Below are 60,549 nucleotides of genomic sequence, written 5' to 3'. Positions count from 1 at the left end.
TTTAGTACCCAGGAGCAGAGAAAAAGATGTTCAAAGAATTCATGTATTTTCACTATATAATCAATAGAGCCCCGCCCTAACACCAGAAACCCTGACCCTGGGGCCATAAAATTCACAATTTTGGTAGAGGCACTCTTGCTCACCATAACTAGGCTCTTAGTTAGTTTATTTAATACCCAGGAGCAGAGAAGAAGATGTTCAAAGAATTCATGTATTTTCACTATATAATCAATAGAGCCCCACCCTAACACCAGAACCCCTGACCCTGGGGCCATAAAATTTACAATTTTGGTAGAGGCACTCTAACTCATCATAACTATGTACTTAGTTAGTTTATTTAATACCCAGGAGCAGAAAAGAAGATTTTCAAAGAAATAATGCATTTTCACTACCTACTTATTTAGCCCCACCCTAGCACTAGAACCCCTGACCCCAGGGCCATGAATTTCACAATTTTGGTAGAGGACTCATTGCTGATTACAATCATGCAAACAGTTTGACTGCTTGATGCTTAGGAGTAAAGAAGAAGATTTTTAAAGATTGCATTAATTTTAGTGGTTTTGGCCCTACCCCTCAGGCCCCTGGGAGGCAGGGATCATGAAATTCACAATTTTTGTTCCTCTTTACCCATAGATGCTTTGTGCCAAATTTGGTTGAAATTGGTTCAGTGGTTGCAGAGAAGAAGCTTAAAATCTTCAAATGTTAACGCACGACGCACAACGCACAACGCACGACGACGGACGAAAACGGATAGCAATAGGTCACCTGAGTTTACTAAAAATGCGAGCACCTCATTCTGATCGCACATCGTCAAATACCCAATGAGCATATTCTTTACTGATCATCGGGTGATGACGAAAGGGGGGAGGGGCGAGATTAATTACCCGTGACATATACGTTTGTACATATGTAGTCGATTCGAACAATGGTTGCGAAAATGCCGATTCGTCGTAATACAACAATAATCAATCAATCTTCGATCATATATCAATGACTATAACGAGTTCAAGATGTCCTGAAATCATGGACACAGTGGGAATATCTCAACAAATTACTTAATTCTAGGTTCGCGTTTGAAGTTTCAACATAGCCCAAAACTGCAAAGATAATTTAAAAGAATTCAAGACAACTTGGGATGGTCGTTTGAAGCAAACAGTAACTTGTTTGTTATGATATAACTTTATATATGTGCATGTATCTTTCAACATAAGAATATACTATACAGTAGAACTGCTACTTGTGCCATATTATTTTGGTATTTAGTGACACCCTTCAAACATTTACATGTCATACTGTAAACCAAGTATTATACGCGTGCGATAAATATCCGCGAGTTCCGCGAGTAACCTCTGCTCGCGGATATTTATCGTCGCGAACCAGTTGTTCATTTTCCCATGTTATGATTAGAGTTATTTGCCCTTTTTTGAGTACCGATCCCGACGGTTCAATAAGTAATCACGGAAGAATTTCAGTGTTCTAGAAGCAGTTGAAGTTTTATTACAAACATTCAGAAAAAATATATAAACGAATGGAAAATCTAAAAATATTTGTCTAAAACGATTAAAATGTCAATAAATATTTCAGCTTGTGTTATTATTGTTCATTTATTGTCACAGACGAGTTGGAGATAGCCTGGTTAATTACAACTAATTATGGCCCAGTCCTGCTCCGTCCCAACCATTTATAATAATTGCCCTTTGGCTATGTAGATCTTATAAAGCATCAATTACCCAATTAGCACGAGGTACTTTTACACTTGAGAGTTTTAAACCAACTTAAATCTCCTCGATTTTTTTTACCGATTTTCATTCGAGCGTCGTGAATAATGCGTAAGAAGTATACTCTTGGTAACATTTTACCTACTTTAGGTGCGGATATAAGATTTTAAATAGACGCAATCCACAGAATGTCTTAAATAATACATAAGCAGTACTTACGGTAGCATTTTACCTAGTTTATGAGCGGATATGAAATTTTGATGCAAAAAATAAAATACTTGTGGAAATAAAAAAAAAAAAATGACCACTTGTTCGCGGAAATAAATCGTCGCGGATTAGTTCTCCAGCGGTCAGTCGCGAATAAAAAATGACGCGTATAATAATTGGTTTACAGTATGTTTAAGCAAACAAAAATTGTCAAATTTTATGCCCTGTTCACACGGAGAGTTTAATTCGAATTAAACGTAAAGTTACTGCGAATTAGCTTCGCTTAGCGTTCACACGGAGAATTTAATGCGAATTAGTTTAATTCGAATTAATTTACTGCGCATTAAATTACTTCGCATTAGTTCCGTGTGAACGCTAAGCGAAGCTAATTCGAATTAAATTTTGACGCATGCGTAAGGCCACAATTAAGTCACAGGACACGTGTTGGTGGTTATATATACATGTAGGTATTTGTGCTATATTTGGTTCAAAAATTGAGGGAAAGTATGTTAATCACTAAAATCAATGAATACCTGTAGCCACTACATAAAGTATCAACGGATGGCTCTGCATACATGACGTGATTTGCAAATGACGTCATAATAGACTTACTGATGCCTGACTGTAGAAGAAAAATTTTAATTCGCATTAGTTTACTTCGTATTAGCTGTCGTGTGAACGCAATTTAATTCGCATTAATTTGATTGGCATTAGTTTACTTCGCATTAATTTACTGCGAATTAAACTCGTCGTGTGAACAGGGCATTATTAAAAACATTCTTATTTTACAAACAAGTTCAAGAAATTGGATATTGAAGTATAGACACTGCAAAGCAGAGCATCCCCTGGCAAAGAGCATATCTAAAAATAGCATTCGAGATCAATACCCATGCAAATGACCTCACTTCTGTTTTTCACAATGACATTAAACTAACACATACAAACAAACATACACACTAGCGTGTTGCTTTATACCCCTCAGCTCCGTTGCGAGATGATAGAAAAGGGTGCTTATGTTTCTGATTGTCTTAATATGCAATTTAGAGCAAGAACCGTAGATTTTTTAAACAATATGTTGGAATTTCTATGGATACTAATTGCGCTCCGTAATTAGCAAACTTTTTTTCCGTATTCACATGAAGGAGAATTCATTCAAAAGAAGATTGGCTGTATGTTGTTTTAGGAAGCCCTAATTACACCAGTATAAAGTGTTTTTTGGACTTTTGGAAAAATATATCATATCAAGGTTTGCATATTGAAACTATTTACTTCATTTTCAACATAGGGTACCTGTCTTATCTCCGCAGTAAAAATGTTCAAAGACAAAACTATTTGTGAACAGAAATCAACGTTATTTACTTATAATGGGTAAATTGATGGAAATAATGAATTCATTTACTTCTTCTTGGTCTAATATAACGTTAAGAATATTTTAATCTAACTTAAATAACTCTAAATAAACATTTTTTTAATCTTATTTCTAAGGGCAGATCACTCTAATGGCATAAAACTACCATACAAATAGAACTCTTTAGTGTGCAGTGTTTCGAGCTTCCTTAAAGTCTAATTCGATAATTTTCTACCCATAGAAGACGCCAAGCCCCCCGGCATGAAATGCAGAAGTCACTATGTCTGGTCTTTCAGATGAAATTTAATCTTAAAACCGAGCTTCCGTTTTACAGCATGTCAGTTGCTGTGGCTTTCAATGCGACATTTAGATGTGTATTGTATAGACGACTTTTTTTTTTTTTTTTTTTTTTACATATATAAGATATTTTATCTACCAATCAAGGGCCCCTAAGGGCATTTCATCATACATAATATATGACAAAATTCAACTTCATCCTTGTGTCTACGTTACATTATGTCGTATATTCATCTGAACGCAAAAAAGAACCCTCCCACTTTTCAAGCGGGGGTATAATAATAAATAATTTCTATTGTTGACCCAAATGGAACTAATCATAACAAAACATGGACACTGCCGTTATATTCATATGGGAGGCAGGGGTATCATGTAGTGAGCTCGATCACTGCTCACAGTACCTCTAATTTCATTTTATAGCAAATTCAATTAAAGTTTGTTTGGCTTTTGCGTTGTATAACTACTCGTTTGCCTGTTTTTTTTTTCTATTTTTAAAACAACTCCAAAAATATGTGAAAATAATTCTGTTTCACTCAGTGTGGAACTGACATTCATGATCCCGGTAGTAATTGGAATTTTATCGCAGTATCATCCAATGATATTCGCATGTTCAATCAATATTCAATGAAAAGAAAAAAAAAAAACAAAGTTGCAGTGAACTTGTGCAGCACGAGGAAACATAAAATAACTCCGTTGATTAAAAATAACAGTTCGATTATCTAATGAAAAGTTCTTGAGATTCTCTATAAGGAAATTTTCCATTTCCTCGAATCCTTTTTTCTGTCTCCTTTAAGATAAGACAGTGGAATTTCCGACTCGTCTGTTGACATTATTTTAACCGTTGATAAAAAGATAATTTTTCTTTACATAAATTGAAACTTAAAATTTACATCCGCATTATCATAAGAGAATAATTTTGTAATTAAGAATGTAAATTGAAAAGACCCAACTGAGTATTTTTTTTGACTCAAGAGTTAATTGGTGCAGGAACTCAGTACTTGAACTTCTATGTTATAACCAGAAGTCTCTGTCGAGACTGTAGCTCTACTGGTTTGTACTTATCAAAAACCATTGCTAGCACTATTTTATGTATCATTGTGTAGTCTACTTGTGTGCCAACTTATTTTGAAATCAAACCAAAACTGTAGAAGGAGTAGCGTTTTAAAGGAATTTCACAGAAAATTCTATTTTTAGTAACCATGGTAACACCGTTCATCGAAATCAAAAATTGATGCACTATTCTATGTATCTTAGTGTAGTCTACTTGCGTGCCAAGTTATATTGAAATCAGACCAAAACTGTAGAAGTAGTAGCGTTTTAAAGGAATTTCACAGAAAATTCTATTTTTAGTAACCATGGCAACACCGTTCATCGAAATCAAAAACCGATGCACTGTTCTATGTATCTCAGTGTAGTCTACTTGTGTGCCAAGTTATATTGAAATCAGACCAAAACTGTAGGAGGAGTAGTGTTTTAAAGGAATTTCACAGAGAATTCTATTTTTAGTAACCATGGCAACACCGTTCACCGAAATCAAAAACCGATGCACTATTCTATGTATCTTAGTGTAGTCTACTTGTGTGTCAAGTTATATTGAAATCAGACCAAAACTGTAGAAGGAGTAGTGTTTTAAAGGAATTTCACAGAAAATTCTATTTTTAGTAACCATGGCAACATCGTTCATCGAAATCAAAAACCGATGCACTATTCTATGTATCTTAGTGTAGTCTACTTGTGTACCAAGTTGTATTGTAATCAGACCAAAACTGTAGAAGGAGTAGCGTTTTTAAGGAATTTCACAGAAAATTCTATTTTTAGTAACCATGGCAACACCGTTCATCGAAATTAAAAACCGATGCACTATTCTATGTATCTTAGTGTAGTCTACTTGTGTGCCAAGTAATATTGAAATCAGACTAAAATTGTAGGAGGAGTAGCGTTTTGAAAAATTGTTTACAGACAGACAGACAGACAGACAGACGGACGGACGCCGGACGCATTACTATCGCATAAGCTCTTCTGGTCTCTGACCAGTAGAGCTAAAAATTAGGTCACAAGAATTTTTTTTTTATCCCTACCAAGAATTTTCATCGTCGCAAGTAGATCAAATTTATGCATTTTAGAATATTTCTATATGCCAATTTATTTCATAAAATAAAAGGTCACAAAAACCATAGACATAGAGCTTTATGGTCAATGGGTTGCTTTATAGCATAGAGAATTTCCCCCTACAAGCTACATGTATGTAGACGTGTGTCATTTCATGAACACCCTTAACCTCTCAAGTAGAAATGGTAGTTGTTTCAAGGAAATAAATATAAAACACTCTGACGATCATAATTTTTGTTTTTCATCTGATGTATAACTCTTTCTTTACATTCTGAATCTTATGATTTTTCTGCGTAATGTATCTATGGAATTCTATTCAACGTCACAATTTGGTTGCATTTCAAATTCTGTTGACAAACACGTATGCATGTGATTTATTTTGTTGATGGATTTTTATCTTTAATTGTGATCGCCTTTTCATTAAAATAAAATGGATTGCCATTTTTTTAAATAAGGTATGGCTGATATAATTCATGTAGTAGGCCTATGAGTATCTCTGGTGGTAGGTTGTTCCACTCTTTGATGGTACGAGGGAAATATGAGAATTTTCTATAGTCACTTTTACATGATGGTATTTGGTGGGCTTTATGATGAGTATGTCGTGATTGACGCAATGGTGGGATGAGCCGATCACACTTGGTAACGGCAACTTCGTCATGAACAATTTTATAAAATAGGATGCGTCAGGAGATTTGCCTACGCTCTTCGAGTGTCTGCCATTGTAGATGTTGAATCATGCTGTCCACACTCGATCTGTTACCATACTTTTTGCTTACATTGTACGTATCATGCAGCACGTCGTTGGACCATTTCCAAATTATGGATGTCTTTTTGGGTGTAGGGGTCCCAGACAGGTGCTGCATACGCCAACTGAGGTCTGACTAGTGATTTGTATGCACTCTCCTTTGTGGATGTTGAGCTGATGTTTAAGTTACGGTGGAGAAATCCCAACGTCTTGTTACCTTGGCAGCAGATGTTACTGATATGGTCACTCCATTTCAAGTCTGATGTTATGAGACAGCCAAGGTATTTCGCTCTCTTTACACAGACATGCTACATGTTCGAGAATATGGCCGTGTAGTGTATATTGGTGATGTATTGGGCTGGGCTTCCTGCTTACCGATAAAACATTTCAATTATCAGGATGGAATTCCATTTTCCACCTCCTTTCCCAAATGCCCAGTTTATCTAGGTTCTGGTGCAGTAAACAATGCAACCACCCACCTTCCGCAACATGCTCAACATTCTCGTCCACATTGGCACCACAACCTTATCGTCCACATATTGACACCAAGCAAATCCAAGGACTGGGCTGCCAGCTCGCCCATATATGAGCATTCACATACAAGGACTGACTTGTGGAAAGGTGGAAACCACCAACAAAAACAAAATGTGCATCTTGATCGACCACATGATTATCAAAATTCATTTACGGACTAATATGAGAAAAGATGGCAATATCCGCTGCCATACAAACATGCAGCCTGTCCTTCCACATTACAGGACTGATTCTACGAGTATAGCTCCCATTCCTAGGCCTCAAAATGTGCCACCAGCTCGTCTTCAACAGAGAGTGGTGCGAAAAGAGGTAAGGAAAAATCTATTTAATGATGACTTGCAGCGTAAAGCTGGGATATAAAATCGTAAATAAAGTAACAAAAAAGTAGTTTACCTAACATAAAAACAAAATGTTCCCAAGTACAAAGTGTGCAAGTAATGCATGAAAGTAGACGTGTACAACATATTCAAATAAAAATTCTTTGAAAATTTACTGTTACAGAATTTTTTAAATTTTCAATGGAATGGCCAGAAGCTAAGATTCTGAATGATTTCACATTTTCAGCCTCGGGTAAAACCCATTAACAGGTACGTCCCTCCAGATTACTGAGTACATGACAATAATGTATCACCCGAGTGACCCGACTCCGACACTAGAGGACCTCGGACTGACCGGTTACTTGGACAGTCCCTTCTCATCACCCAAATCTGTTACCAGCTCGGGAGACGACAACACATGAGTCGACAAACTCTGTCGCACCAGCCCTAAGATCGAGCCTAACTGCCACTGTGGACTACCTCTGTCTGTAACACTGTAAGTATAAAGTCATTCTGTGTGGGATTGATTGATTGATTGTATGGTGTTTGACGTCCCTCTCGAGAATTTTTTACTCGTATGAAGACGCCATATACTTAACACTCAAGGCCATTGAGCAGTGAGGGATCTTTTTCGTGCCAGCAACTACTGCGACACGAGACCTCCGTTTATACGGTCTATCCGAAGGACCGGTCTCCACGTCCCACAGTGGGATTCGAACCCGCGACGTAAGGATTGCCTCCTTACTTTTGGACTCTAATTCAGTCTGGGAAGTTTTTTAAATTACTATTTTTTTCCAACACTACATTAGCATTAAGGAATCAATATTTATAGTTATTAATTAAACCATTATATTGAGAAATCATCAAAATAACAACTTATCAGCTGAGTTCAAACCACAAAGATATGTGCCAAGTTTTGCTCCAAAAGGCTGGGTGCCACCTGCTGCTTCATGAAATATGCCTAAAACTTCATTGGTTTCAAACCCAGAGCCTACGAATGCACAGACTTAATTGGTCAAATTCTGCAAAGCTTGCACCATCAATGTCAGGTACTGCAGTAAACAGATTGTAAACTGTGATTTTCCATCAATATCGTTTGTCTTCTCGATTTTCAAATAAATAAATGTAATTTCAAAATTATAAAACAATATAACAGATATTAATCAATAATGCAATCATATTCACCGTTATTGTACGAAGCCACTTTACGATTTTTTCTCAGTTTCGATTGTGTTTTTTTTATATGACACCCATCCTTTTGCAATATAAATAATTTGTTTTTTTTTCTCTTTTTACCAGTCTATGATTGCTGAGCAATATTCAACAGAAAGTCGTCATTCTGATAATCAAGAAGCTAGACGTGACGCGGTGTATAGACGCTATAATAACTAGTGCTAATTGTAACGGGGACCGTTACAGATGTTCCCCAAACGCTCCCCAACTCCCTTTTGGTGCCATATTCCCTGTAAGCTTCATTAAATAAGACAAACTCGATGCATTTAAGACTTTAATAACGTTTACACAGAAGTGTACAAAGTTCATTCAAATTTTGCGTGCGCATGTGAATGCATGTGCGTAATGACCATATCATCTTGTCTACACAATCTATATATATTTAAATACTAAATATTAAAGCATTTAATCCAAAAGTATTAAAAAGATACACTCGTTGAAGTGTTTTTTGATTTTGCTCATTTCACGTGCACGCACGTGCATACATGAGCACGGTGACCATATCTTCTTGTAGATGACCGTTACATCTATCTATGTTCTAAATCCCACCCCGTTTGGTTGAAAACCAAGGGAGTTATAGCTGTTTAAAGTTTCAGCCAATCAGATTGAAGCGCACGTACATGCACGTGTATGCATGTGCATTGTGACCATATTTTCTTGTAGTAGTCCAGTATATCTATCTATGTTCCAAATTCCATCCTGTTTGGTTGAAATTCGAGGGAGGTATAGCTATTTTAAGTTTTAACCAATCAGATTGCAGCGCACGTGCATGCACGTGTTTCATGATAATTGTTATATATCTTGTTGTAGGATATACTTATGCATGGCTATTTTCAAAATTTCAAAGGATTTTGTCAAAAAATAAGAAAGATATTGAGACTTTAGTTTCAGCCAATCAGAGCAAAGCGCACGTGCATGCACGTGAGATCTTGCTATTTTGACCATGTCATATTGTCTATGCTTCTAATATATCCTTATATTATAAGTTTCAAAGCATTTCATCAAAAATTTTAAAAGTTAAGCCTATATCAATTAAATCGGTCATTTCACATGTTGCACGTGCACGCTCTTGCAAGCACGTGCGCGCAAAATGACCTTCGTTCCACAAATCTACATAACATGTCTACTGACCCTAAAAACATTTCACCTTAGTCGGATGTATAGTTTACGAGATCATTCCCGGACAAAAAAGTACCCAGGAAGAAGAAGAAGAAGAAAAATAATAATAATAAGAAACAGAGTAAAAACAATATGTTCCCCAACTTCGTTTGGGGAACATAATAACGGGTGTCTATCAAGTAGTGAGCTGCAGGAGAGGCATGGCGGAGGGCGTCAACACGACCAAGACGCATGGCGTTTGAAAAACAAAAATTCCCAGGTTCAACTGTGTAACCAATCTTGAACCATTTAATCAGGTACGCATAAATGTTGTACTTGGTTTCTAGTCTTTTTTACACTTAAAAAGTAATTGTTTAATTTAAACATATGAAAAGGTTGAAAGGATAACATTTCTTTTTACATGTTTTGTAGATATTGGCTCAGCAGAAAGCTAGGCAAAATGGTTGTCGACAAGCAACGTCAAATGTTACGTCATGACAAAAGGACAGTGATCGAGCTGGTGTTAAGATCGGCCCAGATCACAAGGTTAGTCTCCCTTGTTTCCTCAGTTTTCATTTTGCGCTGTTGGGAGATTTTTTTTGGATGATGAATGATTGAACAAACTGTGTGCTAAAATGTATACTGTTATTGTATCGGGAGTCTGTTTCGTTAAAAAAATGATTGCTAGACTCAAAATTACTTTTGTAGTGTTTATGTACAGTGATATTTTTGATTGCAGGCAATCAGTAACTTGGAAGACCTGTTTGGTGGCATGTCGCTTTTCAGTTGCTAGATGGAGTCACCAACGAAAGTTCCGAGATTTTCATAACTTTAGACTCCATTTAGACTTGTCGTACAACGGCAGTTTGTCTTAACACTGGTAGAAAACCTAAGACAATGGTATTTTGTGTAAGCACTACGTGCTAAGAGTGTTAGAATTGGTTCATGTTATAAACTATTATCTTTTTTGAGAGTGAGAATGGGCTTTTGTCGACGTTTTCCCTTTTTTATGCATTTCTACAAAATTAATTCACTGACATGCGTGGATCTATATGAATTGTCTAAACTGGCTTTTCTATGCATTCATTTTATGTCTGGGAGTATTCATAAGTTTTATCTTTGATGAAATTTTTTTTCAGCAAGGTTCATATCTTTTTTTTAAAATCATGACTCATTTAATTTTTGTGACTACCGGGTATATGTTAGGGACAGACTAAAGTGTACTTTGCCTAGCTTTTCATTTTTTTCACTAAAGATTTGGATTGTGCATTTCGTACATAAACATATGGTTGAATTTTTGTGTTAATAATAAAAAAATTTGCATGAAAAAAGTTTCGATATTTTGTTTGGTTTTCATACTATATACATAACATATGATTGAGATTGATTCATTGTATCTTTTTTACGTTCCATTCGAGAATATTTTCCCTCATACAGAGATTAACTTAATTTTGGTAAAGGGCTTCAAATTCAGACCTTTACTAAGCACACAGGGCCATTGAGCAGTGAGGGATCTTTATCTTGCCAACGCCTACTGTGACATGCGGGGACTCGAAATTTAAGGTCTCATCCGATGGACTCAGAGACAGGAAGAAAGACAAACTCAAAAATGTCGGTCAAAACAAATCGATTCCACACCAGCTGAACACGAATCGTAAAAGTATTTTTTCCGCCATATTCGATTGTTCATTTGCTATATCTGAGGGCCCCTATACAAAGCCGTTCATTGTCACTGTTCGGTGTAATCAGTCGTCACCGGTGTAGATGAACGTATGCTTTACACCACTCGGTAGCGACAAAAAATAAATGTTTATTTCTTATACAGAAAAGTAAGACACCAGAGATCCAAACCAGTTGCAATTAATGCACTGAGTGTAGTTTACAAACAGTCACAAATACACATAACTGCAATAAGATGTGTATACAAAGGTAATATAAGATAACCATCACGAACGTGAGGGACGCCATTCCACGCTGTAACCCGATGCACATATCTCGGTTGTGATATCGTAGATAGTAATCGAAAATGGCATATGCCTATTTATGAGTTGTGTTCAGCTTTAATCAAATCTAAAATCAAAACTTCATCCTGGAGAAAGCCCACCCAGAAACATGCAAATGACTGAGATTGGCAGTAATTAAAGCTCTATACAAAGGTATGAAATTTAGTATCGATCCGAGAGAGATTCTGTATAAAAACATGTTACATGTTGACATAAGTAAGTCGCCTATCAATTAAGATAAATATTAATTTATGTAGCATCTGGGTACTGTGATGGCAGATAATGGCGTTAGTAAGTAAAGCCCATAATAAAATAAGATTTTCTGAAAATGATGGTATAACGTTCAATTATTTTCACATAACTTTCTCGCATGTTGACATGATTTATCTTGCATGCAGGGGGTGGGGGCAAGGGATATGCCACCATGCATAGCAAGTGGTACAATCTGCTGAAATTCCCATGGGTAATTATTTCGCCCAGTATTACCAGACTTATGATGACTTTTTTCATTGTCAATTTCCATTATCTTTTTGTATGAAACAAAGATCTAGTATTCGAGTTCAAAAGTCTTTTAAATAATGCAAATTAGGAGCAGGCAAAACACGGACCTCTATAACATCAGAAGTGGGATGTGGCCATGTAGGAGTTAGCATCCCCAACCGAAAGATCACACCCTCCCGTGTGCTCCTTTCCATGATCTGGAAATAACGGAAAATCTTACATTCAGTGTGTAAATAATGGTCCAACAATAAATATGGAAAACGCGTCAGTTAGATTAGACTTAATGGTCATTGTATCAACCATAGAACTTACGAACGATGACTTTAAACGAGACTGCTGATATACATGTTTCATCAACTTGTTTGTCAATAACTTACCTCGTGTTAGAAATGTAGCAATATACACTGTACCATTATCACCTGCATATATGGATGTCTTCGAATTTATTAGATATATACATGAGAGCCGCATACTCTAGATGCGAAAAGTTATTGAAAGGAAGCAAGCTATTAGCAGATACATTTTATCGTGAAGTCGATTTGTTAACTAACGTTTTCCATACAAATTGTAAGGCCAATATTTCTACAATGAATTGTATACTATGGATTTTTCCAGGATCTGACAAATGGAAAAATCCATAGGTAAAATATACAAATTCCAACAATAGCAAAACGCACAGGGATCGTGTTGCGATATTGTATAGCGATCTGTATTTTATTCAGATTGCATCCGATGTGTGCTACGTGGAATTTGTATATTTTACTCAGAGATTTACAGCGGATGTGACCGGTCGACAGCGTATACTTACTTCTACATTACACCTAATCTCACCTCGATGTTTTAGACGTCCGTAATTGCTTAGCTGCAATAATGTAGCCCTCTCCCATTTTTTTTTTTGGGGGGGGGGGTATCAGATAAAAAAATCGGATGGTTTAAAATATATTTTATTCATTAAGAAATGGATTGAACAGCAGGCATAAATGCCTATGATCGTTCTCTCCAAACAAAATCGGATGCTCAGAGGGCTACATTATTGCAGTAGTGTTTGCTCTGCATTCACCAATTTATGTGTAAGGTAGATTAAACTATTTCCTTAGATTTGCACGTCACTTTCCTAGATATACTACAGTATACTGATCATTACTGTAACCCCTTCCATGGCAAAGACAGAAGAAAATAAACGTTTACAAAATTGTCTCTAGGTCTAAAACAAGGCAGAATACATCCCAGCTTATATTCATGAGTACAAAGAGTTTTTCCTTAAAGAAAGTGGGCGCACTAGATGGGCAGTCGGCAGGAATCATTGACACGAAAGAATTCAGATTTAAATGTCCAAGCACCAAGTAGTTTTAATACATATCTTATACAATGAACCTAAAAACTTCATGGGAATGGATTTCTGTCTTATGTTTGTTTATTATACCCCTCGCTTGAAAAGTGGGAGGGTATATAGTAATCGGTATTTCCGTCCGTCCGTCTGTCCGTCCGTCTGTTACGCTTTGGGGTACCCATCTCTTATCCGCAACTCCTCTCATACCACTGAAGGAAATTTAATGAAACTTTCACAGATTCTTAATTACTTATGGCCATTGTGCACCTCCTATTTTACTTTTTGATCTGACATATATTTTTGATTTTCCAGAGCAAAACATGGACACTGCCATTATATTCATATAAGAGGCGGGGGGTATCATTTAGTGAGCTCATTGCTCACAGTACCTCTAGTTTGTAAATATTTTTTTTCAATTAAAAGATGTCATGAAAGATAAATTATCTATGCTAGATACATTTAATAGAATATAATAGAAGTCTAACACTAAATAATTTTTGTGCTCAGTTTTCAAATGAACTGAAAATAATGAATGTAACAGAACGATCGAAGTTGCTAGTTTTTTTGTAATATATAATCAATATTTTTTCATCACGTGTAACTTTGCAGTTACAAGTTCTCGATGTTTATTATACCCCCCGCTTGAAAAGCGGGAGGGTATATAGTAATCGTTAATTCCGTCCGTCTGTACGTCTGTCCGTCCGTCCGTCCGTCTGTCCGTCCGTCCTTCCGTCTGTCCGTCCGTCCGTATGTTACTCTTTGGGGTACCCATCTCTTATCCGCAATTCCTCTCATACGACTGAATGAAATTGATGAAACTTTCACAGAATCTTTATTACATATTGCCATTGTGCACCTCCTATTTTACTTTTTGATCCGACACATATTTTGGGTTTCCCGGCCACAGGAAAACATGGACTTTTTCACCAGTTATAACCATATGGGAGGCGGGGGGTATCATTTAGTGAGCTCATCGCTCACAGTACCTCTAGTTTCTATCTGGGAACGTTAGCACTATAAATGACAAAATGTGAACGCATTAAAATATAAAACAATTAATGTAAAATAATTTATAAAACAAAATTTTGCAACTTTATTCAAGGAGTATTTTTTTTTCACTACCAATTCAAAAATTTTAAGCAAAAAGAAAAAATAAAATAAAATAAAAATCACCGTATTCGAACCTAAAATGCTGCGTCGATACGGCTCAAATCCAGCGACAAACCAAAGTAGCTACCGCGGGACACTATCCATAGCAAGTATTTAAATAATTATTTAAAGCCAAGGCCCTATGTCAATTTTCTACCAGAAAATAAATAGTAAAAGTTTAGATTTTGGTATTTCTGGGTCGTCTCTCCATTTTTTAAACAACTGGAATAAATTTTACAGTTAAAAATATGCTGATAACGCATTTAAAATTCATGGAGAGAAGACCCAGAAACAACAAAATTAATGAAAAACGGTTATAAAAGAGTCAGTTTTTGAATCATTTGACTCGTATGGCTATATCCAGGTGCATATTCAAATAAAACCAAACATATTTAACTGAATATTTGCCCATTTTATATTCACCTACGTCAAAGTCATTGGCTAGGTTTTGAAAAAAATGTATAAATCAATGATATTTTTTAAATTCTTTTTATGAGCAACTATTCCTGCCGAATCGCCATCTAAAGCGCCCACTTTCTTTGCAATTTTTATGATAAAAATTCTGTTAAAAAGTTTTAACCATTGTTCTTTACAAAGGATTTGATTTCGTGGCTCTCATCCCATTTTCAAATAAATAAATATATTTTGTACATTTTTTTCCAGATTTGATAAAAAGCAGTTATAAACATTTTCCCCCAAAATTGAAAAAGAAACAATATTAAATCAGCTAAACAAATAAGTTTAGCAGGATTAATTAATTTTCATTTTTGAAACTATTTTAATTTAATTTTTTTTAAATATTTATATTTAGTGACGAAAAATTGAATAGCACATAAAAAGCTGGCGGTGAAAATGAAAGAAAATACATGAATATTTAATTTAAGAAAGTACATAATCTGCAAGAGGTTCAAAACTATAAAGTAATCCATCGTGTGCTTTTCTGTTCTCTACAGCCGAAAAACTACCTGTACGCATTAGCCATCTGCGATGAAGCACTTCCGGTTCTTTTAGAGCGTGTGTAACTGTAACCACGGTATTTGTTTTCTGGTGATTTTATTTTCAAGTGACAAGTGTGCTGTGGGAAAAGAACCGTTACAAAATGGCTGATCCAAGAGTTAAACAAATTAAAATTAAGACAGGTGTTGTCAAAAGGTATGATGTTGTCATTTAACATTAAATATTTTGTTGTATTTACGTTCACGGTTCATGGTTCACCGAAGCTTCAACTTATCTCGCAGCAGGACTTCGGTGATTGAATTTAATATTTAAGCCTACTAGAAAACGACTAGAGACCCGGTGTTGCAACACTCCACAACGAATGCAAACTATGAAGACTTTCAAAACTGATTGGTAAACTAAACACTGGAAATGAATGTAAAAATTGAGTACAAATAGAGAGAGACTACCATCACCAGAAAAGCTAGTCATCCATCCAAGGGTTAAAAAATGGCTGATCCAAGAGTTAAACAAATTAACTTATTGCTTAACTTGCCTGAAATAGAGAGAGACTCTACTGCATCACCAGAAAAGCTAGCTCACTGGCGAGGCAGTATATGTTCCCTATATACTGTCCGCTACATGCACTTCCCCCCGCTCATGGAAGCTTCGACTTTCTGGTGCTTTTATTTTCAAGTGACAAATTGCTGTGGGAAGTGACAAAATGTTCAAGACAAATGGGAAAAGAACCGTTACAAAATGGCTGATCCAAGAGTTAAACAAATTAACTTATTGCTTAACTTGCCTGAAATAGAGAGAGACTCTACTGCATCACCAGAAAAGCTAGCTCACTGGCGAGGCAGTATAAGTTCCCTATATACTGTCCGCTACATGCACTTCCCCCCGCTCATGGAAGCTTCGACTTGAAGCTTAGCATGGATTCTCTCTGAGTGTCTGGGCCTCTTCAGTACCGGCAACCAATGCCGTTCCTGGACACGAAGTCCGTACATTGACACAAATCCTAGCCTTAGAGCTTCCTGAAGCAGGTTGGAACCTCCTCAGTTACGGCACCTCCTGCCGTCCACTGACACGAAGTCTGTAAATGGACACTAAGTCCTAACTCTAACACTTCCTGAAGCAGGACACCAGACACCAGAGTCACTATGCTGCCACCAATTTTGTAACGTGAAGCGGTCACCCATCCAACAGTTAAACAGACTTGCCGTTGCTTAACTTGCCTGAAATAGAGGGAGACTCTACTGCATCACCAGAAAAGCTAGCTCACTGGCGAGGCAGTATAAGTTCCCTATACACTAGCTGTCTGCTACACATGTATGTGCATGTATAAATAACATGTACATAATCAATATTTAAATTAACTTTCAGTGCCTAGTTTGATTATCCACAATCCTCGTCTGACTCCACTGCACTACTCTCACGGATTGTTAAAGGTGGAGGAATATGCATCAGGGTGATAAAATTCTCTACCAGAAACTGCCTTGTCACTAATTTCATATTTCGATCTGGTTGTTTGCGAGGTGCATAGGTTAGAGCGTCTGTTCTAGGGTCGCATAGTTAGGAGTCAATACTTATTTCGTGTGTGTTCGTATCCCACTGTGGGATGTGGAGACTGGTCTTTTGGATGAGACCATATAAAATGATTTTAATAAACTGATTGTTGCAGTAGGTGCTGGCACAAAAAGATCCCTCCCTGTTCAATGGCCCTGATTGCCAAGCATAGAAAAAAATTTGCAGCTTTCCACCAGCAAGCGGTGGTTTGTCCATATGAGTGAAAAATTCTTGAGAGGGATGTTAAAGAACATACAATCAATCAACCATATTTTGCTCTGCATAAAGTTCTTCGAAAAGGTTTCTTATAATTTGTCTAATTCTTCATTGTAAATAGGTTTTGATTACAACCTTATGTTAGTAAGCTTAATTGAATACAAAAACAAAGTGTTGGGCATGCCACAAAGTAACTGAAATTTTAAATGTATCACATTTAAAAAAATTCAAACAAGATCACATGACTGAATCAGCAAGATGTTAGCACACTTTTGATGTCCAGGGTCATTGTGAGAAGTGCAAGCCATTCAAGGAGCTCTTAGTTGGATATCTTGAGTTACTTGGTAGTGTTAGAGTGAATAGACATTATCCTCAACAAAGCTAACTGCAGAACTGTAGTTCTGGTTTCGAAACTTTGGACCAACAAACCAGAAAGCTACATGTATGTATCCAAGCATTGTAAAATTGTAAAAATCATTAACAGCAACACTTTTGTCAATCATGTCTGGTTTTATTTCTTGTAGTGTATGCCTTGAAATTAACAGTACATGTATAACAATCATAATCATGATACAGCAAAACCTGGTTAGTACGAACACGGATATTGCGAATTTACGGATAAAGCGAAGTCATCTTGGATCCCCAGCTGTATAAATTTAATGAATTTCTTATACGGTTATAATGAATTACGGATATAGCGAAGTAATTTCATAGGTCCCAGTGACTTCGTTATAACTGAGTTTTGCTGTACACAGGGGCTTGAAGTTTTGAACCTTTCTTTTTATAAAAAAAATTCCCCATACTGTAATGATATTAAACGAACCTTTTATTATTATAGTAATATGTTGGTTTTTTTTTCCTTAATTTATGAAAAGAAAGGTTAAAAATGTGAAGCACCTGCACTTGATATGTTATTATCTGCAAAACTGTAGCTCTCTGGTTAAGAAAATTTGGACAGATAAAGCAGAGAGCTACAGATCCATGTGTTGTTTTGTTGTACAACAGCTTTTTCGTAAATTAAGTATCATGAATAGGAAAAATATATATGGTAAGTTATCAGATGTGGGAAAAAGCATAAAACACGAGAAATATAATACCCAAAGCAAAGGCTGGTTGGGTATAAATTTTTTGAAGTATAAATACGTTTTAAATATTGTGGAATGGAACATGTATAATTGCTGTATAATTAACTTTGTAGGTTGACAAAAGAAAAGGTTGCTTATGAAAAGGAAGTTGTCAAAACTGAAGAGAAGGTGGAAAAGATGAAGGCGGAGAATAAAGATGAATATGAAGTCAAAAAGATGGTAAGTAGAATATAATCTTTTGAGAGATACTGTAGGAATACTCAATTTCTTTATTTCATAAAACCTTTTTTAGTCTAAGTAATTTTATTGTTTAATCACTGATGATAGTCATTGACTCTTTATTAAGTGAGATAAAATTTTCAAGAATTGTGGTCACTGCTGTATATAGTGATAAAACAGACAGATTTTTTTAATTTATGGCAATAATAGGGATCTCCCTCAGGCCATCCTTAAAAAATGTCTGTTTGGAATTGCTGCCTGGAGAGTTTCAGACACAGGAGCGAAGGAGGAAAATTATTTTTTTTTTTTCAAAAATGAAGATATAATGTATTTTTAAAATATCTTCTTACTTTTGTATAATTTTTTTCAGAGATTTTAATGAAGTGGGAGGTAATTCAGTAAACAAACTTTATTTCATAAACTTTTTTAAAATTTCATCCTGTAATAGCTGAAAGGCTAATTTTTGGATTGTTTAATCACCGATGACAGATTGATGAACAGAGGGAGGGACAAACAGACCAAAGTTATTATCCCCCACTTTATGATTAACAAGATTTTCAAAATATTTGTGTTTTGAAATGAAAGTGTTAAAACAGACAAGATGATTTTTGACACACTATGGCCTTGATCTTTGACCTTAAAAATTTATTGGTTAGTATCTTATATAATAGGCCATCCTTATTAAAATGTTTGTTTGGAATGGTGCACGCCTGGAGAGTTTGTGACACAGGAGTGAGGGAGGGAAATTATTTTTTTATTATGCTGAAATTTGTAATTATAATTTAAATTTTATAAAATATCTTCTTACTTTTGCTCAATAAAATTTTTTTAATTGGTTGCATGCTATGCTTAGTTATTTTGGTTACATTTTATTTCTAAGTGGAAGGCAATTCCAAAGCAACAATAATTTAAATAATTTAGGTCATAGAGAGTTGTTGTGTAAAATTTTCTTTTATCCTAATAGCTCATAAAAAAAGCTTTTGAGATACCTTTTTGAAATGAAAGTGTTGCAGACATACATATAGAAAGTTTGATGTACACATTAGGGAAGGTTCCTTACAAATATAACTGTTTTCAAATAATATTTGTCTATTTTCTCCTTCTTGTGTCAATTGTATAAATTAACACATATATTCATAAAGTTATTTGTGTTTTCGATAAGGCATCGGATTGACAATCTAATGGTCGTGAATCCAAGATGTGCATTGAAGAATTTTATTCTAAATAAAGCCGTGCACTATTTCGGCAAAGACTTAATACTGCTTATGCTGACCTAGAAAATTTATTGGTTATATAGAGACAAACTGACAGGAAGCATAATAATTATGCATACATATAATATAATTTAAGTGTCCACTGAATTACTGATATTACTCAAGTATATACCTAGTCATAGATCTTGCTGATAAAGAAGGAGAACTCTTGCAATGTATTCAGTGTGCATGATGTATGATTTTGAAAAAAACCATAATTCATGCATGTTTTCATTAATATAAAATAAAAGTTCTTGAAATTAAAGAATACAGGTACAAGAAAGATAATTTTCGTTTTGTTTTTTTTAATTTAATTAGTACATGTATCTTTAAACTTTTCAAAGACATATACATATACATGTATAAACAAAAAATGTAGATTTGCAAACTTAATTTTGCATAAGAATGAAGATAGTTTTTTATGTCTGAACGAGGGTTGTTAAACCACACCCCTTAATCTCTTTGCAGAATAAAGAGGAGGATCTAAATGAAACAGAGGAGTATAAAGCTGGTAAAACTGCCCTAGAAGAAGCCAAGGCTGTAATGCCTTCATCATAGGAACCCCCCTTCTGTGTTTGTATATATAGACTGTGCTTCAGATGTTAAATGATCCATGTGCAAAAGAAGATTGCATGATTGTTTGATTTTTTTTATTGATTAGTTCAAGAAGGCCAATTTTTGTTATAGATGAATTGACAAAACGTTACGTTGGAAAGGACAATGATTTAATAGTTCACTCATTGCCACCTACATGTACATGTTAATGTTTACCGCATATTGACTCTAAACAAAATTTCATTTTGAAAAGAGTTGTGATGTTATTGTTCATATATGAATAATTGTGTATGTTATAAAAGAAAGAAAAAAAGCACTTTTCATGCAAAATTTTCAATGGCTTTTGTAAATATGTGGGTATTTATAAAAATTAACTTATGCAAAACATTAATTTCGTAAAGTTCATTTTCAAACATTTTGTCCCAGTGCTTATGTGATGTACATTTCACTTTTATAATTATTTGAACAAAATATTAAAAGAAAATAAATGTGTGTGTGTGTTAAGATTGTGAAATTCATGACTTTGGGTTAAATGTTCTAGTGGTGGTGCTGATGGGGTTTCTATTGATACCAGTGTCTTCTTAGAAAATACTAAAAGACTAATGTTAATGTTGAACCTTGCTAAGTGCTTCTGTCTACCTAAGATACTTACAATATGAATAATAGAGTATCAATAATATAATGAACATTGGAAGTAATGTGAGCACTGAATTGACTGAAATCACTACATGTGTAAATGATCCCCCTGCCTTGATATCCCTTATGATTATAATGGCAATTAAAGTCCATATTTTGCTCTGGGAGACCCAGTGAAATAAGTGTCAGATCAAAAAGTAAAATAGGAGATGAATAATGGCATTATGTAATAAAGAACCTGTGGAAGTATTGAATTTATGTATTGAGACAGCATTAAGTGGGCAGGGGCTTGCGCTTTTATCAATGAACAAGACAAGGATTTTGTAAAGTATGGTATTTCAGTGTAAATGATAAGCACCATTTATTCTTTTTTCTAAATGCTCAACTACATATGCATTTTCTTTGCTTAATTGTGTCCTCATTTGTTAAAAAATATTAGAAGGAAAGGGGATGGGGGGCAATGAAACAATAAATATATCATGTAAGTTCTAGTATAAAGGCAATTTAGACTATATACATGTTAAATCTGTAATTTATGAATAGTAAAGTGTACTTATCAGATTTCAAATTATGAAATAACTATTAAAAATTGACCTGAAAAACTGACTAAATGGGTAAGGCATATGATTCAGCTTTTTTAAAAAATATGTATATTTTCTACAGCACAATCACGTACATGTAATTAATATATAGAAGATTGCCAAACAAAATTATGAGAGTCGATCCTCTTGTGCTTTACGCATATGAAAGTGAAAGTTAGACTTATACTTTCTCAATATTTAAGTGCTTTACGCATAGATCTATTTAAAAGAAAGTGAAAGTTACAGGTCAACACTTATATATCTTTCTCAATATTTTAAGACAAAGAAAAACGTCAGTTATGCAGCTTTTAACTCTTTTCCCCCTGTTGCCACCATTTGACGCACTTGCGATTTCCCTAGAGTGTTTATCTGGCTGCCCCCTGAAGTTTACATGTGACCATTACATTTAGAACATGCTTAAAAACAACAACAGGTTGTTATGAAGCAAGTTTCACAGGTCAACACTTATATATCATGAAGGTCGTCTGAAAATGCACCAGTTAGTCAAGAGCAAAAAAAATATTTTAGAGACAAAGAAAAACGTGCAAGTCAGGGGTCTATTTAGAGCAGCTTTTAAAGTCCTCGAACCAGAACCATACACTACCAAGTATACACAAATGTACAACATCTGATTACCGTCTTTATAAAAAAAAAAACACATAGAAATTTCATAGAAAAGAGAACATGTTTTACGTGCGAAATCTGCACATTGGACTGTCTTTCGAATAAAATGCTTCTCATAAATATTATTAAAATATATTCTATCCTAGTCTACCCAACATTTTACACACATACATGTACAAAGAAGTTCCATTGTGTGCAGAAGGGGGGAGGAATGCTGGCCATTCTCTGTCACTTCATTAACATCAAATATTCGAACATCTGAACATCCTTAACAACTTACAAGGAGTCCACGTGTTCTTAAAGTTAGAGGGGGGGGGGGGTGAGTAGGTTACTTTTGTGTCGTAGTCTTTTAGTTAAATTTACATGAAGACCGGTACTTCGGATGAGTCTGTATAAACCGCAGTGTCGCAGTAAGTGCTGGCACGAAAGTGCCGGTTATAGGACAATATTTGTAGCTCTCCACGGGCAAGTGGTGGCGTCCCCGTATGATTTTAAAAATCTCGAGATGGACGGTTAACAACATACAAACAATCAATCTTATATTTAAATTTAAACATTGAGAAAGGGTCATCACCTTAAGTTTCACTGCTAAGGATAAAAGAGAACCAGTTCTCAATTAAGAAACCTTTTTTTTATACAAGATATTTCCGAAGTTGTCTAAAAACCTTTTTTTTATACAAGATATATCTGATATATGATGGGCAGTTGATAAGATATGTTCAGTATCTATGTGTCGGATCAAAAAGTAAAAAAGCTAAGCGGTGCACAATGACACTATATAACATAGATCAGGCACGTAGCATCGTTTTTGAAAGTGGGGGGCCAACCAGAGAATTTTTTTTTAATTACCTGTAAAAGTTGACAAGCAAAAAAAAAAAAAAAAAAAAGAAAGAAAGAAAATGCTTCTGTGTACATGTGTCAGAAGATGATAAGACCCGGAAGTTCTCGTCTGGACCTCCTGGTGTTGAATTCATTCAGAGAAGGATGTTTTGTCATTAGTACATGGCTATATATAACCTAAAGAATTAATATATTAAGAGGGGCCTACATGTACCTTATATTAGGTCTTGTTTATGATATTTTATCCATTTCTTCAAATGATAACATGGCCAATGATCGTATCAACTGATTTTTATTTTAAATAAAAGGGAAATCAATTTTTTTTTAATTTTTTTTTTTTTTTTTTTGATTTTTCGTTCCGGTGATCAATTTCTTGCTTAAGTGCAATTATAATTCAAATACTAGTATACGTACATTTAAGATATAATAATGTTCTTCATCGAACTGAAAACAAACTGCGAAATTTACTGAAAATTTTAACATGTTTAACAGAAATATATTATCCGCGACAATATCATACATTTTAAATTTCGAGTTTTATTAAGATATAAAAATTATTTAATTAAATGATTTACATGGCAATTGCAATAAAAGTATACACATATGCATTAATCATGATATACATATACATGTACTAATAGATAAATGTCCTCCTTAGTCTAGCTAGCTCCTCTTTTCCCTGTAACAATTAAGGCTGTATTTTATCCGTGTTTAGTTAATTATTTACTTGTATAAGCCGATTAGGCGATTATATTGCTTAATTTTATGTGTCAATCTCAAATTACATGGTATACATGTACGAACTTGAATCTTAAATTGCTCCTGGCAAGTACTATCCAGCAGATATATAGTAATTAAAATAAATGTTCCTGGTGGATATAGGAACTAGACCATATAAAATTTTATTAAGTTGACTGAAAAAATAATTTAATGTATATATATGATATATTATTAAATTTGAAAAAATCTCAGACTGACAATATATTCAACTGTGATATTTAAGATACGTATCGATCGGACATAAATTTACTTGCAATTGTATATTTTATTTATTAAAAGCAAAACAAGGGAGAGCATTTTAAAAAAATACAGAAACAAATCATTTTGTTTATTCCCATATTCCGGATCCTAGCTTCTAAATAATAAATTAACCCCCCCCCCCCCCCCCAGCTTTTATACCGTGGTTACATGCCATTGGTTATTTTTAATTCATCTGTACAAATAAGTCAATAAAGTCATATTCTATTTCTAATAGATTATGTCATGGCAAAAACATGTTTGCATTAATTTTCTTTTTGACAATAACCTTTTTTAAATGGTCGATGGAGTATAACCATAATATAATGTGCATACATAATTTAATTTTATCTTTTATGAAATTTCTATTTGTTCGTTCTAAAAACAGACTTACGATTGTGATGTCATAATGGCAATTATTTTTAGAATAGAGTCATGTGCTGGAAATTTCTTAACCAATCAAACGAAGACAAGACATCACATGATCAGACGGTATATAAGGACAAACACCCGGATGGTAGAGTAGAACGCATTAGAACAAAGACGATCGATTGAGAAAAAAGAAACAGTCGTTGTAAACGAAGAACAAAGGTAAAACATTTTTTTGTTTTTAGAAAAGGGAAAATTAAATAATTTTAAGTAATGAATTGTTTTAAAGTGTATCTAGTAAACAGTGAATTACCACTTAATCGTAATTTGCTTAGGCTCCAAATTTTTTAAACCCGCCATTTTGTGAAATGTCATAGACTAGAACGTTTCACAGAATCAAACAATTAAATCATAATTGTATTTAATCAATACATTGGCGATATTGTATTTAAGGTTTTAGGAAGGTTTTAGGCATAATGATAAATGATTTTAATTATGTGACCTTGGAAACGCTGAAAGTCGTATAATGTCGTGTATGTTTGAACATGATTAAGAACCCTTTCCGCCTTTACGAAAGCCAGTGGTGACTGAAAGATGGTAAAAATTAACAGAGATTTTTGTAATTTGAAAAAAATCAGAAAAAATGCAAATTTACTACAGAAAATGACAGTTTGATATGTCTATGAAATACTTCCGTTTCTAAGAATCCTGTACCCCTTAGTTCTAGGAATCAAGATGGCAGAAGATTGACTGTAAAACATCTCTTTTCAGAATCATGCAGATTTTTGTCAAAACACTTACTGGTAAAACCATCACCTTGGAGGTGGAACCATCTGACACCATTGAAAATGTCAAAGCTAAAATCCAGGATAAGGAAGGAATTCCCCCAGACCAGCAGAGATTGATCTTCGCTGGAAAACAGCTGGAAGATGGCCGCACACTCTCAGACTACAATATCCAGAAAGAGTCAACACTCCATCTTGTACTGCGTCTGAGAGGAGGTATGCAAATCTTCGTCAAGACCCTCACTGGGAAAACCATCACTCTTGAGGTTGAGCCATCTGATACTATTGAGAACGTCAAGGCCAAAATCCAGGACAAAGAGGGAATTCCCCCAGACCAGCAGAGGTTGATCTTCGCTGGAAAACAGCTGGAAGATGGTCGCACTTTGTCTGACTACAACATCCAGAAAGAGTCCACTCTCCATCTTGTACTTCGTCTGAGAGGAGGTATGCAAATCTTTGTCAAGACCCTCACCGGGAAAACCATCACATTGGAGGTGGAACCATCTGACACCATTGAAAATGTGAAAGCCAAGATCCAGGATAAGGAAGGAATTCCTCCAGACCAGCAGAGATTGATCTTTGCCGGAAAACAACTCGAAGATGGTCGTACTTTGTCCGATTACAACATCCAAAAAGAGTCAACTCTCCATCTTGTACTTCGTCTTAGAGGAGGTATGCAAATCTTCGTCAAGACCCTCACCGGAAAAACCATCACTCTTGAGGTGGAGCCATCTGATACTATTGAGAATGTCAAGGCAAAAATCCAGGATAAGGAAGGAATTCCCCCAGACCAGCAGAGATTGATCTTCGCTGGAAAGCAGCTGGAAGATGGCCGCACACTCTCTGACTACAATATCCAAAAAGAGTCAACTCTCCATCTAGTACTTCGTCTGAGAGGAGGTATGCAGATCTTCGTCAAGACCCTCACTGGAAAAACCATCACTCTTGAAGTGGAGCCATCTGATACTATTGAGAACGTCAAGGCAAAAATCCAGGACAAAGAGGGAATTCCCCCAGATCAGCAGAGATTGATCTTCGCCGGAAAACAGCTGGAAGATGGCCGCACACTGTCCGACTACAATATCCAGAAAGAGTCCACTCTCCATCTTGTGCTCCGTCTGAGAGGAGGTATGCAAATCTTTGTCAAGACCCTCACCGGGAAAACCATCACATTGGAGGTGGAACCATCTGACACCATTGAAAATGTCAAAGCTAAAATCCAGGATAAGGAAGGAATCCCCCCAGACCAGCAGAGATTGATCTTTGCTGGAAAACAACTCGAAGATGGTCGTACTTTGTCCGATTACAACATCCAAAAAGAATCCACTCTCCATTTGGTCTTGCGTCTCAGAGGTGGAAATTAAATTTTGATCCTGTGACTGAACATTCAAAATTGCTGCTTTTAAAAAGTTTTTTTTGGCCAGTAACATTGAAAATTGTTTTAAAAGTTTTACTGAACACTCCACTCCAAAGAATTTGAACAAACATTTGTTAAAATTTGATCAAAGTATTTATTTGTCACCTTATTAAAGAAATTTGCAAGATTAACTTTGTTATGAATTAAATATATGTAATAATGAACAGAGAACAAAGGGTTTAAATGACTTGCGATAAATTTTATACTTCTCAATTTTTAAGGGGGATAAATTTAAAAAAAAAAGAAAAAAAACAATGTTGAGTTTCAGACAAATAAATCTTGGAATTTTAATGTCTGATGCTACAAAAATGGTCATTCAAGGACTGTGAGTGAACTGAGTAAAAGTTTTACATGTATGTGTACATTCAAGTTCAAAGTTCGGGAAATTAATGTGCAATGCTTTTAAAATGTGGAGATGAGATTAAAATTAAGAAAAATTAAAAATAATCCTTTGGGTTCCATCCATCCTTCAAATTTGGTATAAATTGAATATGAGAGTGAAGATCTTTTATCTTCTGCGGCCAACTATTTGAAATGAGATTTGCTTAGGAGATGATGAGTCATTTTCAAACTTTCTATACCTGTGTTGATAATCATGCATACCCTGGTAATTCATTACTTGGCGTTGTTTTAAATATGAAATTAGCTTCTTGGTTATCTTATGCTGGGTATTGCTACCACAAGAAAAGTCACTGACCTGAAGCCTAGTATTTATGAAACAATTTCACTCGCTACAGAAAAATGTAACTGAACATTTTGAATCTGGAAAATACTCATTTACTATACCATATTTAAAAAAAGATGCATAAGAATACATTTTGAATTTCAAAGCATAAAAGAATGATCTTTTTAAAAAAAACCCCACAATTTTCAAATATATGTATTGATGTTGAAAAGGCAATTAAGTACTTTTAGTACATGTTGAAAAATCCACAGTTTACCATGCCTTTAAAGTTATTTATCTTGCAATGTATAACTTTATTTATGCATGTATAATGTCAGGCAATCTCAAATCATGCAATATGCATAAGTACACTTGATTTTTCCTTCTGCAGTAAAATTTCAATCATTATTAAACACAGGTCAAGTTAGAACGACTAAATCTGGCTACCTGGCATATGACACATTCAGCTTTTTTGGTGTTAGTCAAATGAGTCTATTGTAGTATGAATCTTTGAGTACATCTGAAGGGGGAAAATGGATAATTTTTTACTGGTTTACTAAGCCAGACTTTTTGATCACTCCAGTTTGCTTATCTAAAGCTATCAAGTCAACTGCATTATACATACAAAGAGTGAAAACATTCATGTTCTTCTAATTTCAGTTTTTCTTTCAAACTATATACACTATGCAATCAAAGAAAATTAGGCAATTTATACGTTTTTAATATATTGTATTACATATATACATATACATATAAACCTGTTTCAAAAGAATCATGACAAGCAGAATCTCTCCACATACAAACATTTCTGATCAGAAAATTCTCTGGTCATCCCCCTCAAATGTTCCATTGAGGACATTTGAGGCACTAGATGTTGAGGCTTTGACTAACACATTACTTAACCCTGTCTAAACTTATCTATGTAAGTCTTAAGCATTTACAAAATTCAACACAGAGTTATCATGTTTAGCACATTTATTGATATTCTTGAAATCACATACATGTACTAGCACATGATAAAATATTTGGCACATTTGAAATGATGTATAAGTATCACATACATATGTCAACTATTTTAAACTTTCCAGTTTCAGAAAATTATTAATGTTCTTTAAATTAATGTTTTCTTTGGAGAGCATTAGAGTGAGGGTTAAAGTTGTAATTCATACATGTAAACTGTCTATGCCACACACATTAATTGTTGTAAGAAAAGGAATCAAATCTTACATATTCCGAAAAGAAGCTCTTTAAAGTTAAGCAATGCATTTTCAAATTAAAATTACTTTAATGACATGTATACAACACATATATCATGTTCAGCTAGTCAGTGTTAATGGTAGTTGGATAAGGTGAACTACACTGCTTCTGGCATTGTTCGTTTCTGCTGCTGGCTGTGTTTCATTCTTTATGGCGGGTCCTTCGTCTGTCACCCCATGTCACTTTTTGGCCTGTAGCATTTCTCTAGGTCTGCCACATCCTGAAGTATTTCCTGATACTCATCTTCTTCCAGGCCACACTCTAAGTACCGCGTGTGCTTCCTGATGTTGAGTTTCTTGGCTTCTTTGTACAAGGTATTCAACAGCTGGGCAGTGTCTGGACTGGACTGCATACTGGTCATCATCTGGACCGACTCAACACCTAAAATATATACATACTGGACATCATAGGGACCGACTCAACACCTAAAATATATACATACTGGTCATCATAGGGACCGCCTCAACACCTAAAATATATATATACTGGTCATCATAGGGACCGACTCAACACCTAATATATATACACAGATCATCATAAAATATAAGGACCGAATCAACACCTGGTAAAATATATATACAAGTTATCATAGGGACCATGTATATTAGTCATCCTACAGACTGACTTAACACCTGGTAAAATACATACCGGTATACGGTACGAGTTCATTCAAAGATTTAGGTACTATCATACATACACAGTGCATATCATAGACTATTTCTGAATGATCTGATATTTGTTGGAATCAATCTAAGAATTCTAAATATATGAAACCTTGAGAAGAGCGCATTTTAAAAATTAGTGTACAATAAACTGACTCAACACCCAGTTAAAATAAATAGGGTATATAAAATGTACAATTGAACAGGTACAAATCATACATGTACAGTGTACATTATCAACTATTTCTATGACCTGTTATCATAATCAATATTAATGGTTGCTAAACTTCAATGTCAAAATTCTAGATGAAAAAAATAATTCAATCTCACCTTCAAATTGATGTCTGTCTCTAGTTGAAACAAGTCCCTCTTTGCTAATGTTCTTGAAGATGTGAGGGAATGGTGTACACACTTTGGTTGGATCTTTGACCACTGTTCCAGCACTATTACATGTACAATAAAAACATGCAAAGTAAATGTCAGCAGAATGTAATTAATTTTGTCATTTAGTAAATTCTAACACAATAATTAAAACATCCACGAGAGAAAAAATCCATTATAATTTTAATTAAGGTTTTGTTAAAACAAATTAAAACCTAGCTTGTGAATGCCTACATGTTAAAGTTCTTGACAGTGTATGAATCTTACATTATCAGCATTGTATTCAACATCAATCAATAAGCAATATTAGGACATTTGCATGAAAGTATCATTTAGCATTAGCTTACCAAATACTAGCAATCTGAATGCAGTAGCTATTAATTTATTCATGACTATACATACTGTATATTAAATAGTACATGTATAAACTTACTTGAGACAAGAGTTAAAGTATTCCATCAGAAAAACTTGTATAAACTTACTTGAGACAAGAGTTGAAATTTTCTGTGAGATAAACTTGTAATGTGTCGTTAATTGATCGACAAGAACTGTACAGGCCTCTGGGACTGAAATAAGAACACAAATATATGGAATATTTGTCAGTCCCTTGTAATTTTAAATTTTTTTATCCTTAACCTATAATTACAACTAATTCAAACTTGTTCCTTCAGAAGCATCAAACCTCTTTACCTCTTGCTTTGCCAAGAAAAAAACTCAAGATATCTAAAGATTTGCATTTGAAATTTGATTTGTTTTAATAAAATGAGATTATTATCTCCCTTTGTCTACTATGTATACCAAATACATGAATTGTTTTTTTTTCCATACCTTCTTGGTGCATTTTCTGGAATTCCCCTGGCCACCACTGACTGCATGAATGGGAGGGACTGATTAGTGCAGTGAGGCGTGACTGATAGCCAGGGTAGAGAGCCCTCTAGCTCCTGTATCGTGTCTATAAAGTTGTATTCAGCTTCCAGCAAGAAAGGCAAGGCTGTGCTTATAGATCCCACCTGAAAAATTCATTGATATTGGTCATTATTTGTTGGATTCAAAAATACTTTTGAACATTTGGATCTGGACTTTTCTAAATGATACCCTACTGTTAGGTAGGTAACTAAAAGATAACCGCACATTCTCTTATATCAAAAGACAACTAATATATAACTAGAGTTAATTAAGTTATATTCACATGAGATTCTTCAGTTATACAGTATCAAATGTTATTCTAACATTATATTCATATAAGATTCTAATGTTATGTTCATATGAAATTCTAGTGACATTCATATGAAATTCTAGTGACATATATATATACATGAAATTCGAATGCTACATTCATATGAGAGTAGCATTCATATGAGATTCTAACATTCTATTCACGTGAGGTATAGGTACCTTTTTGCCAAGACTGCTGAAGTTGTCAGTGATGTCACACATGTGTATAGGATTCACTGTTCTATAGGGCATGGAGGCCGTGTCCAGAGTAGCTGCCATTACAGCACTGGTGTGGTAGTCAATTAGCTGTTGATTAATACTGTTAATTACTATCACTTTCATATACATCCACATGTATGTCCATTAAAAAAATTCAAAACAGGTCTGACAATTAAGACAGAGAAGTGAAGTGCTTATTTCTAGAAGTTCAATATCTGCATGTCTAATCAAGATGTATTTGAGATATTTATATCTTTTAAGTCCAACTGTTGACAGTTTTTAATGTAAGACAAATTTTCAGGTCAAAAGACACTTTCTAAATAAATCCTCTCTCTTTTTAAACATATTGCAAATGTGATTCTTTAAAGTAACTGTATCTGAGCTAAGAGAAATACTAAAACAGCTAGTGTATTACATTCATTTATACATTCCCACTGTACTGCAAACCACATTTAATACATGTACATTTATGTATATTCAAAGTTTGAAATATACATATAGTATTGCATTCATGTATCCATGGAAATTATATTTCATAAATGACAAAATGAAACATCATAACAAACACAAGTCAAAGTCACCTATATGTATACTTACCTTGTAGTCAAGTTGAGGAAAGTTGACATAATTTCCAATTGTCTTCCATAAACTATTGGCTAAGGATAAAGGGAAGAATAGGGAACTGTGGGTAAAACTTTTGTGATAACTTAAAACTGAGTTCAAGATTCGATTGGCTCTTCTGACTGCAGTCTGAAAGTAAAAATGGCATTACATAGAGTAATACTCAGAAATGTAAAATTGCGAATTATCTCAAATGTGGACCTATGTTTTTAAAAAAATGAGCAATGGTTTTTATTAAATAAATGTTCATGGGTAATAAAAATGTTATTGGTTCACTTGGGGAATATAGTCTGGTGGAAGACTTAAAGCTGAACACGATTCATAAAAGGAATGTGTCCGCCATTTTTGTTCCTGAGTCTCGCTACTCTGCAGTCCCCAATACATAGGGCAGGACTTAGTCACTGTTAAGTGTAATCAGTTGACACCAGTGTATATGGACGTATGCTATACAGGACTCGGTAGCAAGAATAATAACATAATACTTCGTCTAATGCAGGAAAGTAAGATACCAAATAAATTTACAATTATAGTTGTATAAGTCAGTGCAGCATACAAATAACACAGATTAATGTCACTGCAATAAAATGTAAACAATTGTAATGCAAGATAACCAGCACGAACACTGGTCGCCATTCCAAGCCGATACCCGTGACAATAAAGTAGTCAGGTGTAACGAATGCGATGAGTATACCCTAGTATTGATGTATCGTAGATAATGCGGTGTTACAACGCACTTTGAAAAATTACGCATTTTGAAAATTTTTTTCAAAGTGCGTTAAAATTTGGGACCAAGCTAACGCACTTTGAAATTTTTTTTTTTCAAAGTGCGTTAATATTGACCATATTAACGCACTTTGAAAAAAATGTAAAGATTGATCAATATTCCTTCAAATAATCGGTATGATAAATAACAGATCCTGGTTTGATAATTTTTTTTATGATAAAGTCACTGCAGGACCTGAGATATTGATGTTTTAAATATTTAAGGTTTTGATAAAATAAAAGAGAAAATTAAAGGGTCTTGAAAAAAAGAGTGACGATTGTTTAAGTTCATTAATTCGTTTCTTCTTCTTTTTTTTAATTCTAGTCTTTGATAAGTAGATGTAAAGGTGTATAGGGGGCACTAACAGAGGACAGCTTCAAGCAACTTAGCATTTATCATAATAAAAAGGGGCCAATTTGATTGTTCAAAACTATGAAAATTCTTTCTCTCTCATACGTTTTACTGTACTTAAAAATATCTAGTTTTCATCTGTTTTAATTAACTCATTTATTATTGATTACGTCATACCAGTTACGTAAATATTATACACCTATTTACTGGCTATGAGGACAATAGCAAGTTTATCATTCCCCAAGACAGCAAACTATTTCCCGAGGCGCAGCCGAGGGAAATAGTTTGCTGTCGAGGGGGACGATAAACTTGCTATTGTTCGAATAGTCAGTAAATAGGTGTTTTATTATACCGATGCTGACTTAACTTTTGTTAACTCTTGGGAGTCCAGGGTACACACAATTATGATATTCCATATTATACCGATGCTGACTTAACTTTTGTTACGTCATAATATATACGCGTCACAATCCGTATAAAACCAGAAGTTTTCCGAGATGAAAAGCGAGGGAAACAGAATGCTGCCGGTGAATAGTTTGATGACTATTTCACCATGGGCAGATAGCACAAAAACTATTTCACAGTAGGGGCTGTTTGAAAAAGATAGCATGTTTATTCGTCATGTTTTTATATTGAACAAATTCACAGAGGTATAATAAATAATTATATGAATGCTTTGAGTATAGCATAGACATCGAGACTGGGCGAAGGGCCAGGGGAGGGGATGGGGGGCTAAGACCCCCATTTATTTTGGAAAGATATATACATTGTATAAACATTGAAAATGCAGCGTACCCTTTTTAGGTTTATTGCTCCCCTCCCCCGTTTGTTACCGACACCTATGTATTGGAAAGATAAAGATTTGGACTGAGGGATCTTATACCCATCTTCTCCTCTTTTCGACGCTAGTAAATCAATTCATTTTCGAGGTTAGGGTTAGGCTCAGTTTTTTGAAAGATAAATAACAAATAAAATCTTTCCATGACTAACATATGATTTTTTTTTTTCAAAGTGCGTTGAGTTGGTCCCAAATTTAACGCACTTTGAAAATTTTTTTCAAAGTGCGTTGATTTTGTCCCAATTTTAACGCACTTTGAAAATTTTTTTCAAAGTGCGTTGCCAAAATGCGGTAAAAAAAAATGGCGTATGCCTATTTACAAGTCGTATTCAGCTTTAATACACAGAACATTCATGAATCAATACATGAACAAAGTTTTTCTCCATGGAGGAGGGGTGTAAATTAATTGGTAAGGCTGATTAATAAATACATAAATATTGCTCTCTCATGATCAAAGGATATTCCAAAGTATTTCTTTCTATTGTTAATATCAATAAAAAGAAGTTTTAGAATATTCAAATGCTAACATCATCAGGAAGATTAGGCGGGGTAAATCCAAACGTCATGATAGACTTTGATGAGTAGTCGTCTCGTAGATGTTGTAAAGTCTCGGCAGAAAACCCCCCAATTCCATCATGAGTGTCCACCAGTACATGGAAACCCTATAGATCAAATGGAAAAAAAATCTCTTTGAGGAAAAAAGTGTATCTATTTCAAAAGGTTTAAGAGGAGAAATGTTATGCTGATCAAACACAACTTTAAAAGTTCAAAGAAACATATGATTGTTGTGACCTATTAGAACTAAATCAAATGTGCAAATCTGTGATGCATATACATCTATGTTCTAGACATTTCAGAAAGTTATGATAACATAAAAGTAATAGCACCATAAACTTGAGAACCTGCTCTCTAGATCTACTGATATTGATGGATTTCTAATCTTAAGGTATTCAGTATGTGGTATTGTGGAAATGCCATAACTGGTAAGTCTACTCTTTATGGCACTTTAATAGTACAAGGTGCAAATGATGATGGAGTATTAAGAATTTTATTTGAGAGATTTCTTAGAAATAAAAAGAAAAACAGCCAGAAAGCGTAACAGAGTTTTGTGATGCTTAATGTGTCACGCTTAATATTTTGTACATTCCTACTACATGTACCACTAGCATGACTAGCTTGAAAGTTAAACCTTAATGCACCGAGTTTGCCCATTGTAAATTCAAGTCCAATTGTGAAAACCCCTCTGGTTTAAATCGTCTGAATCATGTTGGATTTTGAGTAAAATAAATTGTGCTCTACTAATTCTATGCATGAGTGGCTTACCAAAAGTCACTGTGATTTACCTCCCCTAAGCCATGAAATAAAGAGAGCTTTATTATTTTAACTGTACACTGTACATGTAGGTTTGACATGTGACATAAATTGTTCATGGGATTTAAACTGTAGAATCTATACTATATGTATGCCAATGTTCTTTGAATCAGCATTTGAGGGGAGATAACTCTACCTGTAAACTATCACATTCCTCACAGAAATAGTGAATCCTGTCCTCAAGTTCCTTTCTAGCCTCATGATCTTCTAAAGCTTTGTGTCCAGCTCCGTGTACATCAAACGGATGGAGGCTACTAAAAAAGGGATTCAACTAGATCAGATTTTGTGTGTGGGGTTAGACAGCACATGATAATCAATTAAACATACTGTAAACCAAGTTTTATTCCTGTGCGAGAAATATTTAGCGACCTACTTTAAGTCGCGAATATTTATTTTCCTTTGCTTTTGTAGAAAATGTTTCCTTATTCGTGAAAATTAATCATCGCGGGTTGATTTCAAACTGACGAATCGCGAATAAAAGATTACTCGAATAATAATTGGTTTACAGTTTTTTCCTTTAAAGTAATATCAGTGGCATTATCACATAGTACATGTACATGTTATTATGCATGTAACTAAAAATGTAATGGTTTTGTTATATAAAAGTTGTTTATGTTGAATGTTTCAGTGTACGTACATGTACCAAATTTAAAAATGTCAACCACATTTACATAAACAGGTGGTATTATATAGTACTCCTTGTTTTAAAATCATGTTACATAAAAATTGTGCAATATTATTCAACAATGTACATCACAAACATTTAAGTCAAATACCTTTTTAGGAACATTAAGGTAAAACAAAATCAAGGACATTTGAAACAGACAGATGGACGATGGACAATAGGTGATAAGAAAAGCTCACTTGAGCTTTCGGCTCAGATGAGCAAACAAGAGGCCCATGGGCCACATCGCTCACCTGAGAAGCTTCGACCATTTTGTTCTTTACAAGATTTCCCCCTTGTAATACATATTGCAACCCCACCCTACCCCACTGATCATAATTTAGACATTTTGAAATCTACTCTACCCCAGAATGCTTCCATGTGCACATAAGTTCCAGCTTTTCTGGCCCAGTGGTTCTTGAGAAGATTTTCAGAGATTTTTCCTACATATTTCTATGTAAAACTTTGATTCCCCATTGTGACCCCGCCCTACACCCGGGGGTCATGATTTGAATAATTTAGAATCTACACTACCCAAGGATGCAGATAAGTTTCAATTTTTCTGGATCGGTGGTTCTTGAGAAGAAGATTTTCAAAGATTTTTCCTATATATTGCTATGTAAAACTTTGATCAGCCATTTTGGCCCTACCCTAGCCCCTGGGGTCATGATTTTAACAATTTAAAATCTACACTACCCAAGGATGCTTCCACATCAGTTTCAGCTTTTCTAGCCATGTGGTTCTTGAGAAGAAGATTTTCAAAGATTTTTCCTATATATCTCTATGTAAAATTTGATTCCCCATTGTGGCCCTGCTCTACCCCCGGGGGTCATGATTTGAACAATTTAAAATCTACACTACCCCAGGATGCTTCCACATAAATTTCAGCTTTTCTGGCCCAGTGGTTCTTGAGAAGAAGATTTTTTAATGACCCCACCCTATTTTTGTCTTTTCTTAATTATCTCCCCTTGTGAGGGGACTTGGCCCTTCATTTTAACAATTTAAAATCCCCTTCACCCAAGGATGCTTTGTGCCAAGTTTGGTCAAAATTGGCCCAGTGGTTCTTGAGAAGAAGTCGAAAATGTGAAAAGTTTACAGACGGACAGACAGACAGACGACAGACAAAATATGATCAGAAAAGCTCACTTGAGCCTTCCACTCAGGTGAGCTAAAAATTACAGCTTAATATATTTTTGAAAGTATTTAAAGTTAAGACAAAACAAAATCCAGGACTGTAGGCACTAACTTTAAATGGCTGAACTGTTCTATGATGTGGATTGTCTTTGGATGAAGATAGACGCGGAGATAATCCGACCAAACTCTCACCACGTCATCCAGATTGTGAAAGACTTTACCAAAAACCACAGGGGTATCACTAGTCCTCCCTTCTGTATCTACAAAGAAGAAACTTAATTTTTAAATCTTGGCTGATGTGTACTGTAAACCATTTATTACATGTTTTTGACATAAATGTGTCACTTTTTATTCCAATATTAATAATTTAAAGTTTTTTTGCATAAAAAATGCATGCATTAAAACTGAGTCACTAAAAAAATCATCTCATTTAAATTTTCTGTTTGAATGAAACAATATAAGTAGTTTTTAAAGCACTGTATAGAAAAGATGTTTTTGAAATGTTGTAAATTTATAACTGTGTTTTTATTTTCTTAAGATAAACAAGGGACTGTTCCTTTACTGTCCTATATTCTTCATATATCATACAAATGATATTTAAATTTTCTCTCTATCATTAAGTCTGAGATCTAGATCTTGAGACCTTTTGTAGTACTAGAAGAGGAGTCTTTCATTTCTACATCATCATATATTATGTCTGAAGACCCTGGTAGTTTTCCTTTGTCTTCTAACAATGCTTGATCCTGAAAAATAAAATTGAAACGAAGTCTGCTGAAAATTCCTAAATATGCAAAAGAAATAACATTTACTGTGTAAGGGGAAATTTTATCCCTTACGAGGGTTGTCCCATAAAATCGTGGATAAAGCGTTTTCTTGAAAAGTAATGGGCTCACTAAGCTAAGCAGTCATTAACAGCCGAAGAACCAATTGGCACCCTCATGCAATCTTCTGAAGATTTATTAGTAAGTTATGGACAATATTCTCACCATCATTCAACTAATAGAAAATCTCATATCGGCAGTCTACTGTGACAGCGTCTTTTGCTATTACATTAGGATTTTTTCCGTACTCCTCAGGGACTTCGCTAAAAAACTTCTCTAAGAAAACTCCTATTTCATTTGTATACATAAGATATGGTAATATTTTTATAATCTATTTCCATGGCTTCTTAAGAAGAAGAATGTTCAAGATTTTTTCCCTATATATTCCTATGTTAAACTTTGATCGTCCATTAATTGTGGCATCATCCCTCCGACGTGGTCATATTAACCACCTGAGGCAAAAATAAAATTAGAGTTTGTTTGGAATTGCTGCCCGCCTCATTGAAATACCCCCAATTCAAAAAAATTTTATTGGCAAAATATTGAAAATATTTCTTTTATCGTCCAACATCAGTTACATGATTTATTACAAGTTAGTTTGTTCGTTGAAATTGCTTAAATTTTTAAAGTGGGGTTTGAACTCGCATAAATTTAACAACACCGGTCAATAAAAATCTTCATAGTATTTATGATATAGTGATTATAGGTGGCGATTTGACAAAATAAAAGCCAAAATGTCGAGCCTCAAATGTCAGACCAGGGTGGATCAGTGGATGTGAAAACATGCAAGCTTTGAAGAGCAGAACATTTATGCATCTTCATAAAAATGAAAGGTGAATAACAAGTTAAATGGAATAATACACTGATACCTGGAAAGAGCTATTATATATGAGAAGAAGATTTTTAAGATTTCTCCTATATACACGTTTTCCTATGTAACACTTTGAATAATAATAATGATAATAATAATTATAATAATAATACTAACTTTATTTAAAGAGGGTAACCCGATTAGTGCAGTGCACTTTGTCTTCCTTGGGGCCCTTTAAACATACATGTACTCACAATAATACCATTATAAAAACATTGTACAATATTATAATAAAATCAAAAGCCTGAAAGGCTTCAATGGCGTCGAACAAGAAAAACAATTTCAAAAGATCTGCAAATAGATCAAGTGAGTAACTCCGGTAACATAATAATAAAATTTTTAAAAAAAAAATAGTCTTAACACAAATACAGCATAGGGCCTGAGGTAGACAGACTACTCGGCCCAACGACACCTCGGCCCGTGCTGGTTGACACCTCGGCCCTGACAGGTCGGCTCAAAATCATTGACACCTCGGCCCATACCGAAGACTGCTCGGCCCGTTAGAAATAAAATTAAATTTAGTTTGTTTAAATTAGTTTGCCCAACGACACCTCGGCCCGTGCTGGTTGACACCTCGGCCCTGACAGGTCGGCTCAAAATCATTGACACCTCGGCCCATACCGAAGACTGCTCGGCCCGTTAGAAATAAAATTAAATTTAGTTTGTTTAAATTAGTTTAATTTTTTTTGTACTTTCTATGCCACGGTAATGTAAGTGTGTACTATGTATATTTAATCACTATACGTATACTATAAATACACGATAATTTCAATATTTCAGTATTTTCTAACAAACCACAGCACAACATCAAATTACAATCCGTTGATTGGGAGGTACATCATGTAATAGGTCTACACAGAAGTTTAATCCTTGCAAGATTTATTTTGATTTGTTTATTTTTGATATATATATTTTACTGCTTAATTTTAAAAACTCATATTTTTTTCAAATCAATTCAATAAAATATCAACAAGGGTTTCTTAAAGGAACTTTTCATTAACATGAGTAAGTCTCCCAATTATGGCTTCTCGTAATTAACTCCTCATAGTCACCACCCCGTATGACGGTTCCATGTTCGTTCGCCCTAAAAATTGTTCGCCCGATATCCCCTTCGCCCAATTTCTTGTTCGCCCAGAGTTCGTTCGCCCAATTTCTCGTTCGCACAGGGTCCGTTCGCCCAGATTTTATGTAGAATATAATATAATGAATTTCTTCCTACATTTTTGGTACATTCGAAATAAAACAGACCGTCAGACGATTATGCATATTGTCACATAGTGTCATACTTAATTGTTGTCAAAACATAGCCCAATATTCGTAAAAACAACACGGGTGTATCCCCCCAATTAACATTGATATTAGTCATCTAATTATTTATAGTGCAAACACTAAGTCATTAATAAATACATTAGAATCAAATCAAAAATTAATTAAGACTAAATAAACATTGTTCCTGGCACAATAATTTGAGCAAAAATAACCCAAGTTCGTAAAGGAAATAAAAATATATGTTAATTTTTATTTCAAATAAGTTAATATATAATATACGAGGGTTGTCCGTAAAGTTCGTGGACAACATTGATAACTACGGACAAACATTGACAAATTATTTGAAACTATTATTTTTATTAAATTCATGTTTCATTTTATAAATATGCAAGTTTTCAACAAAAACAAAGCACAAATAGTTATAATTTTATCAGGTACAAAAAAGACACACACCCTTACCCGGAGCACTAAAACGAAAATTCTTGACGTTACCGACGTCAAAAGCTAAATACGAGCACTAGTAAGTTTTCTCAACATAGTCAGCGTTTAACTCAATACAATTTCTTATGTCGTTTTGAACAGTCATAAAAATATGCACAAAATGTTCAGGTTTCATTCTTAAAATAATATTTAACAATTCCTGTATCATATCCTGAAATCATCCAACCACTGTCCGTGTAAAGACGATTTCATTTACGGAAATACGGCATGATCGCGTTACGAAATTCATATTTTACAGCACTGCAATCTCGGAATAATGGTTTTCCTTCACGTATGTTATCCTGTAAACTCTTCATTCCCTCCGAAAATATTATATGCTACTTAAATACTAATGAACGACTTCTTTTACTAATGTTTTCCTGATTGTTTACAGACTGTCTTGGTCTCTGTAGGTGTTTTTCCGGTCTCAACGCAGAATTTTATCACTGTTCACTGCTCCACCTATTCCGAAAACGACTCTTTTTTGAACGATTCCGATCCTGTCTTAATAAGTTCTAAAGCTGATTGCTCAGCCATTTTGAGACTTTGAACGTTCAAATTATGCAGGTTTGACGTGATAACTTCTGTCAACCTCATAATGTATAATTCCTTCAGACTTTCCAAGAATTTTTAAAAATACAAATGAAATTTAAAAAGTGATAAATATTTTTTTAATTAAAATTTTGCGGTGCTCCGGGTCTCCATTCCAAGTCTAATTATGAAGCCATAATTGTAATTAAACATTTGAAATTGAATAAATTTTTGCATTATTCAATTTACATTAAGTAAAGGATTAGAAATATGCCAATAATAAATATCAATGACACAACTTTTATTAAATTTTTGGCTTGTCCACGAATTTTACGGACAACCCTCGTATATATAAGTATTGGGCGAAACTTTTATAAGGTGAACAGGATTTTGGACAATCCATATATTTTAATAAACTAAAAATTAAAGTATTTAATCCAAAAGTAATAAAAATACGCTCATTCAAGTGTATTTTTGATTTTGTTCATTTCACGTGCACGCACGTGCATACATGAGCACGGTGACCATACCTTCTTGTAGAAGATCATTACATCTATCTATGTTCTAAATCCCACCCCATATGGTTGAAAACCAAGGGCGTTATACCTGTTAAAAGTTTCAGCCAATTAGATTGCAGCGCACGTACACGCACGTGCGCATGTGCATGGTGACCATACCTTTCTTGTAGTAGTCCATTATATCTATCTATGTTCCAAATCCCATCCTGTTTGGTTGAAAACCAAGGGAGTTATAGCTGTTTAAAGTTTCAGCCAATCAGATTGCAGCGCACGTACATGCACGTGTATCCATGTGCATGTTGACCATACTTTCTTGTAGTAGTTCATAATATCTATCTATATTTCAAATCCCATCGTCTTTGGTTGAAATCCAAATGAGTTATAGCTATTTAAAGTTTCAGCCAATCAGATTGCAGCGCACGTGCATGCACGTGTTTTCATGATAATTGCTATATATCATATTGTAGGATATCCTAATGCATGGCTATAATCAAAATTTCAAAGCATTTCGTCAAAAGACAAAAAAGATATTGAGATTTTTGTTTCAGCCAATCAGAGTGCAACGCACGTGCATGCGCGTGAGATCTTGCTATTTTGACCATGTCATATTGTCTATACTTCTAATGTATGCTTATATTATGAGTTCTAAAGCATTTCATCAAAAATTTAAAAAGTTACATCTGTATCAATGTAATCGATCATTTATCATGTTGCACGTGCGCGCTCTTGCAAGCACGTGCGCGCAAATTGACCTTCGTTCCGCAAATCTACATTACATGTCTACTGACCTTAAAAACATTTCACCTTAGTTTGATGTGTAGTTTACAAGATCACTCGCGGACAAAATTTTCCCAGGAAGAAAAATAAGAATAATAATAATAAAAAACAGAGTAAAAACAATATGTTCCCCAACTTCGTTTGGGGAACATAATTAGCACTTGTGATCAAGTTACTAATGGGTTATCTTTCTTTAATTACCGTCAATTTGCCGTCTTGGAAGATTGCAAATGTATCAAATTAATTTTCTTTTGCATTTCATAGCTATATAACAGCATAAATAATAAATATATATTTAATTAAAATATTATATTTCTGTTTGGGCCGAGGTGTCTTTTATGTGAGCCGAGGTGTCTGCAAATTTGGGCCGAGCCGTCGGAGCCGAGGTGTCAATGGGCCGAGGTATCGTTGGGCCGAGGTGTCGTTGGGCCGAGCAGTCTGACATTCGGGCCTGATAGCCTTGTGTCCTGGTCCGAATGAGTCAGGGTTCGAATTGACCAGACATCGTCAGAAATGTCCATCCTCTATAGACTGGCCTGCCTGTCTGATATCCGATATACAGACAGGTGATCAGTAATGTAAAGAGCCCTCTACCGGCCGCGCTCATTGGCTGATAAAAACTCTTGCTGACGTAGAATTTAAATACCTCGGGGAAACCAAAACAGATCATAGAGTGCTATATTATGGATGATGATCGTTACCTCGAGTTTTCTTTACGTACGAAAATTGCATTGACAGAAATAAATTGTGAAAGATATTCAACATTAAATTTTCTAAAGTCTTTGCAAGGAAGAAGTATTAAAGGTGCTTTGAATAAGCCTAACGATACCGTGGTTGTTTTACCGACGGGCTACGGAAAAAAGTTGGATTTACGAAGTGCTGCCTCTTTCTCGCTTTCCTCTAGTATACACAGCCACATAGTTTTTCTGACACAAATTGTAGAACTCTCGCATTTTTTATCCAAGTTAATTAATTTTTGAAAACAATTTCTACAAAGTATTCCGCCTTCAACACTTATACCGCCATACTTTTTTAACAGTTCTTTAAGATTTGCTTTTGATTCAATTAATCTAACACTGTCACTAATATTTCCACACACAATACAAATACATGTATTCCTTTCTTCAGATTTTTGTTTCACAGGAGTGTTAAACATTTCATACTAGGCCTATGTACAAGACATTTCACTTCGCTTTTCAGGCGTGATATAACCAGATAACAGATCAGCAAGCCCATATCACATTACATGGCATACATTAATTGGATAAAATAGAACTGCAACAACTCTGCAAACTAGATTTGTTTATTAGAATTGACATATTTTAATTACCACAGGAAACATAAATCGGTTTAAAGTTCTCCACTGAGTCAGCAGATAGCTTTATTGTGTGATTATTTCCCATGCTGTATCGTACAGCAGCGGCGATAGATGGCGCGTCACTCAAGCCAGGAATCCCTGGCTTTAATGGCGGTGATCACCTGTCTTTTCCTCTCTATATCAATCTAATTTCTTTTCAGTCAATCGAAGACATATGAAGGGTTTCATAAATTATTTTAATTAATTGCCATTGTCAGAGTATTGTCTGTTGAATAGTGATTGCATCTTAACTACAACCATGACTCTAATGTTACAAGTACGATCGACTTACGATAAGGCGCGGTAAACAAATGGAGGAAATGGATAAATACAGTAATACTGGCTTTACTGGTCAATATCGTAGGTTGTTCGGCTAAAATTGGATTGAAGATCGTAAAAGTAAAGCTAAGATTAAGAAATTCAATCTTTATAGTCTTGTTGTATTCGTGTTTATTTTGTAATTATTTTACCGTATTTAAGATTGTTTGTATTACAGTAATCGGTCCCAAAATGTGATTCATGTCATTCGACGCAATCTCTCAGTAGAAATTCATCCGCAACAACCATAACGTTTTCTTGCGTAAAAATTAAACATAATATCGTTGTTTTGTAGTAGTATAAATTGAAGATACAATTGATTTAATTTTATATTCAAGCTATTATTCATTGTGAACGTTTTAAAAGAAATTGGTTTACAGCTGTTGCTATTTTCTATTGCGGATGCACGGCACGTCGATTTACCCAAATGGACCCAAATGGAAACACAAATGGACCCAAATGGAAATCAAATTGACCCAAATGGAAATCAAATGGAATATCAAATATGTATTATCGTATTTTATTACTTATATAAAATGATAAAAATAAATGATCTTACAGTTAAAATTGAGTTTTAAATTAATAAATTATTTCTAACATTGTATTTTGAGACATGAAATTAAATTATTTTTTATATCATTTTATATGTACCGGCAAAATCAGGGGGGGTGGGGATTGGCCTCTCAGTCCCCCCACCCCCACCCCCCTCTCCACTTTGTTCTGACTGACATGGACACTATTTACTCCAGTTTTGTATTCAATTATGTGCAAAAGTTATTACAAATGGGAAAAAAATCGTCTTCTTTTTAAATACAATATAAGAAAATAATTATTAAAATGTTCTCCTTTTATTAAGTTCATTATTTGCAATATTTTAAATAAGTAAACATTTGAGAATACGATAATACACTGTATAGATATATTTTTTATTCCATTTGGGTCCATTTCATTTCCATTTGGGTCCATTTGAGTTTCCATTTGGGTCCATTTGGGTTCCATTTGGGTCCATTTGTTTCCATTTGGGTCCATTTGGGTAAATCGACGCACCCTGGATGCATCCACTGACACGTGCGGTCGCGTAAACCTGACTGATCGCTAGATGACGATCGGGCAAGCCCGACGCCATAAAAAACAGCATGATGTACAAATATAATTACATATAAAGATCTATTGTGGCCCCACCCTACTTGAATCTACACCACCTGAGGATGCTTCTTTATAAATATCACCATCATCTGACATGGCTTTGCTGTTCTTGAGAAGAAGATTTTTGCTGTTCTTGAGAAGAAGATTTTTAAAGATTTGTCCTATATGTATTCCTATGTACAACTTTGATCAGCCATTGTTGCCCCGTCTTAATCCCGGGGGTCATGATTTGAACAAACTTGAATCTGCACTACCTGGGGATAATTCCACATGAGTTTCATCTTTCCCGGACCAGTGGTTCTTGAGAAGAAGATTTCTAAAGACTCCTTTAATTTTCTGGTAATTCATAATTATCTTCCCTTGGAAAAGGGCATGGCCCTTCATTTGAACAAACTTGAATCCCCTTCATCCAAGGATACTTTGTGGCAAGTTTGGTTGAAATCATTGTCTCAAGCCATGGTCTGGAGTCCCAAATATAGCTCTCTCCTACCCGTGGCTGCTTGATCACAAAAAGTGTTGTAATCTTGAATATTTACGCCTCTCTATTGTGACGTCATATTCAATTAGTGGCATGTTTTGTTTCCATCGCAATCAAAATCAACAACTGACGTCAACAGTATACAAGAAATATTTCCTACGCTGCGATTGGATATTGAAAGGTTGCGATAGAGTTCATCATCCTACTATGCTTTACTCGCATTGGTCAATATTTTAATGAGATACAAAGAATTCTCTCCTCATTCAACCACGGCCAGATTGGAGAGGAGCGTACATTTTGGCTGTGGTTTAAGAAGAAGATGAAAATGTGAAAAGTTTATGACAATGACAACAGACAAATTTTGATCAGAAAAGCTCACTTGAGCCCAGGGCTCTGGTGAGCTAGAAATGCCCTAAACATTAACCTAACATAGATGTACCTCTTTTTCAAGTTCTGTTAAATAAGCATTCTTTTCTGCTGGGGTTGACTTATGAAGTGTGATATCACCACTCCTGAAAATGAAAGAAAAAATAAATACAGTATTAAATTAGTATCATTCTAAAATATAACTGATTCAGAATTGAAAATCATTTAAGTCCAATAAAATGTTTTTGCAAATAAGTAAAAGTAGTACCTGGTAAGATACTTTTAATGCTTGATTTTTCAAAACAGTACTGACACTTACCCAACAGTAAAATATACTGTACCTACTGTATACAGTGAATATTTTTATTTTTGTCCCTTTCGCCAACTCATCCAACTCACAGGTTTTAACAATTTAAAATGGGGAAAATTCAAAGAACACTGTACAATTTGTCAAAGAAAACTTATGACTGAGTGAATTCAAAACTGCATGGGCAAAACTTAACGGGTAGATTTCGTATATATCTAACAATCTCACCATTTGATATCTTCATGATGATTCGTTTCATACAAGACTCCCTCTTGTTTTAAGGTGCTCAGACTCCCTTTCAGATCCACTGCTATCAATCGTGGGGTAAATGTTATTTCACCCTACAAAAAGTCATTAACTTCATGAGCCTAATTATCCTTATAAGTTAAATATAAGTGCAATATCTAGTGTTTTTTCTTTTCAAGATTCATGCATGTACAATATCAAAAATAAAGTGCCCAGCCACAGCATGATACGCCCGTCAAATATTGTTCAATAATCATAAATTGGTTAGGATGCAAAAAAATCAGGTAGCCTTGATTAACAGATTGACACAAATTTCAATGATCTAATTTCCATTTCTTATCATACATCTCTAAGAGACTTGCAGTGTAGGGATTGATTATAACAAATACATCATATAACTCTAAACTGGTTGTGTTAGAGCATAACAAATATCCATCTTCAGCTTACTTAAACTTTAATTGTTTATTGCATATTTTATGAAATAATAGTCGTAGAAATGCTACAGTTTAATAAAAAAAATTAAACATAAATTATAATTTCTTCAGACTATAAAATTCTAGGTGAGACATGACCTCAATTTGTTGCAAATATAAAAATTGAATTTTTTTTTTTTTTTTCAATGAACACATGTATAATTAGTTTTAATTATATTAATTATACAATACTAATTTAGTTTTAATCATACACTAAAACATAAATTTGTTTTAATTACATTACACCAGTTGGAAGATCTTTATCTGGACTAGCCATCAAGAACTCTTAATTAACACAAGCAACTATGAGGCCATTTCTTTTTGCCCAACTCCCAAGAGATGAATTAAGATAACAGCTGCATCAGATCTATAGAGATCCTCTTAGCTCCTGACAATAAACTCATTAATTTCTCACTAACTTGACATGCAAGTTTCTGCTATCAAAATTCTTCTTGACCAGTGCTTGATAATTATGCCCATGGGACAAACTGAGTTCCTGTCAAAGCATAAACATTTGTTACAGATTGCTGTAAAGTATATAATGAAAAAATAAGTTTTTACTTAATTTAACATTTTTTAATAAGGATACAACTATATTTTTACATTTTTTAGGATTATGAAATTTAAAATTCAAAAGACATTTTTTTTTTAAAAAAATCACTTAAATTAAAGGTCACAGTGACCTTGAAATAGGCCGCGACACACCTTCTACTTTAGCTGTTTACTTTTGCCAAGTTTGAAAGCTCTAGGTCTCATAGTTTTCTAGTTATGAGCCAGACAGGATTTTTCCATATTTGGCTATAACATCTTAATTAAAGGTCAGAGCGACCTACTTTTTGTGCGCGACACACCTTCTACCCAAGATGTATCAGCTCACAAAGTTTGATAACTCTAGGCCTTATAGTATTAAAGTTATGAGCCGGACACGAGAAAAGCTAACAGACGGACAGACGGACGGACACGAAGCCTATAACATAATACGTCCCGTCTTGAGACGGGCGTATAATAAATTGTAAATGGTAAGATGAGTATACAGAGTGATAGAAGAACAAGAGGTCCATGGGCACACATCGCTCACCTGTACAATGTGGCTAGAAAATATAGCATAAAAAAATCTGTATTGAAAAAGCTTAATTAAATGCATAAGTGGTCCCAACTTACCCCCAAAAGGGTTGGACGGGTTATGATTTGAACAAACTTGATTCAACATTATCAGAGGATGCTTCCATATACATGTATAAATATGGCCAAACATGTCTTTGTTGTTCTTGATAAACAAATTTTCCTATAAATTCCTAAGTAAAACTATGATCACCAATTGTGGTCCCACTCTACCCCAGGGGGTCATGATATGAACAAACTTGAATCTACACTACGGTACCTGAGGACAGGACGCTTCATTATAAATAGGCCAATCAAGGCTTTGTTGTTTTTGTGAAGATGATAACGTTTTTCCTATATATTCCTTGGAAAAACTTTGATTGTCCATTGAGGCCCCGATCTATACCCTAGGGTCTTGATTTGAACAAATTAAAATCTTCACTACCTGAGGATGCCTCCATATAAATATGGGTAATCAGGAATGGCTTTGTTATCTGTGAGAAGTAGATTTTTAACAATTTTTCCTATACATTTATATTTTTATGTACCAGTAAAACTTTGACCGTCTATTGTGACCCCACTCTACCCTTGGGGTCATGATTTGAACACACTTGAATCTTCACTACCTGAGGTCAGATGCTTCTACATTAGTTTCATCCTTCCTTGCCCAGTGGTTCTCAAGAAGAAGATTTTTAGAACATGCCACTACTAAATTTTAACTATTTCTTAATTATCTCCCCTTGAAAGAGGGCCTGGTTTTTCATTTGAGAATAGATTTTAATCCTCAGGATGCTTTGTGGCAAATTTGGTTGAAATTAACAAGGATGCTTTGTGGCAAGTTTGATTGAAATTGGGCTGGTGGTTCTTGAGAAGTAAAAAATGTGAAATTTACAGACAGACAGATGGACAGCTAGACTGAAGCCTTACAATATGTGATCAGAAAAGCTCACTTGAGCTTATAGCTCAGGTAAGCTATAAAGACATTAATCTCTTGAATCTGATGAATTTCATATTACAATTTAAAACATTGCTGTGACGTCATGCCTTTGGTCTTGCAGTCTCAAAATTTACCTGTAGCCGTCCGATAATAATAATTACCAGTCTGATAATATATTATCATATTACAATTTAAAACATTGCTGTGACGTCATGCCTTTGGTCTTGCAGTCTCAAAATTTACCTGTAGCCGTCCGATAATAATAATTACCAGTCTGATAATATATTATCAGACGGCAATGATAACAAAATCGGACGGTATTTAAAAACAAAAAGAAGAGTGGAATAAGATAAATATTCCCACCAACCCCCTCCCCCCCCCCTCCAAAAAAAAGGAAAAAAATTAGGGAAAGCAATCGCAAGGAAATTAAGTTGCTACAAACTAGAAAATCCATGAAAAAATCGAGTTTAAACCATCTTCAAAATTAATAATTCCCATCTTTTAAGTGTTTTTGATACAGCACTTTGTATAATTGAATTTAAATCCATTTTTGAGAAAAATCGGCAAATTTATTTCTTTTATAAGGATTGTTTCCAAATGGCTGCACTTGTAAAAGCTGAGAATTTCCATTCTATAAACTAAAACTCCAGGATGAAAATTCGCATGTTACTTTCCATGGTGACGGTGGTAATTTCACCCCAAAAAAATTTATGCACAAAATAAATAAAAATGTTCCAAAATAAAAAGGAAATCCTTCCCCACCGGACCCCTGTCCTGCTTATCTAAACGACTGCCATTGAATGAATGAAATGAAACAACAGTTCACCCACTCTTTATCCGTCTCTTTTCTTTTGTCCACTTATTAGACGGGTAAAATACAATTGATGCCTAAACTCCCACTGTGTTATTATCGGACTCCTACAGGTAATTTTTGGACATTTAAATGGCAATGTTTTAAGTAAGATATATGCCTCATACTATTCTATATGTAAAATTATCAGACAGTTTTCGGCCCTAACGGGCCTCAAACAGTCTGATAATTTTACATATAGAACAGTATTCGGCATATATCCATTACATATAGAACAGTATTCGGCATATATCCATTACATACTATGAAATACATGTATATGTTCTGCTACATGTATGACAATGTACATTAAATACATGTACACATCAATAAAAAATTTTTAAAAGTGCCACTTTTAAAAAACACCCATGAATTTGACTGTGTGACATGAAGACAAAACTGTACTTTGAGGGTTCTCCCTTCTCTCCATAAAATATCATGGTCCACTTCTTTCTCCTTCTGTTGTGCTTCTGTTGGATTGTACAAGAAGGAAGAATCCTGCCAGAAAAAAATCGAAAGAAACCCCATAAACAGGTCCGGCACAATGTCTTGATTAAGCTATATAGCTTGATTTAGCTATATAGCTTTATTAAGCTATTCGGAATAGCTTGATTAAGCTATTTTATCATAATTTTTTCTCAAAAATTTTATTTTTTCAGCATGTGCAAAAAGTCGCACCTTAATGCAGTGGAAATATTAAACTTTGAACTCTTCTGAATACAATGCATGTAAAAATCACTCACCAAATTGCGTCTCCTTGAGAGACTTTGTACTCAAATTTTTAAAAGTTTGGGGGGCTATTGATGAGTGACCACACAGTTATTTCTTGAATGAAATTATAAAGGAGGTCAGTTATAGCTAACAAGATAATTGATTGGTAACAGTTCAACACAATGAGAAGCAATCATACTTATCCACGCCTCACTGCACTCAATAGGACACTTTCCACCAGTGCAGTTACCCAAACAATGAAAATTCATCTTTTGCTTAAAAGTATTCAACAATTAACAGCAATATTAGAACTTTCTATGATCTAGGTTGTTTTTTTGATAGCCCAAAGTACATATATGAATCGTCAAATACTTGCGACTTTTTGTTTATTTCTCAATATAAATGTTTTTGTTAAAAACTGCATATAAATAGCTTTATTAAGCTATTTTAAATAGCTTAATAAAGCTATATAGCTTTAAAAAGCTATATAGCTTAATCAAGACATTGTGCTGGACCTGATAAAATCAAAAAATCTTATAACACATAATCATGATTATCAAAGTCATATGTATATAACAGACGTACTGCAAGTATACCTATCTTAGCAATAATGATATTTCAGAAGCCCTAATTTTGCCTTTGAATTTTTATTTTATTATTATTTTTTTTTTTTTGTAAAACAACAAAACAAAACGGACGCATCATTTATAGCGAGCGCAGCGAGCGTCGCAAAGCGACGCTCGCAAAGCAAGCTCAATAGACTAACGTGTAAGAACAGAGGAAATTTGGATTGAAATCTGTACATACGTCAGCCAAATTTCTCTGTGCAACATTCCCAGAATTCCTGCACTACTCAATGTCCTTTGCGCAAATATTGCCGAATAAATAAATAAATAATAACGTAAAGCATATATCAGACTTTCAGTTTGTAGAAATATTTCAAAGAAACAAGAAATAACTCTGCAATGTTTTTCGACAAAAATTGCACTAGTTCTATAGTTTCAAACAGACGCTCGGCTGTCTCCGTAAGCTCCGACGAGCTTAATTTGTGACGTTGTATGACGTCACAGCTAGTCGAGAAGTCTCGTGCGGCTTGACGTTCGAAGTGGCTGATCTCAAGTGTTTTTGAAGGTACAACTGCGCTCGCCCAAACGGTCACACCGTAAAACATATTAGTGATTTTCTTCACTTACCTGTAAGTTCCACCAATGTGTGCCTACAAAGTTTGAATAATGACCTAGCTGTAATGTTACTATTTCTCTGGAACACATTTTTCGTACGTTGAAATTTTTAAAAAGCAAAAATAGCGATAATTTTTTTTCTGAATTTTCACGTTTTAATTTGGTCAAAGTATGAATAGAACTTGATATTCTCGTTTCAGCGATGGCTTCTTAAAGCGTTGTTTTGATTATGCATATGAATAAGTAATTTAAAAACCACGATTGACTGGATAATAATTTTCCGGGATAATCAGCGACGGGGGACATAAAACTATGGAAAGCCAATGGGTTCCAAATTCCAACTCTGTAATTCTTAAAATATACACATGTAAACCCGAATCTGTAAAGTGTAAATCATCATATTTTCATAATTTGTTAATTGTTCTCTCACAATTTGTTAATTGTAAATTATCCAACATAACTTGAAAAGTGTATAAATGCAAGTTATGTCTTATTTGTAGACTTGCGATTTGTCAGCTTGTGAAATGTAAATTTGTTTATTATGCAAGGCTGCATTATGCTAACGCCTATTAAGACGAAAGGGGCGTTATAAGCTTTTAAAATCATTTCGTCCTACCATAAAAAAAAATATTATAAAGAAAGGCTGCTGAAATGTTTAATTTCATGGCGGATTGACGGGGAAATACAGACCAGGTAAATCTGAAGGCGGTGCTTTTATTATCTCGGGTTTTAAGACTGTTTGTAAATAATAATATGCAATTACAAACAATTGATGAATATACATTCAATTTAATATTAGTTCAAAGTTAATTTTGTAGCGTGTTTGGTGAGCAATTCGCTAGGTCTGCACGTATTCCCGAGTATCAGTGAATACAAGTTTCATGTGCATTTCTTGTCCTAAAAACCATAAATGCTGAAAACCCATGCGTACTATTAAGTATAAATAGCCTTTAATGACCATTATTAAAGTTTGAAATGTAGAAAAGGAGGACAATGACTTGTGCGAAATAATAACAATAGCCATATAAGGTCTTCTCGGACACGCATACCCCTCTATTGTACTAAGACCCGCCCATTCTCTTGCCATAAAAGAAATTCTCACAAACCTGGCCGAATTTAGCTGTGATAGGGTCTAAAAAATCAAGATAATGCAGTATTCCTTATACTTAAATTGTGTCTGAACCAACGAAACTATTTAAAAGGCGTCGTATTTATTCACTCATGTCTGAAAACTGACAACATCGTTGTAGATTAAACATAATTCGTCATGGAAAAAGGGGCCCCAGATAGCAGTTATGTCACCTCATCCTTTAATCCGAGAGTCATCTTACGCATGTTAAAATACTGGAACGAAACAAAAACAGACACAAGATGCAAAGAAGTATTTACCTCGCAACCAATTAAAGCCTATAGGAAAGACAAAAGCAAAGGCGATTATGATATAATTTTTCATATTAATTTACAACAAGAATACACTGCCAAGGTGGACCCCTGATGAGGTAGGCTTAGGGCAAGTACCCGTTACAAAAACTGCCGAACACTCTTTACTATACAATGTCATGTGTATTTCTATACTTATATTCCATCAGAAAGGAATGCCTGGTTTAGAAGTTTGGTTTAGAGTGTAGGGTCGTAATAAATTTCATGGACAAGTTTGGCTGATTTATGTCTTTATTTTTACACCAGATTTCCAGGAATTTTGTTTTATGCCCTATTCATAGTTTTGTAGTTATTTATGGATGCTATGGATTTTAGAAAGTATTGTCAAAAAATTAACTTGCCATGCTTGAAGATAACTGAAATCATACACTGATCAAAATGTACAATCATATATACACGAGGTGATATGTTTATTTCTATTATCCTGGAAAAGTGAAAAAAGAAACCGAAATATAAGTATAGAGATACTGATAAGTCCTGTAAAAACAACCTCCAAGTTCAAATGATGTTCAGACTCTGAGGTGGGGTCAATATTCAACAGGGTCAATTTTCAACTGTGAGGTCATCAGAGATAAGAAAAAAATTATCAAGCTGTTGAAAAATGACCTCGGGTATAAATTCAACGACTTTTGGTCTCAATTTTCAACGGACAAAAATCACCCCTATTTCAAAATTCAACGTTGAAAAATGACCCCGGTTCAATTTTCAGCTCGGGTCATTATTCAACTTTACACCGGCACTGTATTTTTTCCATTGGTTACTTGTATAAATTACTTAAAAGGCTGCACTCTTTTTATGGCTTTCAAATCATTAAAACACCTTTTACCAAATTTCCTTGCGTGACAAAGTAATGTAGAACTTGGGAAAAAAGTAACTATCTAAAGTGTGTTAGGACGGGGCTCTATTGATTATATAAAGAAAATACGGGTCAGGGGTGGGGTTGGGTGGTTACATAGTCTAAAAATAAATTTATGCTTTGAAATCTGCTCTTTGGTATTAATCAATCATTTTTTGATAAAATTTGCAAAATTTTGAAATATGTGGCCCCAGGGTCAGTGGTTCCTTTGGGATGAGGTGCACAACTGGTTTATAAAGTGGAAGTGTATTTTCTCTTTGTTACTCTTATCTACCTCTGGGTATTAAGTAAATATCTAGAGTAAGCATGCTAAGTCTTGAATTATGATAAGCAATGATGCCTCTTTCAAAATTGTGAATTGCGAATTTCATAGCCTCTGGTTTAAAACACGAACAAAATTAAATTGTTTGAAAGTTGTTACACAATACTTAGGTGACCTTATAAGGCCCGTGGGCCTCTTGTGATATCAAGTAGATTATCTTACTGAAATACATCAGAAAATATCTGTATTAGGCAAAAATTATTAGTGTATTGCAAACATATTGTCCTGAGGAAAGTGGATAAATGGTTTTTAACATTAGAAAATAGTTTCAATCATGAAAAATTTTCTTCTCAAGAACCATTGAGACAGGAAGATGAAACTCATGTGGAATCATCTTTTACTTCAATCAAAGATTTATGAGTATTGTGGGCGGAAAAATATTTCCCTGAAAAAAAATTCTTTAGACAGTTTCCCTTTGTTACCTTTAATAACAAGGGCCGTTCAAACATTACGCGGACTTGTACAGAAAAAAAATTGACGACATAATCGGGCAAAATCACACATAATATAAAATAATCTTTATTTACATGTATATGGTCTTCAAAAATTTATATCAAAACGTTGTAAAGTGATATCAATTTTGGGTGATTTATTAGGACATGTTATTTAGTCACGGAGCAGCAAAATCTTCGACATCACGGGCATTATAAACAAGAGGCCCAAGGGCCAAATCGCTCACCTGAGCACATCTACTAGGAAAAAGCACATATCAGATAAAAACTGAAAGTTTACTGGAGGGGGGAGGGGGGCTTGAATTTTAACCCTCCTGGGTGTCATGATTTGAACAATGTAGAATCTACACTACCTGAGGATGATTCCATATAAATAGAAAAATATCACTAATCATGGCTTGGAAGTACTTGAAAAGAAGATTTTAAAAGGTTTCCCTATATATCCTTATGTACAACTTTGGTCAGCCATTTTGGGCCCAAAACTAGCCCCAGAGGTCATGATTTGAACAAGCTTGAATCTTCACTCACTGAGGATGATTCCACATAAGTTTCGTCTTTCCTGGCCCAAAGGTTATTGAGAAGAAGATTTTTAAAGTTTTTCCTATATATTCCTATATAAAACTTTGGTCAGCCATTTTGGCCCCATCCTAGCCCCAGGGGTCATGATTTAAACAAACTTGAATCTACAATACCTGAGGATGATTGCACATGAGTTTCATCTTTTCTGGCATAGTGGTTCTTGAGAAGAAGATTTTTAAAGAATTTTTCTATATATTCCTATGTAAAACTTTGGTCAGCCATTTTGGCCCCACCCTAGCCCCAGGGGTCATGATTTGAACAAACTTGAATCTACACTACCTGAGGATAATTTCATTTAATAAGTTTCATATTTCATTTCTCAATGATTTTTAAGAAGAAGATTTTTAAAAGATGTTTCCTATATATTCCTATGTAAAACTTTGGTCGGCCATTTTGGCCCTTCCCTAGCCCCAGGGGTCATGATTTGAGCAATGTAGAATCCACACTAACTGAGGATGATTCCACATGAGTTTCATCTTTCCTGGCCCAGTGGTTCTTAAGAAGAAGATTTTAAAAGATTTGTTCTATGCATTTCTATGTAACTTTGGTCGGCCATTTTGGCCCCACCCTAGCCCCGGGGGTCATGATTGGAACAAACTTGAATCTACACTACCTGAGGATGATTCCACATGAGTTTCATTTTTCCAATTCCAGTGGTTCTTGAGAAGGAAGATTTTTAAAAGATTTTTCCTATATATTCCTATGTAAAACTTTGGTCGGCCATTTTGGCCCCACCCTAGCCCCGGGGGTCATGATTGGAACAAACTTGAATCTACACTACCTGAGGATGATTCCACATGAGTTTCATCTTTCCTGGCCCAGTGGTTCTTAAGAAGAAGATTTTTAAAGATTTTTCCTATATATTCCTATGTAAAACTTTGGTCGGCCATTTTGGCCCTTCCCTAGCCCCAGGGGTCATGATTTGAACAAACTTGAATCTACACTACCTGAGGATGATTCCACATGAGTTTCATCTTTCCTGGCCCAGTGGTTCTTGAGAAGAAGATTTTCAAAGATTTTTTCCTATATATTCCTATGTAAAACTTGGGTCGGCCATTTTGGCCCCACCCTAGCCCCGGGGGTCATGATTTGAACAAACTTGAATCTACACTACCTGAGGATGATTCCACATGAGTTTCATCTTTCCTGGCCCAGTGGTTCTTGAGAAGAAGATTTTTCCTATATATTCCTATGTAAAACTTTGATCGGCCATTTTGACCCCACCCTACCCCCGGGGGTCATGATTTGAACAAACATGAATCTAAACTACCTGAAGATGATTCCACATGAGTTTCATCTTTCCTGACCCAGTGGTTCTTGAGGAGAAGATTTTTTTTTTAAAATGCCATTATTTTTTCACGAATTCATAATTATCTCCCCTTGGAAAAGGGCGTGGTCCTTCATTTGAACAAACTTGAATCCTCTTTACCCTAGGATACTTTGTAGCAATTTTGGTTGAAATTGGCCCAGTGGTTCTTGAGAAGAAGATGAAAATGTGAAAAGTTAACAACAACGACAACGACGACTATGACGACAACGACAGACAACGGACAAAGAACTTTATTCGGTAATAACCAATATTTGCCCAATTCTCTGTAACCATTTAAACTTCGTTGCCACGCATGGTCACCGATTTTGATGAAACTTCACCCATGCTTAGTACTTGACACTAGAAACAAATATCAAACAAAATTTCGTTGCTATGTGTTTCGGTTGCTATGGCAACAGCCGGAAAAATCGAGATTTTCAGCCACTTTAAATCTTGACTGTGGCTTAATAAAAAACTAGAAAAAGCAAACAAACCATTCTCACAAAAACATGACACCTTGATGTCACTTATACTGTAAAGAAACTGTTTAGAATATATCTCTAAGTAAGTGGTAACCAAGGGTACATTTGGAATACATTTAAAATGCTGAAATATGCTGAAAAACACTCCGTATTCACTAATGGTAAGTGTTACATGCTCAAACTCAATCAAGGACTTAAGAAAAACAATGAAAATGTTTGACTTTAAGTACCGTATAACTGGTATTTTCTACGGGGTGCTATTTTTGCGAAATTCTGCGATCAAGTCTTAATCGCAAAAAATTCAATCGCAAAAAATATGTAAATAAAATCCGGAATTTTCAGTTGCGATCATCGAAATTCTACTTTTACAGATACCGGAAGTATATGTAAATAATGCCATTGCACGTTTTCAATCGTATTTTACAGGTAATTTACTTGATATCAACAACATTGATTGTTTTTGGCATAAATAAAACGAATCCCTAAAGATTTAATATTTATTTGTTTCCTACATTGTATTTCATGATTTATTCATATGAAACCCGAATAGCAATTGTCGGTTTGGCTATTCCGCGGCTTGATCGGGTCCTTCACCAGTGTTCACCAGATTTTTCTTAATCGGTATTCTGTCCTTGAGAAAAGAATGTCTTGTGTAATATTTCCCCTACTGGGATTATATAAACTCTTTATAATCATAAATGAAAGTTCATAGTCTATGGGAACTTACTGAAACGAACTTCTATAAATTAATTTCAAAGAATTATCGTCTCGGTTTCAATTCAAAATAATTGTGACTTTGTTTCTAATAAATTTACCCTGTGAATAATAACCCATTAATTATAACAACACAAGGACGACCCAAAGGTGTAGTGTCATCTATGTAAACACCCAAATTAACAGCCTAAGGCTTTCACTGTTTCCAGGTGAGTCCAGACTGCATCTATTTTACGCTTGATTGGCGTGTTTACAAGCGCAATCAAAACTTCGAGAGATAGAGAGTAAAATTCAATGAAATATGTCTATCGGGACCCAGGTTTTGGTTCGAGAGATAGAGAATTTCGAGAGATAGAAGTTCGAGAGATCAGGAGTAAATTTGCTTAGATATATAGAGGAAAAAAACGGGACAGGAGAATCACTTCGAGAGATCGGAGTTCAAGCCATCGAGAGTCACCTGTATTTATGTTCCCCAAACGAAGTTGGGGAACATATTGTTTTTACTCTGTTTCTTATTATTATTATTATGTCGCCCCGAACGAAGTCGGGGACGACATATTGATATTGTACGCATGTTTTTTTTATCCAGGCTGTTTCTCGGAGATGGCTGGGGCAATCTTCCTGAAACTTTCCTCAAAGGACGATCACTGGTTGTAGTTGTGCAGTGAGGTCGTTCAGTTCCAATATGTCTGCCGTTGCCATGGAAACCTGTAAAAAGCGACGGATTTTGTCCGAGAGTGTTCTCTCTGGTCCCTTAGACGTTCGTCATGAAACTCTTTTTATTTTAATGATTAGTATCTGTAGTTGTGCGCCTTGCATTTAAAATTTTCAAATAATCGTTTATTGCCATGGAAACCAGGGGAATGTTAAAATTCTTTAATTTCGATTTTCTCAAAAACTACTCAAGCAATCGTTTTGAAACTTTCAATGTTAATTCCTTGCAATGTGTCAAAGTGATTTCTTCTTTTAAAATAATTGTAATGAGTCGCTCACAGTTGTCATAGAAACGAAACAGAAAAAAAGGTTAAGATGTACACATGTGTTCTCCAAGGTCTAGGTCAAAGGGTCAAAATTCTTCGTGTCCAATAAAAGTTCTTTTCACAAGGATTACATATTTGAAATACGAAAGCCCTAGCCCTTACCGTTCAAACGTAAGGTACTATGTTCAAAACGACCCCCCCCCCCTTTGAAGCGCACTGCCAGTTAGAATACACATATCTAACATATACAACTTACAAGTAACGTTTTAAAAGTTTCATTCATAAAATTCAGTTCTCCTGATGTGATTTCATAGTTTGCCAACCTTCATTCTTCTTCTGTCTTGTCTCTAGATTTTATAATTATTTTATTTTATCTATATATAAAATAACGATTTTCAACTGCATTTATTAGCATTTAGCGTTTTTTGGTATATTTATTACTTGTATATCATTAATTTCATTAAATAGTGCAAGAATAAATAAGAAAATTGGTACGTTATTTCCATAGTTTTTATTCATTCATAAATCTTTGGATCCGCTCCTATACAGGTGCGCTACGCCTTGATCACCACTATAAACAAAACATTCATCTCGCCGAAAATGTTCATGATTCCGCTAAACTGAGAAAGTTTACACATGATTTATCATCTCATAAGAAACATCAGCCCTGTACAATGCAGAAATACTCGAACTGAAGGTGGCATGTCAGATTCGTTTTCCAGCAGACCCTCTAAAAATTAAAGTGAAAGTAGGGAAATTTCTGAGTTCTCACTGGCGTTATAATACACAAAATAATTCGGCTGATCTTCTTAAAAAATTAAATTTGCCAAGCTTTTTTGGTAGGAATGATGCTGCCAATTAACAAGTATGAGGCTCAGTTCAGTACATCTGCCCAATTTCTTTTATGCAAGTCTGCAAATTTAGGAACTTGTAATTTTTTCCTGCACTACTTTCTTCTCCTACCGATTCTAAAAATAAAATGGAATGTACCAAATTAAGGTCTTCCGTTTCCAACGGAAAGGACTGATACGACTGGATGGTTGTCCAAGCTTTGCTAATGGACCATTGTTTTAGTGATGATAAAAATGAAAGTCTTGTCCAGTACGGGGCGACATATGCTATTGCTTGCAATAGCAGACTTTCTAGTTATTATTATTATTATTATTTTTCTTCTTCTTCCTGGGTACTTTTTTGTCCGGGAATGATCTCGTAAACTATACATCCGACTAAGGTGAAATGTTTTTAGGGTCAGTAGACATGTTATGTAGATTTGCGGAACGAAGGTCATTTTGCGCGCACGTGCTTGCAAGAGCGTGCACGTGCAACATGTGATATGACCGATTTAATTGATATAGGCGTAACTTTTAAAATTTTTGATGAAATGCTTTGAAACTTATAATATAAGGATATATTAGAAGCATAGACAATATGACATGGTCAAAATAGCAAGATCTCACGCGCATGCACGTGCGCTTCGTTCTGATTGGCTGAAACTAAAGTCTCAATATCTTTCTTGTTTTTTGACGAAATCCTTTGCAATTTTGAAAATAGCCATGCATTAGTATATCCTACAACATGATATATAGCAATTATCATGAAAACACGTGCATGCACGTGCGCTGCAATCTGATTGGCTTAAACTTTAAATAGCTATAACTCCCTTGATTTTCAACCAAACAGGATGGGATTTGGAACATAGATAGATATACTGGACTACTACAAGAAAATATGGTCATCATGCACATGCACACACGTGCATGTTCGTGCGCTGCAATCTGATTGGCTGAAACTTTAACAGCTATAACTCCCTTCGTTTTCAACCAAACGGGGTGAGATTTAGAACATA

General features: G+C 34.8%; 3 protein-coding genes across 5 annotated transcripts; 2 read left to right on the top strand and 1 right to left on the bottom strand.

Moving 5' to 3' along the window:
* The first annotated feature begins 15,584 nt into the window (after nucleotides 1–15,584).
* Nucleotides 15,585–20,917, top strand: LOC134240477 (tubulin-specific chaperone A-like). The gene is made up of 5 exons (XM_062722560.1): nucleotides 15,585–15,741; nucleotides 18,509–18,614; nucleotides 19,661–19,665; nucleotides 19,845–19,902; nucleotides 20,336–20,917. The coding sequence occupies exons 1-5, from the start codon at nucleotides 15,689–15,691 to the stop codon at nucleotides 20,423–20,425; spliced, it is 312 nt and encodes a 103-aa protein (XP_062578544.1). The 5' UTR covers nucleotides 15,585–15,688; the 3' UTR covers nucleotides 20,426–20,917.
* Nucleotides 20,918–24,567: 3,650 nt separating this feature from the next.
* On the top strand, nucleotides 24,568–26,822 carry LOC134240464 (polyubiquitin-C-like). Its single transcript, XM_062722551.1, has 2 exons — nucleotides 24,568–24,711; nucleotides 25,261–26,822. Exon 2 carries the CDS (start codon nucleotides 25,265–25,267, stop codon nucleotides 26,636–26,638), a length of 1,374 nt encoding a protein of 457 aa, XP_062578535.1. The 5' UTR covers nucleotides 24,568–24,711; nucleotides 25,261–25,264; the 3' UTR covers nucleotides 26,639–26,822.
* A 1,566-nt stretch (nucleotides 26,823–28,388) lies between these two features.
* Nucleotides 28,389–51,703, bottom strand: LOC134240463 (protein misato homolog 1-like). Of its 3 annotated transcripts, none has more exons than XM_062722548.1 (14): nucleotides 51,582–51,703; nucleotides 50,083–50,175; nucleotides 46,299–46,411; nucleotides 45,837–45,909; nucleotides 37,475–37,574; nucleotides 36,944–37,091; nucleotides 35,170–35,287; nucleotides 34,190–34,324; nucleotides 31,687–31,839; nucleotides 31,051–31,176; nucleotides 30,484–30,665; nucleotides 30,138–30,221; nucleotides 29,605–29,717; nucleotides 28,389–28,993 (listed from the first exon to the last, which is right to left on the bottom strand). In XM_062722548.1, the coding sequence occupies exons 1-14, from the start codon at nucleotides 51,657–51,659 to the stop codon at nucleotides 28,782–28,784; spliced, it is 1,728 nt and encodes a 575-aa protein (XP_062578532.1). In that variant the 5' UTR covers nucleotides 51,660–51,703; the 3' UTR covers nucleotides 28,389–28,781. The 3 variants fall into 3 exon arrangements, with proteins under 3 accessions (XP_062578532.1, XP_062578533.1, XP_062578534.1); XM_062722549.1 differs by having other exon boundaries at nucleotides 36,944–37,085; XM_062722550.1 differs by lacking the exon at nucleotides 28,389–28,993 and adding an exon at nucleotides 29,067–29,125.
* Nucleotides 51,704–60,549: the final 8,846 nt, after the last annotated feature.

The sequence above is a fragment of the Saccostrea cucullata genome, unplaced genomic scaffold (genome assembly GCF_032062105.1).
Source record: "Saccostrea cucullata isolate Sc308-1 unplaced genomic scaffold, CSIRO_AGI_Scuc_v1 ctg530, whole genome shotgun sequence".
NCBI lineage: Eukaryota > Metazoa > Mollusca > Bivalvia > Ostreida > Ostreidae > Saccostrea > Saccostrea cuccullata.
This window is presented reverse-complemented; position numbering and strand designations above follow the sequence as displayed.

Coding starts and splice junctions, on each gene's coding strand:
- LOC134240477 (XM_062722560.1), top strand. CDS start 15,689: ATGGCTGATCCAAGAGTTAAACAAATTAAAATTAAGACAGGTGTTGTC. Junction 15,742..18,508: donor AAGACAGGTGTTGTCAAAAG/GTATGATGTTGT, acceptor TTAACTTTGTAG/GTTGACAAAAGAAAAGGTTG. Junction 19,903..20,335: donor CTGACCTAGAAAATTTATTG/GTTATATAGAGA, acceptor ATCTCTTTGCAG/AATAAAGAGGAGGATCTAAA.
- LOC134240464 (XM_062722551.1), top strand. CDS start 25,265: ATGCAGATTTTTGTCAAAACACTTACTGGTAAAACCATCACCTTGGAG.
- LOC134240463 (XM_062722548.1), bottom strand. CDS start 51,659: ATGTGTTCCAGAGAAATAGTAACATTACAGCTAGGTCATTATTCAAAC. Junction 35,288..36,943: donor GAACAGTTCAGCCATTTAAA/GTTAGTGCCTAC, acceptor TCCCTTTTTTAG/TAGCCTCCATCCGTTTGATG. Junction 29,718..30,137: donor AATTTCAACTCTTGTCTCAA/GTAAGTTTATAC, acceptor TACATGTAATAG/TGCTGGAACAGTGGTCAAAG.